We start from the raw sequence: 71,420 nt of genomic DNA on the forward strand, positions 1-71,420 counted from the left end.
AGCCTTCTACATCTAGCTACATATTGAACTTGCATCCTCTCAGGCCAGAGGCACAACAATGTATGAATTAATGGTTGGATCGGAGTTGCTTATAATCATTGGCCAGCACGGAGAATTAAGTAACACCACAAGTCCAAATCCCTATCTCCATCAATGGCTAATTTAGGAAAGGGTCCATTTTAGCTAGCTAGCTAGCTAGCTAGCCTCCGGAGTACAACAACAAAACCAGATTCAACTATTCAAATTTTTCTGAAAATGATGTATGCTCTCAACGGGATTTGATAGGAGTGACGCCAAAATCCAAGCTGGCTTCCCATTACATGTTTTTGTTGGTGTGCCAGGACCATTCACAGTTGAGCTCGCTCAGTTTAGCTCAACACTGATTGACAAATTTTTTCTACTTTTCTAGGGAGGCCAAATGCTCGCTGGCTTCCCTTGCCTTCAATGCTACGGGTGGCAACGATTTTATACTCGTTTAGACCAGACAGCATCAGATAGATGGCCTACAGTTAGAGAGACAGAGGGGCACTGTTTCGCTCGCTCGGATGCTTTCTCCTGTGAGATACATTCAGCCTCTTGAGAATTGAAGGAAAATTATGAAACACAGAGAGAAAATATAAATTATTCTATAATTTTTTTTATTGGTACATTTTTTTCGGAAGCCTGGTTTCTCTTGGCATCCATGAATACATGCCACTGTCGATGAAATATTTGCTCTCCATACATTTTTCTGTTTAACTTCTTATGGCTGAAGGGGCAGTATTGAGTAGCTTGGATGAAAGATGCACAGAGGTGCCCAGAGTAAACGGCCTGCTCCTATGTCATAGTTGCTAATATATGCATATTATTATTGGTGTTGGATAGAAAACACTCTGAAGTTTCTAAAACTGTTTGAATTATGTCTGTGAGTATAACAGAACTCATATGGCATGCAAAAACCTGAGAAGTTCCACTTCCTGTTTGGATATTTTCTTTGGGTGCCAGATTTTCAACCAAGCTCTCATTGAAAATACAGAGAGATATGGATGGGTTTTCACTTCCTACGGCTTCCACTAGATGTCAACAGTCAATAGAACTTTGTCTGATGACTCTAATGTGAAGGGGGGCCGAAGGAGACAGGAATGAGTAATCACTTCCATGAGGTGCCCACGCATTGAACTGGCGCGTTCACGTGAGAGTGAGCACCGTTCCATCGGTTAATTGAAGTCGATGTAATTCTCCGGTTGGAACGTTATTCAAGATGTATGTTAACAACATTCTAAAGATTGATTCAGTACATCGTTTGACATGTTTCTACTGACTGTAACGGAACTTTTGGACATTTCGTCACGTTATAGTGGACGCGCTTTGAGACTTTGGTTAGGGTGTTTGGTAAACAATTCTAAAGTAGCTAATTGGACATAAATAACGGACATTATCGAACAAATCAAGCATTTATTGTGGACCTGGGATTCCTAGGACTGCATTCTGATGAAGTTCATCAAAGGTAAGGAAACATTTATCATGTATTTTCTGGTTTCTGTTGAGTCCAACATGGCGGCTAATTTGGCTATTGTTCTGAGCTCCGTCTCAGATTATTGCATGGTTTATTTATCCGTAAAGTTTTTTTTGAAATCTGACACAGCGGTTGCATTAAGGAGAGGTATATCTATAATTCCATGTGTATAACTTGTATTATCATCTACATTTATGATGAGTATTTCTGTTGTAACGATGTGGCTATGCAAAATCACGTGATGTTTTTGCAACTAGTGAATCTAACGCGCCAATGTAAACTCAGATTTTTTGATATAAATATGAACTCTATCAAACAAAACATGCATGTATTGTGTAACATGAAGTCCTATGAGTGTCATCTGATGAAGATAATCAAAGGTTAGTGATTCATTTTATCTCTATTTCTGGTTTTTGTGAAAGCTATCTTTCGCTGGAAAAATGGCTGTGCTTATTGTGGTTTTGTGGTGACCTAACATAATCGTTTGTAGTGCTTTCGCTGAAAAGCCTATTTGAAATCGGACACTTTGGTGGGATTAACAACAAGAATACCTTTAAAATGATATAAGACACATGAATGTCTGAGGAATTTTAATTATGAGATTTCTGTTTTTTGAATTTGGCGCCCTGCACTGTCACTGGCTGTTGTCATATCATCCCGGTGACGGGATTGCAGCCATAAGAAATTATTAAGAAACTATAATCTGTAACAAACATAGTGGATTGCATTTGTAGACTTTACCCTTTGCCAAAGTTTCTAAAAATGGTGTTGTTTAGAAGGAGTGCAAGGCCGAATGGAGTTATTACACGTGCGCACTTCACAGAGCAGGCATTCCCTACGGGAAAAATGCAAATAAATGCCAGAACGCGCCGATAAGATCTCACTAGCTCATACTTGGCTCTGCCCACCTCCTTGCTTGTTCTGCCGCAATGATTAATTTGCTCCCATTGGAAACAACAGGCTCTGGTCTATCTTGGGTTAGTTATAAAAATCACCTGTTCAGGGTGCTTACAGTATATGTCTTACAAACATGATGGAAAATGATTGATAAATTGGCAGATGATAGAATTCACTGTTGGATGGATATTGCCGTTGAATAAACATTATTTCACTTAACACTTTGTTCAATAACAGTAATAAAAGTATTACGTCAGTTCATCTCCCGCCCACTGGTGTCTTTGTGATGGGAACATGGTGCAGTACAAAAGAGGTTGTGAGTGTCTATTTGCTTTTAATGTTCAAATGTCCTTTCCTTATAAGGGCAGATGGCGCAGCAGTGACGCCACCTTTCAGCAGTCTGAGGCACAAATAAGTATTTACACACTCTTCCACCGATAAGGGGTTCTCACATTGGACCCTAAACAGGAAATGTAGAAAAACAGTCTCCATTTCTAAACGCTTACTGGACTGGCATGACCATACCACTGTATTTTATTTGAATTGACCATTACAGTTTTTTACACTGATATACACTGTAAGTTAGGCCCTCCTGAGGGCAAATAATGAACTATAGTATATACAAGGCATTTTAATCTACTTTTCACTAGATGTGTTTCATTCAATTCATGTCTTCTATATCTGTACCAGTCATTGAATGGGATGAACCAGTCATTGTCTCAGTGTCAATGTATCAGTCAATTAATGTGTATCTGAGTTGAAAAGAAAATCACCCTTGATGTAATACAGATTTGTCCTATCACAAGTGAAAGAAGTAGTTGTGACTTTGGAATGGCATTGACCTTCTTGATAGCTTTACAGTTAATCAGGGAACATAGAAACGTGTGTATTCTGATAAGACAGGTACAAGGCCTACGCACAAGGCCATTGGCACTGATATGAAGGAGCCACCAAAGTGGGTAGGGGACGCTTTGCCACTCACCTTAATAGGGGTGACATTGGCTACTCTTAAAATAACACTGCCATTTTGGGGCGGGTAGAGGAGGTGAAGGTGGTGCAGTAGTATATAAAGCTGAGCCAACAGTCTGGTCCTGCTCTGGAGGTTGGGGATTTTACTGTGAGGAACGTCCCTAGAGTTGCTATAAGAACGCTTCCAAGATTTCGGGGGAAAAGAGGACTGAGCGTTGGACTTCAATAGATTTGGGCAGGCCCTCCACCATGAGTAAAGGGGTAGGTGACCCATTTATGTGATAATCAAAGCTCTGATCAAATTGCCATGAATTAAATTAGATTTTCCTTCAATGATCAAGGATATTGTATATTCACCCCTAGCAAGATGATACAGGATGTCATCTCTTTGTCTCCAGGACTCTTACGACATGTTTGAGATGAATGGAGAAGTGGATGTCAAGATGAAGAAAAAGAAGAAGATAAAGAAAAAGGATAGGCTAGAGGGCATGAAGAAGGAGATGGACATTGTGAGTGTGATTCACAAGACAAGAAGGAGAGAGAGTTGGAGAGAATATGCCAAATTAAATGAAATGGGACAGAATTGCAGCATAAATACATTGCAGCTTTTACAGTCTGTCAATCTTTATAGGATGACCACGAGATCACAATAGAAGAGCTAGAGATGAGGTATACCACCAGTGTTACCAAGGTAACTAAATTACAGTTTATGTCCGTCCGTCCGTCCGTCCGTCCGTCCGTCCGTCCGTCCGTCTGTCTGTCTGTCTGATGAAACAGACTTGCTAATATAAAGTAAATGCCCCCTCTCTCCCTCTCACTCACTCTCTCCACCCTCCTCCTCCTCCTTCCCTCCCCTCAGGGCCTGACCTCCAGCAAAGCCGCAGAGGTTCTGGAGCGGGACGGCCCCAACGAACTGCTCCCCCCCAAAGGGACCCCAGAGTACGTCAAGTTTGCCCGCCAGCTGGCCGGAGGGCTGCAGTGTCTGATGTGGGTGGCAGCCGTCATCTGCTTCATTGCTTTCGGCATCGAGTTCTCCAGGGGAACCCTTGGCTGCTTTGACGATGTGAGGAGGATGGGCGGGGAGAGAAAAAGAGGGAGGAGAGAGGAAGGGTAGGAGGAGAGATGTGGAGGCAGAGGTAGAGTAGGAGTAGGAGACTAAAGTTACACTGGGAGGGTGAAGGAGATGCTAAAGTTACACTGGGAGGGTGAAGTAGATGCTAAAGTTACATTGGGAGGGTGAAGTAGATGCTAAAGTTACCTTGGGAGGGTGAAGGAGATGCTAATGTTACACTGGGAGGGTGAAGGAGGGGCTAGTTACATTGGGAGGGTGAAGGAGAGGCTAAAGTTACATTGGCAGGGTGAAGGAGAGGCTAGTTACATTGAGAGGGTGAAGGAGAGGCTAAAGTTACAATGAGAGGGTGAATGAGAGGCTAGTTACATTGGGAGGGTGAAGGAGAGGCTAAAGTTACACTGGCAGGGTGAAGGAGAGGCTAGTTACATTGAGAGGGTGAAGGAGAGGCTAAAGTTACAATGAGAGGCTGAAGGAGAGGCTAAAGTTACAATGAGAGGGTGAAGGAGAGGCTAAAGTTACACTGGGAGGCTGAAAGAGAGGCTAAAGTTACGCTGGAAGGCTGAAGGAGAGGCTACAGTTACACTAGGAGACTGAAGGAGAAAATACTGTATGTGAAGAAAGGGGAATACATACGAATACAACATGTATTACAGCGTCAATATAATGTAACTGTTTGTTTCATCACTATTGCTCTGTGACCACACCTGTCTACAGCTGTACCTCGCCATCACTCTGATCACTGTTGTTGTGGTGACTGGCTGTTTCGGTTACTACCAAGAGTTTAAGAGCACCAACATCATCGCCAGCTTCAAAAATCTAGTGCCACAGGTAAAGATATGGAAATGCATTATAACTAGAGAAATACATTATAACTAAGGAAATACATTATAACTAAGGAAATACATTATAACTAGAGAAATACATTATAACTAAGTAAATACATTATAACTAGAGAAATACATTATAACTAGAGAAATACATTATAACTAGAGAAATACATTATAACTAGAGAAATACATTATAACTAAGTAAATACATTATAACTAGAGAAATACATTATAACTAAGGAAATACATTATAACTAAGGAAATGCATTATAACTAGAGAAATACATTATAACTAAGGAAATACATTATAACTAAGGAAATACATTATAACTAAGGAAATACATTATAACTAAGGAAATACATTATAACTAAGGAAATACATTATAACTAGAGAAATACATTATAACTAAGGAAATACATTATAACTAAGGAAATACATTATAACTAAGGAAATACATTATAACTAGAGAAATACATTATAACTAAGGAAATACATTATAACTAAGGAAATGCATTATAACTAGAGAAATACATTATAACTAAGGAAATACATTATAACTAAGGAAATACATTATAACTAAGGAAATACATTATAACTAAGGAAATACATTATAACTGGAGAAATACATTATAACTAGGGAAATACATTATAACTAAGGAAATACATTATAACTAAGGAAATACGTTATAACTAGAGAAATACATCATAACTAAGGAAATACATTATAACTAAGGAAATACATTATAACTAAGGAAATACATTATAACTAGAGAAATACATTATAACTAAGGAAATACATTATAACTGGAGAAATACATTATAACTAGGGAAATGCATTATACATTGTTAACAGACAAGGAAATAACAGCCATAAATACCCATACAACAGTTATTTTGTTATTGTAAGAAATTGTTTACTTTCATGACAAAACTATTCCTTTCATCAAGACTGATCATAATCCACTCACTACTGCACTGAGGCAAGGCAGTCAGTCCATCAATCAATCATTGAAATACAGGGATTTGGTATAACCATCTATCTCTTTCTAGCAAGCCCTGGTGATCCGTGACGGGCAGAAGAACCAGATCAATGCCATGGACCTGGTGGTGGGAGACCTGGTGGAGATCAAGGGTGGTGACCGCGTGCCTGCTGACATCCGAATCATCTTTGCCCAGGGCTGTAAGGTAGGTACACTAGGCCACCAGTTCCCATTATAGACCACTAACACACTTTCAACCCAGAAGTAATGGCTAAGGGTGTTGATGCAGGTTGAGCAGGAATGTGAACATATGGCTAGAATTCCGGTTAGGATTAGTGTTAGGGTTATAGTTAGAGTTAGGGCTGAAGCTAGGATTAGGGTTGATCCGGGATGTGGACATGAAGCTAGGGTTAGGGTTAGGTTTACGGTTGACCCGGGGTGTGGACATGAAGCTAGCGTTAGGGTTAGGGTTAGGTTTAGGTTATGCAGAAGACCCGGGCTTGAACCCTGGTTGGTTTCATATGTTATAACCCTGTCAGTTCCTTGATCTCATCATCCCCTCCAGGTGGATAACTCATCCCTGACAGGAGAGTCAGAGCCCCAGAGCAAAACCCCGGAGTGTACCCACGAGAACCCCCTAGAGACCAAGAACATCGCCTTCTTCTCCACCACCTGCCTGGAAGGTAGACACATCACAGGAGGCTGCTGAGGGGAGGACGGCTCATAATGATGGCTGGACTGGAGTAAATGGAATTGCATCAAACACATGGAAACAATGTGTTTGATGAGTTCGATACCATTCCATTTATTCCGGACGATGAGCCTGTCCTCCCCAATTAAGGTGCCACCAACCTCCTGTGCTACCTAAACACGCACACACGCACACGCACACACACACGCACACGAACACACACCTACACATACACACTGCCACCACTGCCTGATAGGTACTACAGAAGGACACCAGAGGAGGTTGGTGGGAGGAGCTATAGGAAGATGGGCTCATTTTAATGGCTGAAATGGAATAAATAGAACGGAGTCAAGCATGTTGCTCCCATGTGTTTGATGTGTTTGGTAGTATTGGTACCATTCCATTGATTCCACCACCAGCTTCCTTTGACAGACACACCCCTTATTCAATCACACACAGAAACGATTCACACAGAAACACTTACACTCATAACAACAAAAATTTGCAAAAACATCAACATTATACTCATAATGTAATCTAAAATCCCCTTTCCTCTGCTTGGCCCCTACCAGGAGTGGCCACAGGAACGGTCATCAACACGGGTGACCGCACCATCATTGGCCGCATTGCCAGCTTGGCGTCAGGCGTAGGCAATGAGAAGACGCCAATTGCCATAGAGATTGAGCACTTTGTTGACATCATTGCTGGGCTGGCCATCTTCTTTGGCTTCACCTTCTTCGTGGTGGCCATGTTTATCGGCTATGCCTTCCTGGAGGCTATGATCTTCTTCATGGCCATCGTGGTGGCCTATGTACCTGAGGGGCTGCTGGCTACTGTCACTGTGAGTCAACACTGAGGCTCTGGTCTGTCTACGCCTATATCAAGTTGGTTATTAACAGTTTTCATCAACCATCTCCCTCTCTCTCCCTCCAGGTGTGTCTGTCACTGACGGCCAAGCGTCTGGCCAGGAAGAACTGTGTGGTGAAGAACCTGGAGGCTGTGGAGACCCTGGGCTCCACCTCGGTCATCTGCTCTGACAAGACGGGCACTCTGACCCAGAACAGGATGACTGTGGCCCACCTGTGGTTCGACAATGTGATCCATGCCGCAGACACCACAGAGGACCAATCAGGTCAGAGCTTTGACCAATCATCCGAGACATGGCGATCGTTGGCGAGAGTGGCAGGACTCTGTAACCGGGCCATCTTCAAACCCAACCAGGAGTCTCTGCCTATTCCTAGGGTGAGCAGATAGACACCAACCTCAACACACATTCATTCACAGACACAGCATCAATGAAAAACTATATGATTTATGAGTTACCTTTTTTCCAATGCACCTATGTGCAACAGAGAATAGTGGTGGGCGACGCCTCAGAGACGGCTCTGCTGAAGTTCACTGAGCTGGCCATAGGGAACATGATGGAATACAGGGAACGCTTCAAAAAGGTTGTTGAAGTACCATTCAACTCCACCAACAAGTTCCAGGTAAGAGGCCTGATTTTCTGATCTGATTTCAAGTCAGTCTGTTGAAAGTGTTTATATAATCTACAGTATGTTGTATAGGTGTATCATGTGACTATGAGAAATAATTTAATGGCATGACCAGAATGAGCTATTTGTGTTTGAATCGTACACTGTCTCCCCCCGGTGGCGAGTAGCTGTCAGTGCATGAGTTGGAGGACCCCATGGACCTGCGCTACCTGCTGGTGATGAAGGGGGCGCCAGAGAGGATCTTGGAGCGCTGCTCCACCATCCTGATCAAGGGCCAGGAGATGCCTCTGGAGGAACAGTGGAAAGAGGCCTTCCAGACCTCATACATGGACTTGGGGAGCCTGGGGGAGAGAGTGCTGGGTAAGGGACAGTGTTGGGGTGTAGTGAACTACATGTAATTCAACTAGTAATTGAACTACATTTTGCAGTAACTTGGTGGTAGTTGAACTATATTCAAATCTTGGAAGTGTTTTCAGTAGTTTTCCTTTTTTAGTGTTACTTTTTGGGCCATGTAGCTTTGTAGCTAACTACTGGAACTACACAGTACTTTTTTGGGCTAAAATAAAATATGGGAGAAGTAGGCAAAAATGTCCTTTCTTTTTCAGCATCAGACCTGCCAAATATTTTGTGTTTAATAGGTTAAATGACACATTCTGTTAACATCTGACTGCAGAGTGAACTGTTCTTGCAATTTGTAGTCTATGACATTTCAGATTTCACGTAGTTATCACAACGTGAATAACTTTTCCAAGTAACTTTAGTTGAGTAAACTGTTTTTTATGGTGGCTTTAGTATAGATTAACTTGTATTATTTTGTAGCTTGGTAAACAATATTTTCAGAGTAGCTTCCCCAACACTGGTAAGGGACCGTACAAGGCTATAGGAAACCATGCACGAAGGTTGAAGGAACAAGCCAAGAGAGAAACGCAACAGGATCAATTGACTACAAGAGAGGATGAGGGGAGAAAAATCACATCTAGAAAATGTGAAAATACAAGATAGTACCACAGAAGCTTTATAAGCTATCAGGGGGAAATTGGTACCTTAATGGTATCTCTTCTTTGGGCCCATAAATAACCACTAACCCCTCCAATCTGTCCAAACATTTATCTCCAGGTTTCTGTTACATCTATCTAAATGAGAATGAGTTCCCTCGTGGTTACAAGTTTGACTCTGATGAGATGAACTTCACCACGTCTGGTTTGTGTTTTGCTGGACTCATCTCCATGATCGACCCGCCCCGCGCCACTGTGCCTGACGCTGTCATGAAGTGCCGCACGGCTGGAATAAGGGTACGAGGGTAAAATGGGGGAGAGTTCGGGCAAAGGAGAAAGACAGAAAGAGAAAAATGGAGAGAGAGAGTTAGAACGTACAGTGCCTTGCAAAAGTATTCACCACCCTTGGCGTTTTTCCTATTATGTTGCATTACAACCTGTAATTTAAATATATTTTTATTTGGATTTCATGTAATGGACATACACAAAATAGTCCAAATTGGTGAAGTGAAATTTAAAAAATTACTTGTTTCAAAAAACAAAACGGAAAAGTGGTGCGTGCATATTTATTCACACCCTTTGCTATGAAGCCCCTGAATAAGATCTGGTGCAACCAATCACCTTCAGAAGTCACATCATTATTAAATAAAGTCCACCTGTATGCAATCTAAGTGTCACATGATCTGTCACATGATCTCAGTATAGATACACCTGTTCTGAAAGGCCCCAGAGTCTGCAACAAAACTAAGCAAGGGGCACCACCAAGCAAGCGACACCATGAAGACCAAGGAGCTCTCCAAACAGGTCAGGGACAAAGTTGTGGAGAAGTACAGATCAGGGTTGGGTTATAAAAAAATATCCAAAACTTTGAACATCCCACGGAGCATCATTAAATCCATTACTAAAAAATGGAAAGAATATGGCACCTCAACAAACCTGCCAAGAGAGTACCGCCCACCAAAACTCATGGACCAGGCAGGAGGCCATTAATCAGAGAGGCAACAAGGAGACCAATGATAACCCTGAAGGAGCTCCAAAGCTCCACACTTTAAGCCGTACACTCCACAGAGCTGGGCTTTACAGAAGAGTGGCCAGAAAAAAGCCATTGCTTAAAGAAAAAAATAAGCAAACACGTTTGGTGTTCGCCAAAAGGCATGTGGGAGACTCCCCAAACATATGGAAGAAGGTACTCTGGTCAGATCAGACAAAAATGTAGCGTTTTGGCCATCAAGGAAAACGCTATGTCTGGCACAAACCCAACACCTCTCATCACCCCGAGAACATCATCCCCACAGTGAAGCATGGTGGTGTCATGCATCATGCATCATGCTGTGGGGATGAAACTGGTCAGAATTGAAGGAATGATGGATGGCGCTAAATACAGGGAAATTCTTGAGGGAAACCTGTTTCAGTCTTCCAGAGATTTGAGACTGGGACGGAGGTTCACCTTCCAGCAGGACAATGACCCTAAGCATACTGCTAAAGCAACACCTGAGTGGTTTAAGAGGAAACATTTAAATGTCTTGAAATGGCCTAGTCAAAGCTCAGACCTCAATCCAATTGAGAATCTGTGGTATGACCTAAAGATTGATGTACACCAACAGGAACCTATCCAACTTGAAGGAGCTGGAGCAGTTTTGCCTTGAAGAATGGGCAAAAATCCCAGTGGCTTGATGTGCCAAGCTAATAGAGACATATCCCAAGAGACTTGCAGCTGTAATTGCTGCAAAAGGTGGCTCTACAAAGTATTGACTTTGGGCGGGTGAATAGTTATGCATGCTCAAGTTTTCAGTTTTTTTGTCTTATTTCTTGTTTGTTTCACAAGAAAAAATATTTTGCATCTTCAAAGTGGTAGGTATGTTGTGTAAATCAAATGATACAAACCCCCCAAAAATACATTTTAATTCCAGGTTGTAAGGCAACAAAATAGAAAAAACTCCAAGGGGGTGAATACTTTCGCAAGGCACTGTAGCTTATACAAGGTAACAGGCCATCATAGTCTCCCTCATTGTGTCACGTCAACCTATATCAACTCATTCCACTGTGAACTCCCTCAGGTAGTCATGGTGACAGGTGACCACCCGATCACGGCCAGAGCCATCGCTGCCAACGTTGGCATCATCACAGAGGGCAGTGAGACAGTAGAGGACATCGCTACCAGGAAACGCATCCCAGTGGAGCAGGTCAACAGGAGGTGGGTCTTGTTCCCCAACACCAACACGGTCTGGCAGGGTTAGGACTCTGACTCTCACTGTGGTTGATCAATCTCCTGTGACAGATTTGACTATTTATGCAGAGTTTGTATATCAAGTAAGAAGGAGTGAGAACTCCTAATACTTCCTGGAGGTAATAACACTAAACACTGTCAGTGGATTAGACATGTATATTCTATTCTATCATATTCTAATATATTCTATGTGGTCTTCAGGGATGCCCGTGCCTGTGTGATCAGTGGTGGTCAGCTGAAGGACATGAGCAGTGAAGAGCTGGATGAAGCGTTGAGGAGTCACCCTGAAATGGTGTTCGCCCGCACCTCCCCCCAGCAGAAACTCATCATCGTGGAGAGCTGTCAGCGCCTGGTGAGCCCCCCCACACTCACACTCACACACACACACACACACACACACACACACACACACACACACACACACACACACACACACACACACACACACACACACACACACACACACACACACACACACACACACACACACACACACACACACACATATATACCAAGTCTTTAGTCACACTGCATTCCAGAGAGGTTTTTGGTTTGGCTAACCCTTCTTTTTTGTCATGTTATCTCTCTCAAACCCTCTCTTTCTCTCTCACTCTCTCACTTTCTCTCTCACTAAGGGCTCCATTGTGGCTGTGACAGGCGATGGGGTGAACGACTCCCCTGCATTGAAAAAGGCAGACATCGGTATTGCCATGGGCATAGCTGGCTCTGATGCAGCTAAGAATGCAGCTGACATGATTCTGCTGGATGACAACTTTGCCTCCATCGTCACAGGGGTGGAGCAGGGTGAGTGAGAGTGTCTTAGCAAATCACAAAACACAACAATAGCCATTTTAACAGGCAGATTACAATTGAAATGTATCCTGTGAACCAATATTTGGTTTCACAAAGTTAAGCCTTCATGATACTAAGTAATACTGATATTGAGGGATTGATTTCGACCATATCTGACACCCAGGCCGTCTGATCTTTGACAACCTGAAGAAATCCATTGCGTACACACTGACCAAGAACATTCCGGAGCTCACACCCTACCTCATCTATATCACTGTCAGTGTTCCTCTGCCATTGGGCTGCATCACCATCCTCATGATCGAGCTGGCCACTGACATTGTGAGTCTCCTCCTCTTCCTCTTCCTCACCCCTCATCCCCCTGCACTATAAGACCATTCTAGAATGATGCCGATTATCCTTCTTCTATCCCACAGTTTCCCTCTGTGTCTCTGGCCTATGAGAAGGCAGAGAGTGATATTATGCATCTGAAACCCAGGAACCCGCGTAAGGATAGGTTGGTGAACGAATCTCTGGCTGCCTACTCCTACTTCCAGATTGGTGAGGGTTCATGTCTGTTCCTGTAGTAATAAAATGTCTGGAAAAGGCCTTGCTTTTTAACTAGGTCCTTTGAGTCCAATTGATCCTTGAAGCTGAATGATTTATTGACCAATATTCAAGGTGATAACCTACAAATAGTCTATTAGTACATTTTTCATGTCCAATTTTCTCCTCCCTCCCTCTATTTTGGTTTATCTCTCCCCCTCTCCCCTTATCCAGGAGCGATCCAGTCTTTCGCTGGTTTCACAGACTACTTTACAGCGATGGCCCAGGAAGGCTGGTATCCCCTGCTGTGTGTGGGGCTCAGGTCCCACTGGGAGAACGTCCATCTGCAGGACCTGCAGGACAGCTATGGCCAGGAGTGGGTGAGTGTGTGTGGCTTAAGGTAGGATAGATATGGCCAGGAGTGGGAGAGTGTATGTGGCTTACTGTAGGATAGATATGGCCAGGAGTGGGTGAGTGTGCGTGGCTTACTGTAGGATAGATATGGCCAGGAGTGGTTGAGTGTGTGTGGCTTACTGTAGGATAGATATGGCCAGGAGGGGTTGAGTGTGTGTGGCTTACTGTAGGATAGATATGGCCAGGAGGGGTTGAGTGTGTGTGGCTTACTGTAGGATAGATATGGCCAGGAGGGGTTGAGTGTGTGTGGCTTACTGTAGGATAGATATGGCCAGGAGTGCGTGAGTGTGTGTGGCTTACTGTAGGATAGATATGGCCAGGAGTGGGTGAGTGTGTGTGGCTTACTGTAGGATAGATATGGCCAGGAGGGGTTGAGTGTGTGTGGCTTACTGTAGGATAGATATGGCCAGGAGTGCGTGAGTGTGTGTGGCTTACTGTAGGATAGATATGGCCAGGAGGGGATTTGTGTGTGTGTCTTATGGCCAGTACTGGACGAGTGCGTGTAGCTTTACAGCGCCCTCACTTACCTGTAACTCTTGGAAATGTCTATTGAAAATCTCCTGTCTTCTCTGTTCTGCAGACATACGCCCAGCGTCTGTATCAGCAGTACACCTGCTACACTGTCTTCTTCATCAGTATCGAGATCTGCCAGATCGCTGACGTGTTGATCAGGAAAACTCGCCGTCTGTCCATCTTCCAGCAGGGCTTCTTTAGGTCAGTGGATGTTAACTGCATGGAACAAATGTCTCTTACTCCCTACATACAATCATATACTCCCTGTTATGCATCGTTCATGAAAGGATAGTGGCAGAGAAGGCTTCCAACAAAATAACTTAGGATGTATCAATCTTGATGGGACTAATAAAACATTGTTTGACCATCCTCCATGTTTTCTGTTTGTGTGCAGGAACAAGGTGCTGGTGAGTGCCATTGTCTTCCAGCTGTTACTGGGTAACCTGCTGTGCTACTGCCCAGGGATGCCCAACATTTTCAACTTCATGCCCATTAGGTACTGTTACACTCTGTTTGACTTGAATGGTTATCGATTCATCTTCTCTGTCATTGTTTTAATGGCTTTCATGTTGGTTTGTTCATGCATGTAACTCCCCCTTACAGGGGCCAATGGTGGTTTGTTCCAATCCCATACGGAATTCTAATCTTTGTCTATGACGAGATAAGAAAGCTGGGGGTCAGAAGACATCCAGGAAGTAAGTAGCCTTGCTGGCTTCTGTCTTATCCATCCATTCATCCATCCATGCATCTATTCATCCATTCACCTACCCATCCATCCATCTATTTATCATGCATCTATCCATCCATTCCTTGCAGTAGTCTGCCCTAATTCTGATTATTTCCATTCCCCTCTCACAGGTTGGTGGGACCAGGAGCTGTATTATTGAGATTAGAGGGCAGATATCTAGACCAAAGCCAAAGGTAGAAAGATGCAGGTTAGCGTTTTCCGTCATGAATCTTGTTCTGGAGGCAGCTCTGCTCTGCAGTGGTCACTAGTTGGCCCAGCCACAAAGTCATAAAATATTATTTTAATCCTAACCCTAACCTTAACCACACTGCTAACCCTAGCTAATGGCTAACCCTAAACTTAAATTCATTTTTGTTTTCATGAATTTTTACAATAAGTCCAATTTGACTTTGCAGCAGGCCTATGAGGAAATCTCTCAGTTCTGCCTCTAGGACAAGACTCGTGACAATAAACGTCAACCTGTTGACGTTTATTGTTATACAAACTGAGTCTGGCTAGCAAACTGTCCTCCATCTTGGCCCCAAACATTCCATTACAAACATTGGTGCCATGGTGTCTATTACAATTTAAATATCAAACAAGGTTTGCCAAACTCTATACAAGTGTAGCTCTGAATATCCTAAACCATTTCTGATACGGAACCAAATATTATACATTGAAATAATAACCATAAATTCTTATGTGATATGTTTTTAAAGACACACCTCCATGTTCTAATACAAAAAAATAAGAATGCTTGATGTGAGTTTGTCATATCAATTATAATTTAGAATCCTTTCCTTTTGTAAATCCAGTATGTATATGTCTGTGTGTGATTGCCTTTTGCTTCTGAATTCCATTGCCTTTTTATGTATAACATCAAACATATTTGCCGTCAAGGGTTCTTTCTTGGTGATAATGTTGGAGGTACAGTAGCCTATATGCATTGTATTTCTGTATTTGTATGAATAAAGTGTGTCAAATATAATGTATTGTATGACTTCATAGTCTAGAGAGATACCTGAAATGTTTCTTCACCATTCTAATTTCAATTCAAATTAATGAATCACTTTTATTAAAAGCCAGACACTCAGGGGTTTTGTACATTGTGTAGCTCAGTCTACCTCTGGTTGATCTAATCTTATCTTGTCCTACATCTGTCCACACAGATGGTAATATGGCTTTGACACCTCCACAGTGAAAAAAAGCTTACCAATATTGAGGGATATGATGTCATTGATGTACTTCCTTTCCTTTTAGGTCATTTCAACGCACGATGGCGCCATTGAGAAAAGTAGGCTACAACGTGTTCAACGTTTGACACGACTATGGTTTGACAGCTTCACATTATTATTCGTATACATATATTTTTACGCAACTCACCATATGTGATGTAACATTTAATATACACACTGTTCAGTCAGATTAGAGAGGAATCTAGTCGATTTAAAAACTCAACGTTTAGGTAGCATACTACCATAGCGGTTAAGAGCTTTAGGCCAGTAACCAAAAAGTCGCAGGTTCGAATCCCCGAGCCGGCAAGGTGGAAAGATCTGCCGTTCTGCCCTTGAGCAAGGCAGTTAACCCCCAACAATATCTGTTCCCCGTGCGCCGATGACGAGTGAGGCAGAACACACTCGGGTAGGGTAGTGTTTAATGCGGAAGATACATTTCAGTTGAACGCATTCAATTGTGCAACTGAATAGGTATCCCAGTTACCATAAAATAATTATATATTTTAAATGTTTTTTCCCCAGAGATATTATTTTACACTGGGAAATTAGATTAGTTAAATTCGCTATTACATTGAGATCGTGTGTAACTACAATGGAGGGATGATGATTCATCAATCAAAATGTGGTCTCAGACGGTTTTCATCCATGGGGTTTCCACAGAGGCACGCATCATATCTCACGTAGCCCAGCAGCCGGATGCTCTGCAGAACACTAGCCCAGATAGTCACGTGCTGCAGCATGTGGAATTTTAGAGCAGTACTCAGATTTTTCCATCAAATTATGCAAACTAACGACTTTGCCATTAATGATCCGTTATTATGGTTATGGTTCCGTGTGTGAAAATAATATAAAATACTAATTTAAATTTCTGTCCATAAAAAAACAAACATTCGTAGCATATTTTGATTATATTTCTAAATACTCTTGCATATTGATGCATCATCAGGCTCCCGAGTGGCGCAGTGGTCTAAGGCACTACAGACACCATGGTTCGATTCCAGGCTATATCACAACTGGCCGTGATTGGGAGTCCCGTAGGGCGACGCACAATTGGCGCCATGTTTGTCCGGTGTAGGCTGTCATTGTAAATAAGAATTTGTTCATAATTGACTTGCCTAGTTAAATAAAAGTTACATCTTTAAAAAATCTGCAGAAAAATCTGCAGAAACTGGGGATGTCGCCAAACCATGGGAGGATCCCAATATCCTCCCATGGTTTGGCAACATCCCCAGTTTCTCTATGGTTTCCATAGCAGCCGTGCCCCAGCAAAAGATAATGTGACGTCATGTTTCCAGGGCGATTAGACCAATGCTCGTGTCACGTGTCTGCTATAAATTCGGAAATCCGTACTCACAGTTTGCACAGACACTGCAGCATCTCCCCTCAAGGTAGGCATGAACGACAAAAGGGGTTATTATACAACAATAATTGTAATACTTATTGCTTAATATGTGGCTTTGTGTTTTTTGAATGCCGTTGTAATGGTGTAGCAGTAGATACTTTTGAGCCTCTCCTTTCTCTTTAACATTACAAAGCCAGGAAATAAATGATGGAGGCGGGGAAAAGATGCGCCCATGGCCTTGTGTAATAATTCGCGTTTCTGTACAACAATTTCTGAAAATATAACGTGTAGTTTGCTAACTAATGCATAGCACGTACAAATCTTGTTTATTAAGACACGAGTTGAGCATTTAGTGAGAACAACAAGATAATGCATTATTCATTCATTAGAAGGCAAAATGTGCCGAGGTTACGTGACACTGTAGTTTGAACGATGATGCATTTTGCGGAAGACTGTTGACAACGAATACTGTGGCTTCATGCAACGTCTAGATTATGTCTTCATGAACCTAAATAGTTGTATCAAATGGTCGGTGTAAATCAAGAGTTCTGGCATAGATGACTACAGGAAATCCCAGAAATGTTGCTCTAGCTAGCTACGTGCCTCACCACATACTCATGATGAATTCTTTTGATTGCGTCATGGCATTCTAGAACGTTACCGTCGAAATGATAAATCTAAACAAAAAAATGTAGCAAAATTGAGCCGGGGATGAGATTAATGATAATTGAAGATTAATTGTATTGTTCCAGTGATGTTCTTTCTCTGAAGGTGGAAGCAATGGTGCGGTGTGTCGCATCAATGTGCCTACCGATTAGGTTACTCTTTCCGAATTGTTGCAAATTGTATTAGTTGCTAAAATATACATACTTTAATCAAGATGTCAACCGTTTGCAAAGACAGGAACAACAGGTTTCGGCTCGGTGTCACTATGGAGGATGGAGAGGCAGCCATCTCCAGACTATGGGCCTTTTTCATCACTGCGATGGTGAAGGTCATATCATACTGTAAGGTCATTTTACAGACCCGGCCTATTTTCCAGGAGATGCCATAAAGAGTGACTGATTCCCTGCTGCTTTAGTTGCCTCACTCATAAAACACTTATTATCATTTTCTGGATATAAAATTATTCCTCATCTAAAAGGACAGAAAAATGGCATGTTAGAAATGTTGAAATAATTATATATTTCAAAATGAAGTGATTTTAAAGTAAAAATATGTAATGCACATCATCATCAGTAAACTGCTCATTTATCTAGTTTGGCCTGCTGATATTTATGCACACTGTGTCAATTATCATTCTGGAAGAATAACTGCTAATGACATTGATTGCATAGGCCTAATGTAAACAAGCTGATGATGTACTGGTTAGGTCGTGTGACTATAAATAAGGCCTAGTCCTATTTTCCTGCTTGAACGTGCCTGCAGCTGACTCAATGGCCGTGTTCGAGTTAATCAAAACTGTGATGTATCATGGGAAAATTGAGACTGACTGACTGATTTACAAATAATATTGAATAGTTATATATGATGCAAGTTAATCAGCCAGTCTCGACTTTCCTTTAAAGTCGCCTGCAATGTCGAACACGGCCAGTCTCTTCCTGGGTAAAAAGAGGTGGTTCCCTCAAACTCTACTCCCTCTCTCTGACCTGCTCAATGCGCTTTCCTTTTTTTGGTATGCACTTACCATCACCTTGAGGTTACCATGGAGATATTTCCCCCACCATTATTTACAGTACATGTGTGTGAAGAATCATATCAGTGTGTTCTTTATACCTGTATTGTTAGTGTCTGGTTTTGTCCAGACAAAGCTGACTACGTTAGTCTATTACTAGGCCTTGATGATGTGATATTTAGTGGCGTGAGTTGACTGGCTGTCTGCAGTGAGGGCAGTCATGTGACAGTAAAGAGGCAAGGTGCTGAGGCTGGCTGGTCCTGAGGCTTGTAGAGGAGGACTGGATATCATGCTGCTCTCTGATGACAGCTGTCCAACCATATTAGACTGATAACATTCTCAGATGAGAACCAGTAGGCTATACAGAGGTTAATTTTATGTATTTGAGATTAGCCCACATACTATAGTTTAGCTGCAGGCAATAAGATCTGATTATTTCCAAACAAATCAGAATGATCTTGAAAAACATGCTTTTGACCATAAGTGGATTTCTTTTAGGTAATCATGTTTGATGTTTCATAAATACACAAAAGGTTTGATACATTGATTTACTGAAAATAATATTCTAGATGTAGGTTTGTGTGAGACTTAATGTAGTTTATTTTCCAAAGGGGCGTGGCAGTCAGTGAGCAGGTTGAATGGTGAGTACTGAGCTGTGTCTTCAGTCTCTAGTATCAGGGCCTGCCCCTCATGGCTCAGGTCTCAACAGTGGAAAACTACTGAGCTACAATCAATACAAGACATGCCTGGGAATGTAGAAAATGCCAGTGAGAGGGTGTGTGTGAGGCAGCACGTTTTCATTCTCTCTCTCTGCTGAGGTTAAGACAGCTTGTAGAGGTCAACAGAGGTTACAGTGTGCTCTCTCTCTCTCTATGCAAGTGACAACACTGGTTGATAGTATATTTGTTGTTATTACATTGTAAATCTATATATTATTACCTACAATTACTCAGCCTGCCTCTTGCATCATATTTGCCTGGTTGTGTGTCATTCTTCCTGTGTGCAGCACACTAAATGGACGTGGTGGTATGACACAGCACTTCCTCAAAATGGCTCCCAGGCTCTGCTAACAGGAATGGTCTCCATCTGCCTCATCCCTCAACACAGCCGCACACAGGTTTTTGCTTTGTTTCTTGATTGCCAGCATTTTTGTGAATACCGTAGTAAAAGGCCAACTCGTTCATAAACGCTTCCATATTGAGACGCTCCCACACTGCACCCACTTTATTTTTGTCCCATTGTCTGGGACATTTTCTGCCTGAGTGGGTATCTGTATGCCCCTGGGGTGAATGACCCACTTACTACAGGCACCCTGTTTCTCCCCAGTAATTGGGTTGGTGCTGTAGCTGTGTACCATTGCCTGTCTGGGTGAGTGGAGGGGTGGACGGCTACACCCCAACAGAGGAGTAGCCCCACAGCACTTGATTGATTGGCTAGACAGACTTGGAACAGACAACTACCATGGTGGATGTTTGAAACAAAGTACTCATTATTGAGATTTGTTCCCCCAGGCATTTTGAATACTTTGCTATGAAATATTATTGGTATGATGGTCAATACACCTAGGGATATGACGGTCAGGTCATGGAATTTTGGATGGCGGTTATTGGTCAACCAAATGACCGCTGTCACCAGAATAGATATAAGACTCACATTTTATCCTCGTCTCCTGACTGGTATGTTCTGCTGATGGGAGGGGGGAATCACCTAGGCAACCAAAGATTAGTTTGCTACAGCATCTTGCTTGTTTCAGAAAGGAGCAACAAAGTTGAATTAAGTTGTAGAGTCCATGTTACAGCAGAAACAGAGTCAACCGCATGAATGCCCAGCTCTCCTGTTTTCAGTCAGCTGTTTTTTCCACACACCAAAACATTTAAATGTATATACAGTACCAGTCAAAGGTTTGGACACACCTACTCATTCAAGGGTTTTCTTTATTTTTACTATTTTCTACATTGTTGAATAACAGTGAAGACATCAACACTATACAATAACACATATGGAATCATGTAGTAACCAACAACGTGTTGAACAAATCCAAATATATTTTAAATTTGAGATTCTTCAAGGTAGCCACCCTTTGCCTTGACAGCTTTGCACACTCTTGGCATTCTCTCAACCATCTTCATGAGGTAGTCACCTGGAATGCATTTCAATTAACATGTGTGCCTTGTTTGTATTTGTATTTATTATGGATCCCCCATTAGCTGCTGCCAAAGCAGCAGCTATTCTTCCTGTGGTCCAGCAAAATTAAGGCATTTTATACAGTTTTAAAAAATATTACAATATATTCACAGATTTTACAATACACTGTGTGCCCTCAGGCCCCTACTCCATCACTACCACACATCTACAGTACTAAATCCATGTGTATGTTATCGTGTGTGTGTATGCATGTGTTTGTGTTGCTTCACAGTCCCCGCTGTTCCAAAAGGTGTTTTATCTGGGTTTTTTTTATCTAATTGTACTGCTTGTGTCAGTTACTTGATGTGGAATAGAGTACCATGTAGTCATGGTTCTATGTAGTACTGTGTTCCTCTCATAGTCTGTTCTGGACTTGGGGACTGTGAAGAGACCTCTTGTGGCATGTCTCATGTGGTATGCATGGGTGTCCGAGCTGTGTGTCAGTAGTTTAAACAGACAGCTTAGTGCATTCAACATATCAATACCTCTCATAAATAAAAGTAGTGATGAAGTCAATCTCTCCTCCACTTTCAGCCAGGAGAGATTGACATGCATATTATTAATATTAGCTCTCTGTGTACATCCAAGGGCCAGCTCTAATGCCCTGTTCTGAGCCAATTGAAATTTTCCTAACTCCTAAAAAGTTAATTTGTGGAATTTCTTTCTTTCTTAATGAGTTTGAGCCAATTAGTTGTGTAGCGACAAGGTAGAGGTGGTATACAGAAGATGGCCCTATTTGGTAAAAGACCAAGTCCATATTATGACAAAACTGCTCAAATAAGCAGAGAAATGACAGTCCATTACTTTAAGACATGAAACTGTCTCATGTGGACCGCCAATGGAATGGAAGACCCAGAGTTACCTCTGCTGCAGAAGGTAAGTTCATTAGAGTTAACTGCACCTTAGATTGCAGACCAAATAAATGCTTCACGGAGTTCAAGTAAGAGACACATCTCAACATCAACTGTTCAGAGGAGACTGCGTGAATCAGGCCTTCATGGTCGAATTGCTGCAAAGAAACCACTACTAAAAGACATCAATAGGAAGAGACTTGCTTTGGCCAAGAAACACGAGCAATGGACATTAGACCGGTGGAAATCTGTTTTTTGGTCTGATGAGTCCAAAATTGACATTTTTGGTTCCAAACACCCATGTCTTTGTGAGACAGAGAGTAGGTGAACGGATGATCTCTGCATGTGTGGTTCCCGCCGTGACGCATGGGGGAGGTGTGGGGGTGCTTTGCTGGTGACACAGTCAGTGATTTATTTAGAATTCAAGAGACAATTAACCAGCATGGCTACCACAGCATTCTGCAGTGATACGCCATCCCATCTGGTTTGCCTTAGCGGGAGTATCATTTGTTTTTCAACAGGACAATGATCCAACACACCTCCAGGCTGTGTAAGGACTATTTGACCAAGGAGGGTGATGGAGTGCTGCATCAGATGATCTGGCCTCCACAATCACCCGACCTCAACCCAATTGAGATGGTTTGGGATGAGTTGGACTGCAGAGTGACGGAAAAGCAGCCAACAAGTGCTCAGCATATGTGGGAACTCCTTCAAGACTGTTGAAAAAGCATTCCAGGTGACTACCTCATGAAGGTGGTTGAGAGAATGCCAAGAGTATGCAAAGCTGTCATTTTTGTTTGTTTAATACTTTTTTGGTTACTACATCATTCCATATGTTTTTTTCATAGTTTTGATGTCTTCACTATTCTACAATGTAGAAAATATGAAAAACCCTTGAATGAGTAGGTGTGTCTAACTTTTGACTGGTACTGTATATATTTTTTATGCTTATGAAGGTTATTTTATTTTCATGACCGTCTTCATCAATAACCATCGGTTCAACGTTATACAGTAATTGTGCCAGCCCTAAAAAATACCATGGCTCATGCTCAATCTTTTGCTTGAATGACACAATCAGAAAAACATGGGCCTACTCTTTTCAGTGTTTGGAACTTGATCATGGGGTGTTGGTATGGAGATGTTAATTTTCACCTGACGTTGTGTGTCCGTTTTCAGTAGAACAGGCAGATAATTGATTGAGGTTGAGTCAGAAGCAGAGGTGGATCCTATAGGCCTGTATAAACACAGTGGCCATTTGTCTGTGCTAAGAGTCACCACCATGTTGCCACCAGCCTGCGCCTGTTGAATTCCTCCACAGTTCAGCTCTTAATTGAAGGTCGTTTGACATCTTGAGGCATCCAGGACACAAGTCCAGTATTGATTGGTCCCCTCGACAAAGGATTATATTTGTCAGCCCACTTGCGTACTCTTGAGACCAAAAGAGGGGTGGTAGTACTTCAGACAATAGTACACACAGACACAATAACAGAACCCACTGACATTTTCTTTTGTAGACCACAGCAGCCTTGACAAGACAGGCGTGAGGCTTGTCTACTCTGTTTTTCTCAAGAAACAAAATGAAGGTGATAGAACTAGTGCAGTGGACTTGATATGTGGATTGGACCATACTGCAGCTGAAGGGGGAGAGAGGGAAGGTGTGAACAGAATATAAAGGAGGGAGGAATGTGAGAACCCGATACTAACATGGAGCCTTCTCTGACTGCCTCTCAGCCTGCTTGCCTGTATCACTAATGGCTGGGTCAATTTATGATGCCTGTGTGGCAAGGAGAATTGAATATGGCCTGACAGTCAAACTTGATGACATCTTTTTAATGTACTAATCCAAACTTTCAATGTTACTGAAAATTTCAAGCTCCAGACTAGTACTTTTAATTCCCCACTGGTGCAGTGAATGGAGTTGAGGCACAGATGCCATGCATTTGTAGTCAGTGTGACTGCATTATGTGAGGAGGATTCACTGTGAGCTTGGCCCAGTCGGCTCATTATTGGCCAGTCAATCCAGGCAGCATACGCAGTGCATTCTGGGGCTCTTTAAAAAGACCACAGGCTGGAGGAACAGGCAGATTAGGATAAGCCATCTGGGTAAATTGCGGTGCAGTGGGAGCCACACACACAGGCATACAGGCACACAAACTCACACAGGCACAGATTATCAAGTTGTCTAACGTTACACCAACCAGATGCAAGGGCAATCTTGTGTGTCATTTCAAAGACTGCGCTAAATCCTACCTTGCTGCTGCACAGCAGTCTTACATAGAGGCCTGCAAGCTGTGGAGAGGGGAGTCCTAAGGAGTTTTTTGACTTATTGCTCATAGGAGGATACTACAGATTCTAAGCATATTCAGTAAGGTACTTGACCTTATGACACTAGTCCAATTAAATATGTAGCCTATGTAGTGTTGCATAGCTTACTACACTTAGTTAACCAGGTAAATAAATCATCTATTGAGGATATTTTTTAATTTTACCTTTATTTAACTAGGCAAGTCAGTTAAGAACAAATTCTTATTTTCAATGATGGCCTAGGAACAGTGGGTTAACTGCCTTGTTCATATGTTGCTTTTGCATAACCCTCACGTTATAGCCTACACCCAGACAGTTTGAAACGGGTGCTAGACATTAGACAACCGGACAATCCGTTGGAAAAGCCTATTTATAGCTATTTTGAGTTGATTGTCTAAAGTGTTGCTTCGATTGGTTTGAGGTGTTTTAGCCCCAAGGGCTTTGTCCGTACTAGTCTAGCCTAATGCTCGGAGAGTTCAGTACTAGTTCTGTCCCGTGTATGGATTGTTTCTGTGCTTCCATTTCGGTGACCCTCCACTCAGAGTGGAAAAGCTAATGGAGGATAACTGGGACTCCCTTCATATAGGGTCATGGCTAGAAGGGATCCAGATTTTGTCAAATGAACATCAGATTTGACTATTCGTAACTGATTAGGAAAGCTTGCGCAGCAGGTTAGGAGAATTAGGTTACGGTAAGGGAAAGGATTAGAGTTGTAAAATAAATCTACTTTTGATGTTAATTTGACAAAAGCTGGATCCCTTCTAGCCATGACTCTAATATAGCCTATCTGTCCAGGGTTCTTCTTTGAACACTGTGTTAACAAACCTCCAGACGAGCTTCAATGCCATACAACTCTCCTTCCGTGGCCTCCAACTGCTCTTAAATGCAAGTAAAACTAAATGCATGCTCTTCAACCGATTGCTGCCTGCACCCGCCCGCCCGTCTAGCATCACTACTCTGGAAGGTTCTGAGTTAGAATATGTGGACAACTACAAATACCTAGGTGTCTGTTTAGACTGTAAACTCTCCTTCCAGACTCACATCAAACATCTCCAATCCAAAGTTAAATCTAGAATCAGCTTCCTATTTCACAACAAAACCTCCTTCACTCATGCTGCCAAACATACCCTCGTAAAACTGACTATCCTACCAATCCTTGACTTCGGCGACGTCATTTACAAAATAGCCTCCAACACTCTACTCAGCAAATTGGATGTAGTCTTTCACAGTGCCATCCGTTTTCTCACCAAAGCCCCAAATACTGCCCACCACTACGACCTATATGCTCTCGTTGGCTGCCCCTCGCTTCATATTCATCGCCAAACCCACTGGCTCCAGGTTATCTACAAGTCTCTGCTGGGTAAAGCCCCACCTTATCTCAGCTCACTGGTCACCATAGCAGCACCCACCCGTAGCACGCGCTCCAGCAGGTATATTTCACTGGTCATCCCCAAAGCCAACTCCTCCTTTGGCCGCCTTTCCTTCCAGTTCTCTGCTGCCAATGACTGGAACGAATTGCAAAAATCACTGAAGCTGGAGACTTATATCTCCCTCACTAACTTTAAGCATCAGCTGTCAGAGCAGCTCACCGATCATTGCACCTGTACACAGCTCATCTGTAAATAGCCCACCAACTACCTCATCCCCATATTGTTATTTTTTGGGGGCTCCTTTGCACCCCAGTATCTCTACTTACACATTCATCTTCTGCTCATCTATCACTCCAGTGTTAATGCTAAATTGTAATTATTTCACCATTATGGCCTATTTATTGCCTTACCTCCCTAATCTTACTACACTTGCACACACACTGTATATAGATTTTTCTATTGTGTCATTGACTGTACGTTTGTTTATCCCATGTGTAACTCTGTGTTATTGTTTGTGTCGAACTGCTTTGCTTTATCTTGGCCAGGTCGCAGTTGTAAATGAGAACTTGTTCTCAACTGGCCTACTTGGTTAAATAAAGGTGAAATAAATCAAATAAAAATAAAAGGTTACAGCGAGGCTAGGTTATGGCCTAATGATTTATCCTAACTTGAGAGAAGAAACAAACCACATTTACCTTTCCTTTGAACTGGACATGGTCATGGATTTTTTTTATATACCTAAATGTTATTTTAGTCCTGTTAGATTGGACCTAATTGGACCTCCATGTGCAGCCAAAATCCCTATCTGTCATCATGGCAGACTAGGACAAATCAATAGTCTCCTTTGTTGAAAAGAAAACAGTTTATTTTTCAGTTGAAATTGATTAATAATGAGTCTGTCATTTGCTTTATTGGTTTAAATGTCACATATAGAGCAAAGCAGATTATGGTAAATATGATGCATTGAAAGATCTATAGCCCAGGGCTATGACTTGTTTAAACAGCATTGTTTCTACATTGATATTCACAAGAGTTTGCCACATCAATTTCCAACAAACGTTTTCATCGATGCAAAATGAAGAAGCAGGAATTTCCTGATTGTTGCATCACTTTGTGTTAGCCAAAGGTAGTAACTTACTGTTTTGCAGTCCATCCTCCATCACGTACCTGACATTGATGTTATTGGCCAACTGTATTTTGCAAGTTTTGCCTCAAAAGTGTTCAAACCTCTCCCGACCTCATATTACCTTCAGATTGCTAACCAACACTTGTTTTGCTAGGCTACATAATTTGGTTGAACATTTATCTTTGGCTTGCTCAAACAGTATGTAAAGACAGAGTTAAACTATAACGCCTTATTTGTCTCAGCTGTAATAACTTGCTTTGTTGTTACAGGAAGTGTCTCATATCTATCTTGTTCACACACAAATCTGCTTCCTGTGTCTCTGGCTAATGGTCCCTTCCTCCACAAAAATATCTCTGTTTGACTCCTCTCCCTCTCCAGTCCTTATAGGGCTGATGAGGTTACATGCTTGACTATGTTCCAACCCTCCCTCTTTTTTGTTTAGTAGACATGTCTGTCTCTCTTACATAACCAATAGCCTATCTCAGTGTCTTTAGAAACCTCAACATGCTCCTGCACAGCCACTCACTCTGTCAGAAATACCACACATGCAGCAGCTTGCCCATAAAGTAATGTGCATATGATCACAATACAGATTGTCACTGAAAACTAGGCACTACCCAAGGCTCATATTTATACGTTTCCAGGCAAGTTGAGCTGAGAACAGAAAGGCATGTCTGTGTCCAATCCTCCAATATGGACCATTGGAGAAGTCAAAGTAGACAAATAGCCTAGTCTCCTATTAAACCAGAAGGTTAAAGTGGAAGGCTGTGTTTTGTCATTCCTTACACACCGTAGCCTCTGGAAAGTAATGAGACTGGCCTGGCACCACAGGCCTTCAGGCTGGTAATACAGTGAGAGCTAACATTGCGGAGGACAGGAGAGCTACTGATTTATATCCCCTGTGGATTCAGACAGGTTACAAGGGAGGAGCCCAGAACCCAGTGTTTGTTTCATACTGGGCTGGTTTCCCCTGGAGTCTACAGAAAGGAAGTCCTCTGAATAGGAAGTCTGGGCCTGTTGCTTCAGTTCCTCAAGTCTCTGGTCTCTGTCTGGCATGTTAAACAGGCCTGGAGACAATGGAGCCTTCCATAGCCAAGTTAGGGACACAAATCTAGCCTACACCTCCCAGCACAAGGCCACCTAGGCCTGCACTACATAGCAGAACAAGTGTTTGACTTAGCTAACTGCAGTTATATAACTGGACAAATAAACTTTTGCACTACTTTCTCTGCTGTTATAGAAAAAAAGATTGATTGCAGATTCTAGGCACTGTGCTCTGTGAGAATAGACGGCGTGGAAAACTTCAGTGTTAGTTAGGCCTACCCTCTTTGTGAAAGCTGTACATTTGCAAGACTGCTGTTTCTACAGGGAGAGACACTTTTGTTGCAATACGCTTCCTAATGTTTTCTAATGTCTTCTTGTTTCAGGTTCACCACTACAACCCAATCAACAGCAACTATGTCAGACCTCTGTGTTGGAATCAACGGGTGGGTATTACATTCACCTCTAATATACAAATTGTTGCATATTTATCAGAAAAGGTGTTAAACACTGCCATTCAAAAAATGGGAAATGACTCATGTGCACCAACAGAAGATATCCAGCCCCAGTTAAGACTAGTTATGTAATAATAACAGGCTATGAAGCAATATAAAGGTGCAAAGCAATTGCAAAACACACTGAAAGCTCTATGGTGTAAGTCACATTTGGGAGCAGCAAACAATGAACACTGAACAGACATTGGTCGTTTTCCTATGGGTATCTGTCGGCCCCCACAGAGCTTGTGGTTGTCATCAGGGGCCAGTTGCACCAGTTGGGTGTTAAAGAAGTTGGCCTTAAATGCTAGTTCGGGCGTAGCTACGTCCAACTTTGGGATCAGAATTTAGTCGTAGCTAAGTCCGGCGTAAGCAATGGCCGTTCATGAGATTTGATGCTTCATACTGATGGTTGCTAGGCTGTTACCATCATCGTGCGTCACGCTCGTCGTTAGGTGGAAGAGAGGAGGACCAAGGCGCAGCGTGGTAAATGTTCATGATGAAGAATTTTAATGATGATCCAACAAACAGAACACTGACAAAATACAAAACGACGTGAACAAATGAACGAAAACAATACCGTGTGGCGAACAAACACAGACACGGCAACAATCACCCACAAACAAACAGTGAAAACAGGCAACCTTAATATGGTTCCCAATCAGAGACAATGACAAACACCTGCCTCTGATTGAGAACCATATTAGGCCAAACAATAAACCTAACATACAAAAACATAACATAGAATGCCCACCCAGCTCACGTCCTGACCAACTAAACAAAGACTGAACAAAGGAAATAAGGTCAGGAACGTGACATCGTGACAGTTCTGAACTTTGCGAGGCATGTCCCATCACTTCGCAAAGCCCACCGCTATGCATGCATGTTTTCTAAACCACATCTGGATGGGTCAATCAATAATTACTGTGGGAATGAATATCACTAAATTACGAAAATATTGGAATAAATTAATTGAAATACTTTAAAGTAACGATGTGTGTGGTCAACTATAATTTCATCACCGTTATGATTGGGACAGCGCCATCTCACTGCTTTGAGACAAGCATGGGGACTCGTCTTGATAATTAATGAATGTCAGATTTTTGTTTTCACTGTATCTCCATTTGGATATTTGGTGACAATTAGGCTGGGAAAATGTTACCCAGTTGAGGTGAGTGTTCATGATGATAATCTTTAGTCTAGTTTGCTCATCTAATAGTGTTATCAGAACATTTTGCTAGCATGTTATGTAGCCTACACTGGCCTAGTATAACAGGGGGGTTATTTTTGCTCTTCACTGGCGTAGTAGCCAAGGCTATATCCCCATGAAAAGCCTTTGACTTGTCTGATCAATCAATGTGATTTTGTTTCACAGAATCTCTGTTGTATACAGTATTTGGTTATTTGATCTCTGGTTGGGCAAATAAGTGGAGGTTGCAGCTCAGCTATTCATTTGCTAATATCTGATCAGACACATTCAGCATGGTCTGTAACATAAGTCAAGTGTATTATTGACTCACTCATAGGAAACTCCAAAAGCCCGCAGAGGTTGTGAAATATGAACACGAGACTCGCATCCTTTTGAAAATATAGATTTTCAGAGCATGTCATGAAAGAAGATTCCCAATTTAACGCCTGCTCCCTACTAGGTGTAGAATCTCTGCCAGGCATAGCTCATAGAAGGGCGGTGTAACAGGTATCATTTTTAGGTCCAGCATAGAGCATGTTTTACCTTGGACGTAGAGTTACGACCAACTTGTGCAACCGGCGCCAGAAGGTGTGGTGTTGAGGGGAGTCAGTAGTGTTAGATGGGAAGAGGAGGACAGCACTGTGAACAGATAATGAGGATTACACTGTAAACCAGCACCCCAAGGAAAGCACGCCAACGCACGTACAACAGAGTCACACGACTAAGTACACACACATTTCTTCACTCACCACATGATGTGTAAATCCTAACTCAAAACATTTTCATTTAGCATCATCTGGAATTTTTCACAGCAGTCCCAATACACAGAGGCCGGACAAGGGAATTTTAGAACGTTTTTAGGGGAGCAATACCATGTCGCCCTTCGTCTGTGTACTGAATCCAGCTCTTCCCTCTCTCTGTCCAGATTTGGCCGTATTGGCCGCCTGGTCCTCAGGGCCTGCCTGCAGAAGGGAATCAAAGTTGTTGCCATCAACGATCCCTTCATCGACCTGCAGTACATGGTGAGCTGAGTCACTCTCAGTCCCTCAACCAACAGCCTTCATACAATATGGCACCCTGCCATATTAATCAGAGGCCAGATCAAGCTACCTGTGTGCTTATGTGGTAGTATTTATTGTAAAAACGCACCAATTACCCCATCATGTGTAATGAACTGATAACCTTGATGTTCTCTGACATTTTCTTTCTCCACAGGTTTACATGTTCAAGTATGACTCCACCCACGGCCGTTACAAAGGTGAGGTGAGCATGGAGGACGGGAAGCTGATTGTGGACGACCACTCCATCTCCGTATTCCAGTGGTGAGTGATGGCATCATCACGTGTGCTCGGGCGTGCTTGCCTGTGTGTGTGTGTGTGTGAGGGCCACTGGAACAGCGTTTCTGTACGTCTGAGTAAAGTTCCATTCTATGGGGCTAGGTTGATTTGGAATTGAGCGTGTGTGTGCCCCTTTCTCCCTGGCTCATAGAGTATTACCTCAGTGGTCTGTAACCCCTCTGGCCATTATCTCCTCAGTGTTGCTATCGGCCTTTGAGGGCTGGCTGCAAGGCCCAGCTGTCTGCAAGGCCCAGCTCACAGCGATAACACTGAGGCTTAAAGGAAATATTCACCCATTTTGAATGTTACTCCCAAAAGTTCCAACGGAATAGACATTTAAAATGTGTCTATGTACAGTGTTGTAACGATGTTCAAATAGTGAAAGTACAAAAGGGAAAATAACTAAACATAAATATGGTTGTATTTACAATGGTGTTTGTTCTTCACTGGTTGCCCTTTTCTTGTGGCAACAGGTCACAAATCTTGCTCCTGTGATGGCACACTGTGGTATATTACCCAATAGATATGGGAGTTTATCAAAATTGAATTTGTTTTCGAATTCTATGTGGGTCTGTGCAATCTGAGGGAAATATGTGTCTCTATGGTCATACATTTGGTAGGAGGTTAGGAAGTGCATCTCAGTTTCCACCTCATTATTTTGTGGGCAGTGTGCACATAGCTTGTCTTCTCTTGAGATCCATGTCTGCCTACGGCGGCCTCTCAATAGCAAGGCTATGCTCACTGAGTCTGTACATAGTCAAAGGCTTTCCTTAATATCTCTCTCTCCCCATTTAGTATGAAGCCCCATGAGATCCCATGGGGTAACGCCGGTGCCGACTACGTCGTTGAATCCACCGGAGTCTTCCTCAGCATTGACAAGGCCTCTGTAAGTAGCAGTACCCAGACAGACAGAAGACAGTGACACTCGTGTGTCCCCGTCAAGCACTGATAACTATAGCGCTCACCAAGGCCTTGCAACAGCCAAATAAGTAACCCTAATGTACTTTGTCAAAATAAAGCTATGAAACTCGAAAGACTTTATCAACAGTTCTCAAGTGTATTAGGACCAGTCAGATCCAGACACAAACATTCAATATGATGTATTAGATGTGCATGCAAGATTTGAGACTTTCTCAATGTGTTTTCTTTTCTGTTTTCACAGTCCCACATCCAGGGTGGTGCCAAGCGGGTGGTTGTGTCTGCCCCCTCCCCCGACGCCCCCATGTTCGTCATGGGAGTCAACGAGGACAAGTATGACCCCTCCAGCATGACCATCGTCAGGTGAGTCCCTTTATTCCTGACCAATACATGCATGATCAAAGGGCGAACTCTTCACAAGAATAGTCAACCTTTAATAACACTAGCATAATTGATTCATCTGAGTTGGTGACCTATTGTAATTCTCTCTGGTCATCCACAGCAATGCATCCTGCACCACTAACTGCCTGGCCCCCCTAGCTAAGGTCATCCACGACAACTTCGGCATCGAGGAGGCCCTCATGGTCAGTGTTTTTCTTCCATTAGACTGTCTTTCCATGCATCTTCATGACCAGTATGCAGGGAGCATCGGAATGTCTTTTTGTCCTGTGATCCATATTGACACATCCGCTGGCGCTATGGAACCCATGCTCATCTTTCCCTTTCTCTATCTCCTGTCCTCTCAGACCACAGTCCACGCCTACACCGCCACCCAGAAGACGGTGGACGGCCCCTCTGCCAAGGCATGGCGCGATGGCCGTGGTGCCCACCAGAACATCATCCCTGCCTCCACCGGAGCTGCCAAGGCTGTGGGCAAGGTCATCCCTGAGCTCAACGGGTCAGTAGTTTGAGTGTGTGTGTGTGTCACAGGAGGCTGGTTGGAATGAATGGAATGACATCAAACAATAACATTTCATTGACTCCATTCCAGCCATTATTATGAGCCATCCTCCCCTCAGCAGCCTCCTGTGGTGGGTGTGTTTGCATACATTTATGTGATTGTGCCTGCTACTTATCAAAGATGCTGAATGCAGATGTGTGCTTGACGAAAAATACTGCTTATATAAGTGCTGATGTGAGCCTTCTCTCTCTCTCTCTGTCAGCAAGCTGACTGGCATGGCCTTCCGTGTGCCCGTGGCTGACGTGTCAGTGGTGGACCTAACCTGCCGCCTGTCCCGGCCCGGCAGCTACGCTGAGATCAAGGCGGCTGTCAAGAAGGCCGCCGAAGGACCCATGAAGGGATACCTGGGATACACTGAGGACTCTGTAAGTTAATTACAAAATATGTATGTCAACATGAAAGATGAGCAGAGGTGGCAATAGAGCTCAATTTCACTGGAAATGATATGCAATTATAAGTTGTAGTTTAAAAGCAGGGCTCCTAGATTACATAGATCTCTGTATACTGCAGCTGTTCTGTTGGTGGGTTTCTCACTTTTCATATTTCCTGTCCCACCAGGTTGTGTCTTCGGACTTCATTGGAGACACCCACTCCTCCATCTTTGATGCTGGCGCCGGTATCTCCCTCAACGACAACTTTGTCAAACTCATTTCCTGGTAAGTTCCTCCCTTAGAATTAGAGTAAATATTCAATCATTCTTCATTCTAATTCTATAGTTCCTCCCCTGCTAACGCTGGACCCCTTTTTGGTTATTCTCAGCCCTCAACTAAACTATGACACCATCTCTGTCTGTTTCCCCAGGTATGACAACGAGTTCGGCTACAGCCACCGCGTCGCTGACCTGTTGCTGTACATGCATTCTAAGGAGTAACTTTCCGGCTCCAGAAGCTGGGATGGGACCACCCTCCTCTTTTACATGCACTCACACCCTCCAGTGTCACAACCCTAGCACCCCCAGCCCTCCACCACTCTCTACAACACAAATTAGTCTCTGTAGTAGGCTGTGTGTACGAGTATTTGTTTTTTCCTTTACGAAAAAGTCCCACTTTGAGACTGTTTTGACTTGACAGTATGAGTTTCTGTGTCTTCCCAGAACATTGCCGTAGATGTTTCCATACTGGCTGTTACCATGTAATATTGGTGTTAAACTAGAAATCTTTAAGAGTCAAGTGAGAAAGACAAGCTATTGTAACTAAAAAAATAATACTTCTGTAAAATCTTTACAAATATCTCTGTCTTGCCTTGTTGTTGTTCATGTTTCCTGTTTGCCAGTGTTATAAGAACATGTTTTCACACAATGGAAAATAAGTCGTCATCTGCATTCAAGATAATCAACAGGATGCAGAACATGAAGATGATGCATTATAAAGTGACAATTGTATGATAATGTGTTTGTACATGAATGACAGGATTAGACTTAATTTGATCTACATTTGCATTATTTGAAAATCACAGTTTTTGTGAAAATTATCTTGAAACAAATGCTATTCCCTAAACTTCAGTTTTAATAGCTGATGCTTTAGCCAGGCCACAGTTTTAATACTATGCTGGAACAAAAGTCTGCATACCATGTTGGTACCTAGGACCAGGAGTCAAACATGATTGATATTGAATTTGCCAATCTGGTTGTGCACATTGCACTGGATGACTTCTCAGACAGGTTTTCTGCCAGAATTTAATGGGTGTAAGGCTATGGGACTGACAGTTTCTCAGTCAAGTGTCAACTCTCCATCAAGGACATGCAAATGCATTCTGAAATCTATCTGGAAGTCCACTATTGAAATTTATTTTATCCTGCCCTAACGGGAATCGCAGGAGACATCTAGTGGCAAATATTGTAGCACAATAAGGTAAACCAAATGACAGGTGGTATATTTTCTGCATTCAACACTGTTCACATGAAAAACCACAACACCCATTATTTTGGAATGACATTATAGCATGGTTGTACATTTCTATATTAATTAGACTAGCCTAGACTACTGCACATTGTGGATGCCTGAACGACCACAATGAGCTTTAAAGGTCCAGTGTAGTCATATCTCAATATCAAATCATTTCTGGGTAACAATTAAGTACCTTACTGTGATTGTTTTCAATTAAAATGGTCAAAAAGAAACAGTGTTTCTTAGCAAGAGCAGACCAAAATTTCATCCCACCAAAAGAGGTTGACATTTCAGGCTGTCTTTTCAAACAGCTCTTACACTAAAAGGGCATTATCAAAATTTGACCGTTTTCAGAGTACTATTCCAAGCTCATAGTTTGGAAATATTTTTGAAACAGACAATCACGTTTTTGACTGCACTGGGCCTTTAACTCTGACGTTAGACTACTACATATAGTGTAGCCCTGCTGCCGCCAGATGGCGCTATTATTGCTAACGTCGTTTTTCAGTGAAGAATAGCGGATGTCCAGGCTAGCTATAGTGCTGCAAATATCCTTAAGCTTATAAATTGTCATTAGTTGTATTTGTCATGTCAACGACGATGCATGAACTATTTACTCGTTGCATGAACAACAGAAACCACCGAGTTTTAAAACATTTTCATACTAAACAATCTTTGCAGAAACTGCCGAAGTCCTGCCCTGCAAGTATTACGGTTAACCATGGTGACTCCGTTCTGTTGTTCCGTCCATTTGCTTTACAAGACCCTCTTTGAGTACCTGTCCTAAAACGCTAACAAACGAGCGGAACGATGGGGTCGGAGACATCAAGGGATAGCGGAATCATTTAAAGGTAGGACTTTGGTAGTTTCCGAGTCGTCACTAGTTACCACAGCCACGAAGTTATTAATCCCGCCTATTTCTACAATTTATCTTCTTAAAATCTGATTTGGAACTTTACTCAATCCACACTGCTAATCGTATGCCTAACCCTGAATTAATACCAAAACGCACATTTTTGATTTTATGAATTTTCTACAATACAGCCAATTTTGGACATTGTGGCTGTGGTAACTAGTGGAAAACTAGTTTCCGTCGTTCATCCAACGAGTTAGCAAACCAGCATTAGCATCTCAATAATCCCTCGGTCAACCTGAGTAAATACAGGTATTTCTGAATGATTCGTGCCGATCTTCATTTAGACGTGTTATTTTTATGCATTTAACTTATCTAACAGATTTCAATTTGTAATACGAGGGGAATAAATATGTTAGGCCTTGCATTTTGAGTGTGCAGGAAGAGAGGACGCTAGCAAGTAACGTTACTTTCAGATTATCTGCTCCAATGCTTCATAAATCTTAAATAACTAACGTTAGCTAGCTAATGTTGTGTCAATAATTGTTGCTAGCTAATAGCTATCATGTCTTCATTCCTTCAGACTCGTTGGAGAATTCGCCAGTGTTGGACTCCCTGGCAATATGACGCTATTTCATTTCGGAAATTGCTTGGCCTTGGCTTATTTCCCCTACTTTATCACCTACAAGTGCAGTGGACTGTAAATATCAGCACCTCTCATACTATATAAACTGCATTAGACTAATTTGTTAGTTGACCTCGTACATTTAGCTACTGAACATGTATTTTTTTATGATCTGTACACTAGCTAGTCACCCTTATTGGGCTCCCGAGTGGCGCCGCGGTCTAAGGCACGGCATCTCAGTGTAAGAGGTGTCACTACAGTCCCTGTTTCGAATCCAGGCTGTATCATATCCGGCCGTGATTGGGTGTCCCATAGGGCGGCGCACAATTGGGCCAGCGTCGTCCGGGGTAGGCCGTCATTGTAAATAAGAATTTGTTCTTAACTCACTTGCCTAGTTAAATATATATATATAGTAGAGGGTGAAATGTAATCTACATGGAAATGTCAGCAGATTGAGAGGTCAGCCAATCCTCCTGCCACTCTAGGCAACCATGTTCAAACCATTCTAGTGTACAGATGCGTCTCTCTATCCATATTATAGATCAGAATACAATGCATTCTGGAGATGTGTTCAAGCAGGAGCTACCTACCTATTTGTGCAGCTATGCAAGGTGAGCATTGACTGTCCAAACTGTCTGTTTTCTGAAAAGCAATAAAAGTATCATCATTCTGTCAAAGGAACTAATGATCGATCACATTGGGATGCAGACTAAAAACTGCTTGATTACTAATGTAGCCCACTAGTTAGTAGGATACATATTAACTAGTAATAACTAATAAGGTGGCAGGTAGCCTAGTGTTTAGTAACCAAAAGGTCGCTGGTTTGAATACTCGAGCCGACAAGGTGAAAATGTGCCCTTGAGTATGCCAATTAACCCTAATTTGCTACAGGGGCGCCGTACTACTATGGCTGACCCTGTAAAACAAGACGTTTCACTGCACCTATCCTGTGTATGTGACAATAAAAAATAAAAATGAACAATGTCTCTGTTCCAGATGCTATTTCTAGCCACATTCTTCCCCACATGGGAGGGAGGAGCTGGTGTGTATGACTTTGTTGGTGAATTTATGAAGGCCACGGTGGACCTAGCTGACCTTCTGGGCCTGCATCTGGTCATGTCCAGAAATGCAGGGAAGGGAGAGTACAAGATCATGGTGGCAGCGATGGGATGGGCCACAGCAGAGCTTGTTATGTCAAGGTACATTCTCTTTCTCTGTCCCCCTGCTGTTTCTCTTTCAATCTCTTTGGGTGCATTCCAGATTCACATTCATTTCTGTGTAGATTATAGTCATTCACTACCCAAGCTCACTAGTATAGTTCCCATTATGTTTATTTGCAATGGTGTCTCTTGTATTTAATCATCTTGCCCTGTCATCCAGGTGTATACCTCTATGGGTGGGTGCCAGAGGCATTGAGTTTGACTGGAAGTACATACAGATGAGCTTCGACTCCAACATCAGCCTGGTAAATCCCCTTGCACTGACACTTATACTGCTGAATCAAATAGACATTTATTTTGACTTCCAATAAATACTTAGATAATGAATACTCATCAACATTACATTTCCTGTGGAGGGCTTAGTAGAAGTATAGTTTCTAAGGAAATTCGGTGTTGCGTTCTAATTCAGGTGCACTATATTGCCATGGCAGCAGTGGTGTGGATGTTCACGCGGTACGACCTCCCGAAGAGCTTCCGTCTGCCTGTGACTGTACTGCTAGGGCTGTGTGTATACAAGGCCTTCCTCATGGAGTAAGTATCACATACTTCAACGTACCCAGGGAAGGGACCTGTGGAACTGCATACTGTAGAAATGGTCACCCTTACAGAGCTGGTTTTCAGCTCATCTGTTCTGGGGAGGGAACTGAAGTTTTTCTGAACACCGCTAGAGGTCATTATAAACACTGATAGCTACAGTTGTGTAACGGTCTGGGTGACCAACCCCTATTTTTCAAAAGAAACAATACATTATTGAAATGGTCCTGAAAACAATGACGCCTCCATGTTCATGTCATAATCCATCGTAATTATATGATGTTAGCAACAATCAGTTACATAGTAGTCAACAATTGACATATAGGTATTAACATAGCTACACATCCATCATAATAATTGTTCATAGACATCTACTAATTTTCTCCTCTGTCCTCTAACTTCTCTCAGGTTGTTTGTCCACGTGTTCCTGCTGGGGAGCTGGACAGCCCTCCTGGTGAAGGCGGTGCTCACTGGATCCATCTCCCTCTGTTCTCTCTTCCTCTTCGTCACACTGGTGCACAGCAACTGAGACTGGTTGCGACCCCAAACAAAGAGGGTCTTTAACACACACACACAGGGCCTTTCAACCAGACTTTGCCTGCAAAGATACATTTTGTATCGCTCAGAAAGAGGGCAGGAATGTGAGCATTCATGATTTGACTTTTTTTAATGTTATGATACTACTTTTTTATGTATGATTTATTATTGTGCTGAATTAGTACGGTAGATTGAGTATTTATAACAAGTGGATGAAAGTGGATGCCTCTTAAGCGTTGTAGTAGTTACTAAACTACTTTGACATCTAAGCTGATGGTACAATACTGTTGTTACTCTGTGTGCTCACCTGCATTACTGCAGATATGAAAAATATTAATTTAATCTCATTCGACATGATGAAATACAAATGTTGGTGCGCTTATCACATGACTGAAGCAGCATAATGGCGTACTTATGTTGTCGTAAGATTACATAAAACATGGTAGCAGTGGGTTATCCTACTCTATGGAAACTTAGTGAGGTGTGAGTGAATGGCCAATAAATGACTTAATATGCTACTTTTGATTGTGCACAGTGTGCTTATTACATAAGATAGACAATGTTTTAATTAGATTTTGTATAGTATATTTACAAAAGGCAGGAGATAGAGGTCAAATTTGTACTCAACATTGAGGTGTAGTTCGGGCTCCTCGTATGAGAGCTTTATGTGTGGTGTAGGGAGATAATCAAATCACATCTGACTTGCTGTCACACCTGACCTACTGTTACTACAAACCCTATTATGTACTGTGGGGCCCAATTCTGCTGATTTCCATGGTGACTTGGTGTCTGTACAGTAGTGGACTTGTCCTTGAACGATGAATACTCTTGTGTCCAGATTCCCACACATATTGCCTTTCCAATCGAAAGAATCGCCTCTCCACACCTACCACCGGAATGCCACTTCTAATTCACGCCGGAGATAATAGATTTGTTCCCCTTGTAGTTAGCCTTAAAATGACTAGTCTGGTCTGTAGAAACCTGTTGACCAGTCTAGTCTGTATAGAAACCTGTTGACCAGTCTAGTCTGTGTAGAAACCTGTTGACCAGTCTAGTCTGTAGAAACCTGTTGACCAGTCTAGTCTGTGTAGAAACCTGTTGACCAGTCTAGTCTGTAGAAACCTGTTGACCAATCTAGTCTGTGTAGAAACCTGTTGACCAGTCTAGTCTGTGTAGACACCTGTTGACCAGTCTAGTCTGTGTAGACACCTGTTGACCAGTCTAGTCTGTGTAGACACCTGTTGACCAGTCTAGTCTGTATAGAAACTTCATGACAGTCTAGTCTGTGTAGAAACCTGTTGTCTAGTCTTTATAGAAACCTCTTGACCAGTCTAGTCTTTATGGAAACATGTTGTCTAGTCTGTGTAGAACATTGCTGACCAGTCAAGTCTTTATAGAAACCTGTTGACCAGTGTAGTCTGTGTAGACACCTGTTGACCAATCTAGTCTGCATACAAACTTATTGACCAGTCTAGTCTGTGTAGACACCTGTTGACCAGTCTGGTCTGTATAGAAACCTGTTGACCAGTCAAGTCTTTGCAGAAACCTGTTGACCTGTCTCGTCTGTGTAGAAACCTGTTGACCAGTCTAGTCTGTGTAGACACCTGTTGACCAGTCTAGTCTGTGTAGAAACCTGTTGACCAGTCTAGTCTGTGTAGAAACCTGTGGACCAGTCTAGTCTGTATAGAAACTTGTTGACCAGTCTAGTCTGTGTAGACACCTGTTGTCTAGTCTGTATAGAAACCTCTTGACCTGTCTAGTCTGTGTAGAAACCTGTTGACCAGTCTAGTCTTTATGGAAACATGTTGTCTAGTCTGTGTAGAAACCTGATGACCAGTCTAGTCTTTATAGAAACCTGTTGACCAGTCTAGTCTGTATAGAAACCTGTTGACCAGTCTAGTCTGTATAGAAACCTGTTGACCAGTCTAGTCTGTATAGAAACCTGTTGACTAGTCTTGTTTGTATAGAAACCTGTTGTCTAGTCTGTGTAGAAACCTGTTGACCAGTCTAGTCTGTGTAAAAACCTGTTGACCAGTCTAGTCTGTATAGAAACCTGTTGACCAGTCTAGTCTGTATAGAAACCTGTTGACCAGTCTTGTTTGTATAGAAACCTGTTGACCAGTCTAGTCTGTGTAGACACCTGTTGACCAGTCTAGTCTGTGTAGAAACCTGTTGACCATTCTAGTCTGTATAGAAACTGTTTGACCAGTCTAGTCTGTATAGAAACTTGTTGACGAGTCTAGTCTGTGTAAACACCTGTTGTCTAGTCTGTGTAGACACCTGTTGACGAGTCTAGTCTGTGTAGACACCTGTTGACCAGTCTAGTCTTTATGGAAACATGTTGTCTAGTCTGTGTAGAAACCTGATGACCAGTCTAGTCTTTATAGAAACCTGTTGACCAGTCTAGTCTGTGTAAAAACCTGTTGACCAGTCTAGTCTGTATAGAAACCTGTTGACCAGTCTAGTCTGTATAGAAACCTGTTGACCAGTCTTGTTTGTATAGAAACCTGTTGACCAGTCTAGTCTGTGTAGAAACCTGTTGACCAGTCTAGTCTGTGTAGACACCTGTTGACCAGTCTAGTCTTTGTAGAAACCTGTTGACCAGTCTAATCTGTGTAGAAACCTGTTGACCAGTCTAGTCTGTGTAGACACCTGTTGTCTAGTCTGTATAGAAACCTGTTGACCAGTCTAGTCTGTGTAGACACCTGTTGTCTAGTCTGTATAGAAACCTGTTGACCAGTATAGTCTGTGTAGAAACCTATTGACCAACCTGTTTTCTCTCTCACTTCAAAAATGTCTCATGCTTTGTGATTGTTGGCGCTCCACTATGTTGACCGGGGACTTGGGCTGTATTCAGTGAAGTAAAACATTCCTATATAAATGTAAGAAACTGAGCCAACACGATTACATTCTACCTGACACATTAGTTTCTGTTTTACATAATACATTTCTATCTGAACATTCATTAACCCCTAACTAAAAGTCCTACAAGATTCCTGTAGGATTATTTTGTAAGGTACGCTACACCCTTCTAAACAGGCCCCTGCTAAACCAGCACTTTGTAACCTTGTATTACACTCATGTAATGTAGCATGCTTTTCAGCCAAGAGGCACTTGGTCAATCCTGTAAATGTATGGGAAGAGGAAGCCATTACATATCTTTTATCAAGGAAGTTCATGCAACAGATTTGAATGTCTTGGTATGTGGCATCTTAACTCTGCCATATTTAAGCTCTAAGGATCAGATCTTTTTCAGAACTGATCTGATTGGTCAAAAGGCCTATTAGTGGAAATTATCAGAAATGGGCTGCCTGTATAAATGTAGCCTAAATTACAGGATGGCAAACACAGGGCCATATCCTATCTCTCAGGCCCCCTCTCTGGCATTCTGCCACAGACTTACAGTTCTGCCCTGGACAAAGGCTCCATTGAGTGAGTCCTAGTCACAATGACTGACCTACAGTATCTGCTAGTCAGTTTCAGTTAGGCCTGGCTGCATCAAATGTGCATTACATCACAATACAAGAGTTGTTCAGTTCATGCATAATAACATTATTGTGCGAAATGTTACCATATCTCAGTGAAAGCAAGGAAGTGAAGGAACAGGAGTGAGGTGAACTCAGTTTTCTGGACAGACAAATGGTAGCTCCTCCTGCAACAAGGTAGAAGGCCATGGCGAAACACATCACACTTTTTTAAGCTGTTCAACTGATCATCCCATAGCAATAAAGGTATCTCAAATATTATGGAGAGTGCTTCTCCTTGTTATTCATTGGCAACATAGACTTATTTGTAATGGTTGCAACATTAGGTGGGATGTCTCATTGTTTGCATACCCTATGGCTGTGGGGAATAGATAGAGACAGTGAAAAGGTTTACAAACACTCCTTCCTTTCTTGTATTGGGTTTACTGCTCCTGCAGGGGCCATCCATCCCATCTCAAGCCCTTCTTTGGGTGATTCTGCCCTTGACAAAGGCCCCATTGCAAGAAAGAGCTACAAGAGGGGGAGGGATTATTGCCTCTCACATTTGCATTGATGCATTAAACATATGTCTCTAGGTCAGGGCTGAACTGGCAGAACTTTACTGCAGGCTATACCTGAGTGTGTTCCAGTTATGCTATGGCATCAGACAGGTACTTTCTTCACCATGGAATTTTGTTACCAACTGTGGTTCACAATGAGGAGAGTCTGAAATATGCCAATGATTTCAAAGTTCAGGACAGCGATGTATTTGCCATTACTTACCCCAAATCAGGTAATTTATGCAACAGATTTCCATATCTCATTGTGATCTGCCAGCTTTGAGGCACCTTCTTCAAATCCAGGGATCAACAACTTGCCATAATTTTCAAACATTACATAATTTACCAATTTTGGTGTTGTAACTGCATCTTGGGATGGGTCCAAATCTATCTATTCAACATTTGTATTATTAGTAGTAATATTAGTATGAGTAATTATTTTACTTATTATGAATTACTATTATTATTAGTGTATTATTGTCAATGAATTATGCTGCTATCGGCTGAGTGAATTGTTGGAATGTTTTGGCATCTGCGCACAAATTGCACAAAAAGGAATGCACTTCCCTCCCATTTTACTGACTCACGGACATTGTTTTTCACCGAAAATTAGCATACTTTAACTGTGTAAACTGTGTTTAAGTATGGCGAATGACGGAAATTATATCGTTTATCACGGTCTTTTGTGCCCGAAAGAAACTCACTCTTTTGAAAGTTTTAAATACGCGGAGGAAATTAAAGTTGAAGATGAAGATATTTTCACAGTGACCTACCCAAAGTCTGGTAAGAACATACTGTACTTTAACGTTAGTATGGCTTCATGTCATTTACAGTTTAGTAGTGGTGGAAAAAGTACCAAATTGTCAAACTTGAGTAATAGTAATAGTTCATAGAAAGTTACTAAAAGTGAAAGTCACCTAGTACAATACTAACGTTACCTGAGTAAAAGTCTAAATGTATTTGGTTTTTAATATACTTAAGTATCAAAAGTAAATCTAATTGCTAAAATATACTTAAGTATCGAAAGGAAAAGTATAAATAATTTCAAATTCCTTATATTAATCAAAGCAGACGGCACCATTTTCTTGTTTTTAAAATGTACGGATAGGATAGCCAGGGGCACACTCCAACACTCAGACGTTATCTACAAAAGATGCATTTGTGTTTAGTGAGTCAGCCAGACCAGAGGCAGTAGGAATGACACGTTCTCTTGATAAGTGCATGAATTTCAAAATGTTCCTGCCCTGCTGCATTCAAAATGTAGTATTTTTGGTTGTCGGAGAAAATGTAAAAAGTACAATACTTTCTTTAAGAATGAAGTGAAGTAAAAGTAAAAGTTGTCAAAAATATATATAGTAAGGTACAGATGCCACCAAAAAAATACTTAAGTAAAAAATACTTTAAAGTACTATTTAAGTAGTTTACACCAATGCAGTTTAGTCTCCCAGGCATTGCAGTTGGACATTTTTACATCCTAAAAACTTGTCAGACGAAAGAAAATATGTAATGTGTTTTTTATTACTATAATAGGACTTACTTACAATAACTGATTATGGTAATGTTTCCCAGGCACCACATGGATGCAAGAGATTGTACCTTTAGTCCTAAATGGAGGAGACCTTACTCCAGTGCAAACTATTCCCAACTGGGACCGGGTTCCCTGGCTGGAGGAGACACGAGCAGCCCTAGTTCTGGACCGTCTGCCCTCACCACGGGCAATGGTCTCTCATATGCCCTACCATCTCATGCCCCCCTCCTTCTTCCCCTCCAAAGCCAAGGTAGGGCCCTGATCCAGGAACTGAGAGCAACTACTAGACAGTAACAACTGAAGAGACTCTTGCAGTACGTTTAATGGACTGACTTCAGCATTGCAAATTAATAAAACAATTGGGAAAATGTGCCTACATGCAATGTAATTAACTTATAATTTAGCTATCACACTGGGCTCTTGAAAGTTTGTCTATGGAACTCATATTTAAGACTTTATTTGCTTTCATTTAGGTCATCTATGTTACCCGGAACCCAAAAGATGTTATGGTGTCATCATTTCACTTCCACAAGATGGCCAGTTTCCTGGATGACCCTGGGACTTTTGATGAGTTTCTAAATAAGTTTCTCTCTGGGCAAGGTGAAAAATGCTAGGATATATAAATACATTTGAGGGACCTTTTGATGCCCATACTAAAAGAAGAGGGTAACTGGGTTTGATTGCAATTAACATTTGTTTATCTACACAGTGTTGTTTGGGAAGTGGACAGACCATGTGAAAAGCTGGCGAAATTCAGATCTGGGAGATAGAATCCTATACATTACCTATGAAGAAATGGTCAAGGTAAAACACCAATCAATGCAAACCGCCTCAACCCTGCGTGACCAGACTAATGGATAGTGAACTAAGCTAACCCCAGGCCAAACTGCTAACATATGTTTGTTTCTCTCCTGAAGGACCTGCGTGGAGTGCTGGAACGCCTCTCACGGTTCCTTGGTCGGGACCTAAGTGAAGAAACTCTGGATCGTGTAGCCAACCACTGCTGTTTCAGCAACATGAAGTTAAATGCAATGTCAAACTACTCCCTGGTGCCACAGGAGATCATGGATAGCAGCAAGTCCACCTTCCTTAGAAAAGGTAGTGGAAACTGGCAAGATAGGGGTTAATCACTCCCTGCAGTGGGATAGGAACCCAGAATGCTGCTAGTAGTATAATGTTCTCTCATCATGCGCTACTGCAACCACTCTTTGCTTCCATGTATTTCACTGTTCAATTAAAGCACATTCTCCTTGTTCTTTCAGGGGTTGCTGGAGACTGGAAAAATCATTTCAGTCCTGAGCAGGATTCCAAATTCACAGCGGTCCTAAAAGAGGAAATGAACGGAACAAACATAAAATTCCCATGGGATGAGGAGTGAACAGGTGGAAATGTACCGACAACGTTTTCTTGACATTGCAGGCAGTTAGACAGTGGAGAATTTAAAACAAATTGACTTTCTAAACGCATCTCTGCATCCATAGCATAAGTGTAATGTCACTGGCCGTGCCCTGGAACCTCAGCAGTACACTAGCCGTGCCCTGGAACCTCCGCAGTACACTGGCCGTGCCCTGGAACCTCAGCAGTACACTGACAATACAATAAAAAGCACCTGGGCTGGGTTTCCCAAAAGCATCGTAGCACTAAAATCATAATTGCATTGGAACAATTCACGAAAACCCAGCCCAGGTCAAGTTGATCTAAAAAGTCACCATCAAATACAAGTACATTGTCTCGGTACTGGTACACTGTGTATATAACCAAGTCATTGTTACTCATTGTGCATTTATTCCTCTTGTTATTATTTTTCAATAATTTTTCTTTTTTTTGCTCTGCATTGTTGGGAAGGGACCGTAAGTAAGCATTTCACTATTAGTCTACACCTGTTGTTTATGAAGCATGTGACAAATAAAATTTGATTTGAAATTGTCCAAAAGTCCTGCTGCCACAGGAATGACTTGTGGTTAACTGGATATTTTGTAACTTTGTTAGTATTTTGATTGAACTCGGTGCTTGTTGGTTTAGTCAAAGACCGGCTTTCAAATCAAAGTTTATTGGTGGCATATACAGTTCTGCAGATGTTATCGCAGGTGCATGTGCTGATAACAATGCTTATGTTTAATAATACAAGAACTCAAGAACTTACGAAACATTCTGAACTATTCTTGTGTAGTACTTATTTCACATTTCTTTTCATTTTTATATAAACATCTGGTAGTTGAATACATTTAAATGAGCCATAATCTGGTAATAACAGACGTATCATAAATAGTAAAATACTGTAAGTTATATTACACATTGTATACATCTGACAGTCACATGGTACTGTGTCTTGTTTTTTCTTACTGCTGAGGATTTGGCTAAAGGGTTGTGCTCACATAAAACGTTTATTGACTTGCAGGCATAGTCTTCAGATGACAACAGTCCTAATGTAACCATAATAAGTTTCTTATACAAAAACTTGAGGGTCCTCACTGCGGGAGACAACACTTTGGCGATTAGCATTCACTTTCCGGCTGTGTCAGTTAGGAATCTCCTTATTGACTTCACGAACCATTTGGCATTGAACACATGGTTCGCAGAAAGCAGTCATACACCAGTCATCGCAAATGGTTCCCTGTAGAAATCAACATATTATTAGGGTGGCTAAGGTGATATCAACTTCTCACAGTCCTATGTCGTAGGCCTATAACGATCAGTCTCTAAGCCCTGACTAGCCCTGGCCCTGACAGTGTGAGGATGAGGCAGGTAACACAAAGGTCTGATTTACAGGACACAGATTACACCTAGTCCTGGACTAAAAAGCATGGCCAATGGAGAATTCCCATTGAAATAGCATTTTATTTCCAGGATTTAGATTAATCTTAGTCCAGGACACCACCCCAAAGGGCTTTGTGATATGACTGAGTTGATGCTGGACAATGAATGCTGAATGGTGTGCATGGGGTAGTGGAGAAACAGGTATTGGAAATGTTCAACAATATATGAAGATGCATATCTATACATCTGTACAATCAGCAACATGCCATATGCATACCTCTATGTTATACCTCTCCCGAATGCTGGTTCGCAACATAAAATGTGTCCATGGAACATGAGAGAGTAGGAAACACTCCGTATTTCTCTGCCATCTTAACGGCCTGAATGCATGGACAGAACACTCCACAGAGACCTGTTGGTATGAATGAACAGGCAAGTAAAGGATGAATGAAACCGGCCCAATTACACTCCTCTGTAAATGTACCATATTTGGACAGTGAAGCTAAAACTTTTAACTTGGCTCTGTACTCCAGCATTTTGGATTAGACAAATGTTTTAGATGAGGCGACAGTACATAATGTCACATTTTATTTTAAGGTGTTTCCATACATATCCGTTTGGAAATTAATGCACTTTATGTATTTTAGCATATTCACTCAGGCCCAGATTCTGACCCAAGTTAAGCAAGCGTAAATAGAATGTAATCATCTTTTTATGCGCTTTTCTCTATGCATATTCTGACCTTGAATTTAAGTATGAGAATAGCATGCTATTCACCCACTATATAATAAATGAAGGTGTGGCGTAGGTGTGTCTACAGATACGCCGTATTCTGACCTTGACTTAATTCCCTAATAATTCCACCACCTTTACACGTGAAGGAACCATAAATAAGGTCCAGCGAACCTACCTGTTCCATGTCTCGGCGGTCTAGGGACAATTCCTTAGACCTCATGGCTTGGTTTTTGCTCTGACATGGACTGTCAACTGTGGGACCTTATATAGACAGTTGTGTGCCTTTCCAAATCATGTCCAATCAATTTAATTTACCACAGGGGGACTCCAATGAAGTTGCAGAAAGATCTCAAGGATGATCAATGGAAGCAGGATGCACCTGAGCTCAATTTCGAGTCTCATAGCAAAGGGTCTGAATACTTATGTAAATTGGGTATATTAATACATTTGAATACATTTCTAAAAACCTGTTTTCACTTTGTCATTATGGGGTATTGTGTGTATATTGTTGAGCAAAAAATATTTAATGCATTTTAGAATAAGGCTGTAACGTCACAAAATGTGGAAAAGTCAAGGTGTCTGAATACTTTCTTAAGGCACTGTATATAAGGTCCCACACTTGACAGTGCATGTCACAGCAAAAACCAAGCCATGAGGTCGAAGGAATTGTCCGTAGAGCTCCGAGACAGGATTGTGCCGAGGCACAGATCTGGGCAAGGGTACCAAAACATGTCTGCAGCATTGAAGGTCCCAAGAACACAGTGGCCTCCATCATTCTTAAATGGAAGTAGTTTGGAACCACCAAGAATCTTTCTAGAGCTGGCCGCCAGGCCAAACTGAGCAATTGGGGGAAAAGGGCCTTGGTCAGGGAGGTGACCAAGAACCGGATGGTCACTCTGACAGAGCTCCAGAGTTCATCTGTGGAGATGGGAGAACCTTCCAGAAGGACAACCATCTCTGCAGCACTCCACCAATCAGGTAGAGTAGAGTGGCCAGACAGAAGCCACTCCTCAGTAAAAGGCACATGACAGCCCTCTTGGAGTATGCCAAAAGGCACCTAAAGGACTCTCAGACCATGAGAAACAAGATTCTCTGGTCTGATGAAACCAAGATTGAACTCTTTGGCCTGAATGCCAAGCATCACGTCTGGAGGAAACCTGGGACCACTCCTACGGTGAAGCATGGTGTTGGCAGCATCATGCTTTGGGGATGTTTTTCAGAGGCAGGGACTGGGAGACTAGTCAGGATTGAGGGAAAGATGAATGGAGCAAAGTACAGAGAGATCCTTGATGAAAACCTGCTCCAGAGCGCTCAGGACCTCAGACTGGGGCGAAGGTTCACCTTCCAACAGGACAGCAACCCTAAGCACACATCCGAGAAAATGCAGGAGTGGCTTCGGGACAAGTCTCTGAATGTCCTTGAGTGGCCCAGCCAGAGCCCAGACTTGAATCCAATCGAACATGGAGAAACTTGAAAATAGCTGTGCAGCGACGCTCCTCATCCAACCTGACAGAGCTTAAGCGGATCTGCAGAGAAGAATGGGAGAAACTCCCCAAATACAGGTGTGCCAAGCTTGTAGCGTCATACCCAAGAAGACTCGAGGCTGTAATCGCTGCCGAAAGTGCTTCAACAAAGTACTGAACACTTAGAGTTCAGTCAAAAGTTTGGACACACCTACTCATTGAAGGGTTTTTCTTTATTTTTACTATTTTCTAAATTGTAGAATAATACTGAAGACATCAAAACTATGAAATAACACATATGGAATCACGTAGTAACCAAAAAAGTGTTAAACAAATCAAAATATATTTTATATTTGAGATTCTTCAAAGTAGCCACCCGTTGCCTTGATGACAGCTTTGCACATTCTTGGCATTCTCTCAACCAGCTTCATGAGTTAGTCACCTGGAATGTATTTTAATTAACAGGTGTGCCTTCTTAAAAGTTCATTTGTGGAATTTCTTTCCTTCTTAATGCATTTGAGCCAATCAGTTGTGTTGTGACAAGGTAGGGGTGGTATACAGAAGATAGCCATATTATGGCAAGAACAGATCAAGTAAGCAAAGAAAAACGACAGTCCATCATTACATTAAAGAACTTTGAAAGTTTCTTCAAGTGCAGTCGCAAAAAACATCAAGCGCTATGATGAAACTGGAAAGGAAGATCCAGAGTTACCTCTGCTGCACAGGATAAGTTCATTAGAGACACCAGCCTCAGAAATTGCAGCCCAAAAATGCATCACAGTTCAGCATCAACTTTTCAGAGGAGACTGCGTGAATCAGGTCTTCATGGTCGAATTGCTGCAAAGAAACCACTACTAAAGGACACCAATAAGAAGAGACTTGCTTGGGCCAAGAAACACGAGAAATGGACATTAGACCGGTGGAAATCTGTCCTTTGGTCTGATGAGTCCAGATTTGAGATTTTTGGTTCCAAACACAGTGTCTTTGTGAGACGCAGTGCTTTTATTTCTAAATGGTAAAACAGATATGTACGAAAATACCCTCAAATAGAAGGTGACATTCTGTACTGTTGCCTCATATAAGTTAACATGTTTGATCGTAAACCAAAATGCTGTAATATAGAGTCACCTTAAAAGTTTTAGCTTCACTGTCAAAATAAATATGTAGTGTACATCTTGGCTTGTATTAATCAAATAGTATGTAAACAATCAAAATGTGTAGGTACCATTCTAGCCATTGCTTACAGCCATCAGAAATGGGGCAAAAGAAGTGGCTAATAAATCTGGCTGTATATCTGACTGGCTTACTTACTGCAAATTGAGAAATTCTGTGACTAAACTCAACAAAAAGAAGAAGAAACTTCATTATGAAGCAAAGAGCAATTATATAAAGAATGATGGAAAAAAACTTTGGAGTACTTTAAATGAAATTATGGGCAGAAAGACAAATTCAACTCCATCTTTCATCGAATCAGATGGCTTATTCATCACATAACCATTTGATGTTGCCAATTATTTTAATGATTATTTTATTGGCAAAGTGGGCAAACTTAGGCAGGAAATGCCCACGACAAACAGTGAGCAATTATATTCATGCATAAAAAAACAAATACTTTTGCAACAGCTAATACGGATCCTAATAAAATACTATATACCACTCTAGAGCTCCATGTCTTTTTCTGGATCCCGGCAAACTGGCCCCCAGCTAAAGTCCTTGGTTCTTGTAGTGGCGTCTTGAAATACGTTGCACATATTTCCTGCAACTACCCTGCTCAATTAATATAAATGAATACAGAATTAATATAGGCCTACATTTTACTTCTAGCTAGTTAGCTCGTCATACGAATAACTAGCTAGCTACTGTGGCTAGCTAGCTTTAAGCTGTCAATAGCTAGCTAGCTACCTAGCAACAGTAACCAGTTACTTGAGCAAATGTAAATATTATAAAATAAAATGAGCTGCAAAATAATGCATTTACACTCTTAATGTTCACTCTTTAGTAAACTTTTCTTTTGCATTTCAAAACGTACCTAGAGGTTAACAAACAAACCTAACTTTGCTAGAAAGTTAGCTTATGGCATTCTTTGGTGTTTAGGATGTTACTAGGCAACGCTAATTCATAAATTGCATTCCACAGCCACGATCATCCCTCCATCCATTGCCATTACTATGAAAATGTGTTGAAAATTCTGTGCGAGTATTTCCTCATACATATTAATCGTACTTTACTTTGTCATTGTCTTAGCAACAAACAATAATCAATAGTCAAATCGACAACTGCATGTGCAAGAATATATACAAAAACACATTTATTATGGTTGTGCACTATATACAAAAGTTGTGTAATCGTACATGCAGGTTTATTAGGCCTTTTTGTAAATTCCATGCATGACTTATTCAATTGGAATTCATCAGCTTGTCAAGCACTGATCTGTTTCACCTGCCTTTGTGATTGTCTCCACCCACCTCCAGGTGTCACCCGTTTTCCTCATTAGTCCCTGGGTATTTATTCTGGTGTTCCCAGTTTGTCTGGTCAAGTCAAGTCAAGCAGTGTGTTTTTCCGTGCTCCTGATTTTTCTGATCTCTCTTTTGCTAGTTCTCCCTGTTTTGACCCTTGACTCTGAACCCGCCTGCCCTGACCTCCTGGACTCTGACCTTGTTATGATCTTTTGCCTGTCCCTTGGATTATAATAAATATCAGAGACTTGAACCATCTGCCTCCTGTGTCTCGCCCTGTGCCCTTATACAGATACTGTAAAGCCATCAGTGTTTTTCTTTTATTAGGTATGCACAGACCCCCAAAACTCAAATGGATTGATTGCCTTTCAATCTCAACCCAGCTGATGTTTCATCTCTCTTGCCATCTGACAGAGCACAGGGTCCACAGAACATGTGCCCTGCCCAGTCATCAATTAAGCTGCCCTAGAAATAGAGGGATGACAAAAAATATATATATATATTGCTTACTGGTGACTACTGTACTGTATAAGTACACATACATCATACAGTCAAACCAAGCTATTAAACATTGACAATGATGGTGTCCAGCAATCTCACTGTGATGATAAAAAGTAGTTGTTCAATAATACACAGATGTGTTTTAGGTTTGTTGCAATGTACTAGACAGCTATCTCACCGGGATGTTGTATCTCTCTCTCATTGATGTGTGCATCATCATCATAGTTGTTGGCACCAGGGGGAGACAAGCATTTGCCATACCTCTCAACCATCTGACAGACTAGGCACATTGAACAGAAGGTACCACACAAACCTGGAAGATACAAGTTATTATGAAATTGTTGACATTAAAGATTTTAAATAAGGTTTATGTTTGTTATTACAGCCTACACTTACAGACTCTCCTGTCAATGCAACAGTACAGAATCCTTGGGTTCCACTCTGCCGGAATGTTTGGTTGACTCATTACTGCTCTATCACACACTCCATATCCAGATTTGCAGGCTGAAATAATAAGAAATGTATTGGTTACGTTGAAGACAATTGGGACCTGCAGCAATCATTAGAACATTTAGCAGGGCTCTATAGCGTGACCATTTAACTCACATATATGCCTAAATATTTAGGAGCACCAAATTTAGGAGCATCAATGAGCCTAGAAAAATCAAGGATTCTAGTATTATTACCTCAAATGTTTTTTATTTTGCTCCTAAATTTCTTTATGTGCGCCTACATATTTTAAACCAAGGCGCACACGTGCTCCTTGTAAAAAAAGGTATTCGTAGCCCTATTTAAATATTCTATTTATTTTACAAATATTGTCTGTTTGGGGTCATTTTGAACAGGGTAGGGTAGATTACTGAAGTGATACTGTAATCTGAAATACAGGGCATGATTATCCTAGAGCTGCGGTTAATAGGAACTTTACCTATCATACCAATTAGCAAGAAAGGTGGGTTGTAAGTGTGGAGCTCTCTTGTTATTTTGTTATTATTAGGCCTGGCTATGTTCTCCTCACCCGCCATCTACAGGGAATCTAGCTTACTGCGTTAGGACCGAACTTGTGCAGAGGTCTGAAATGTACTTCCTTCCGAGGAAGGGTTTGTTTGATTGACAATTGGCGGAAAAAGATAAAAAACTGGTAGCTAGCTAGTTACAAGCTCAATTCCAGTTGCTAACCAGAGCATCATCACAAGTTGAGCTCTAACGTTAGCCTAGTACGACTACAGCATTATTTCCTAAGGGACCTTTATTTCAACAACCACAAAACTTTACAAACAATAACTGTAATCACTCAACAGGCTTGTACTCAACGATGTGTTTTCCGTTTTAACTTATTTTTTCTCCATTTGAAATCACTCCATTTGACAACCTCATCCAGCGAAGTTGATAGGCAACGACAGTGTCAGTGAATTGTTATTAGAACGGTTGCCAAAATTAAATCTAAACACTAACGTGATTGATTGATTGGCGGGAGACTGGGTGGGAGCTTGAAAAGTGTTCTCTGATAGATTTTAGCACATGACATGGCTATTTATTTGTACATAAATGATTAACTCCAATCAATTAAACTGTTTTGTTAGTCAAAGGCAATTATTAAAGTGTTACTGTTACATGCACAAGTGCAGTGAAATGCCTTACTTGCACATTCTAACACACGTTGAATAATTTGCCAAAAATAGATCAAAATATTTGCAATACAATAATGTAGTGTATAGATAATCAAGATGGGCCTACAGAAATTAAATGAAAATATATTTACTCTAGTATGCAGGCTGCCTTAGGTTGAATTATATTTTCTTCAAATTTTGAAAATGCAGTACAGGTAATTAGTTGAATAGACAATTTTACTGTTTTATTTTTTTAAATTGTGTTTAGTATGCCACAATTTCATTCAATGACTGGGTGTACGAACACTGCAGAAGGCCAACAGTGTTTTTTCTTGGATTTCCGTTTAGGATGTTTCTGCAAAACACTTCCCTCATTTTACACACATCATTAAGCTGGGTGCCTGTCTGTGAAACTTTTAATTTTCAATGAAATATCTGAGATTATGTGAGGAAATATGGGGAAAAAAACACTGTTTTATGAATGAAAACATTTGTTCATTTTAGAAACATATTGTGTAATGCCCAGTGTAAATCCTATGTACTTTTAGTGATAATAAAGTAGGCTACCTCTGTAAGGTTTGTGTCAAATATACTTTTCCCATTTCTTATATCAAGTACCTACTGGGCACAGATGTCAATTCAACGTCTATTCCAAGTTGGTTCAACGTTATTTAATTGAAATGACGTGAAAACAACATTGATTCAACCAGTGTGTACCCAGTGAGTAAGGTTTCTACTTCACTTTTCTGAACAGATTACATAAAAGGCAAAGGTGAAGAAGTAATAGGCCTTATTATATGTTTATCAGTTAACTTACCTATTTATTTGGTTGTGTCAAAGACCCATTGCTGTTGAACAATACTTTTTGTACTTTACCTTGAGTCTCAGCAGCAACTTACAAAGGCCATCATCTCTACTGTTTATTATCAACCCCAGGATTAAATCTTTTCTCCTAATTGCATAAATAAAATGTATGATAGATGGCCATAGTGTTTTGTATTTATTTGTATGACATTTGATTGAGTACATTCCCTACTGCACTCTTGCCTCTCTGGATAATACATACGTGACTTCTATTTTGTGGTAACCTCAACATGGTTTAGTTAGTTATGGGATTTTTTGTGTTTATTTTGTTTTTCTTTTGTTCCTACTTGATGCCATATACAGAGCCTTGATTGATTTTAGGTGGGTTTCCATGGCCAATTTTTTCTGTGTCACTTTGTTTCTGTGTTTCTGTGTTGGAATGAAGCTAGGAATTCTGCTTGACATATTGTGAGGTTATGCTTTATGCTAAAATACTGTCTCTGTGGTGTGGCTTTTAGGTTTAAATGGGCCACATGCAGACGTCATGCATTTCCTTTTTCCCATTTAATCTATATGCTAAATCTATCTAGTTAGTGCCTACAGGAAGTGTGTATCCCTTACGTAATGGATGAGCGAATTCGTGTGCCCTGGTCATAGGCCTACGTGCTTTCCCCCCTCCTATATGGAGCATGCGTCATAACTACCACATTGCAGTGTTTGCGTAATGTTGAGAGTTCACATGTTTTTATTAATAAGCGATGAGGATAACAATTTTACAAAGCATTGTAAGTTTGGCCTTATAATACATGAGAAATAGCTTACATATGAATATGCCATCTGCACTGTGAGACTATGGATGTGATAATATAATGTTATTGATATCATGACAAAGGTATAGGTAACTGTTCAAATAAATCAAACACCAACATGAAGTGTCTTAATAGTGTGTTGGGCCACCATGAGCCATATATTTGACAAGTTTGGGCAGTAGTGTAGCCTAGTGGTTAGAGCGTTGGACTAGTAACCAAAAGGTTGCAAGTTCAAATCCCTGAGCTGACAAGGTACAAATCTGTTGTTCTACCCCTGAACAAGGCAATTAACCCACTGTTCCTAGGCTGTCATTGAAAATAAGAATTTGTTCTTAACTGACTTGCCTAGTTAAAGTAAATAATAATATATTTGACAAGTGTCTGGAACTCTGTTGGAGGGATGCAACACTTCCACAAGAAATTCCATAATTTGGTGTTGACAATGCTGTCTCAGGCACCGTTCCAGAATCTCCCATAAGTGTTCAAATGGGTTGAGATCTGGTGACTGAGACATTGTGAAACAACAACAAGTTGGGCAGTCTTTGTCGTTGCTGAAGCTCCTGCCAAATGCACCCCAACTATCAATCCTCTTTCAAATTCACTCAGACCTCTTCTTCTAGACATGAGAGCCAAAATAATGGGCAACTGGGCCTGCCCAGCATTTTTATACATGACCCTAAGCTGATGGGATGTTCATTCCACATCTATGTGGAAGCACCTGCTTTCAATATACTTTGAATCCCTAAATTACTCAACTGTTTCCTTTATTTTGGCAGTTACCTGTACATTTTCACAGTATTTTTGGGAAGATAAATCGTATAGCAAACTATTTTCAAAATGTTCTTCTCTCGGTATGGGTATGCTCGTGTGTGTGTGTGTGTATGTGTGTGTGTGTGTGTGTGTGTGTGTTTGGTATGCGTGTGCTCTCCTCCTTGGGCATATCACCCAAGGTTCTCGGCCGTACGTGACTTGAGCAGGGTCCAGCTCTGCCAGCTGCAGCCTCGCCATCCACTGATAACACAAATTAACTTCCTGTAATTTCTTCTAATTGCCGATGTCCAGGACTGAGACACCCAGGTTGGAGTGTGTGTGTGTATGTGTGTGGGTGAGTGAATGAGATAGAGAGAGAGAGAGAGAGAGAGAGAGAGAGAGAGAGAGAGAGAGAGAGAGAGAGAGAGAGAGAGAGAGAGAGAGAGAGAGAGAGAGAGAGAGAGAGAGAGAGAGAGAGAGAGAGAGAGAGAGAGAGAGTAGACTGTATACATCCATCCATCATACAGTGGCTTGCAAAAGTATTCACCCCCCTTGGCATTTTTCCTATTTAGTTGCCTTACAACCTGGAATTAAAATCGATTTTTGGGGGGGGTTTATCGTTTGATTTACACAACATGCCTACCAATTTGAAGATGCAAAATATTTTTGATTGTGAAACAAACAAGAAATAAAAAACTTGCATAACTATTCACCCGCCCAAAGTCAATACTTTGTAGAGCCACCTTTTGCAGCAATTACAGCTGCAAGTCTCTTGGGGTATGGCACATCTAGCCACTGGGATATTTGCCCATTCTACAAGGCAAAACGGCTCCAGCTCCTTCAAGTTGGATGGGTTCCACTGGTGTACAGCAATCTTTAAGGCATACCACAGATTCTCAATTGGATTGAGGTCTGGGTTTTGACTAGGCCATTCCAATACATTTAAATGTTTCCCCTTAAACCACTCGAGTGTTGCTTTAGCAGTATGCTTTCAAATCTCTGGAAGACTGAAACAGGTTTCCCTCAAGAATTTCCCTGTATTTAGCGCCATCCATCATTCCTTCAATTCTGACCATTTTCCCAGTCCCTGCCGATGAAAAACATCCCCACAGCATGATGCTGCCACCACCATGCTTCACTGTGGGGATGGTGTTCTCGTGGTGATGAGAGGTGTTGGGTTTGCACCAGACATAGCGTTTTCCTTGATGGCCAAAAAGCAAAATTTTTGTCTCATCTGACCAGAGTACCCTCTTCCATATGCCTTTTGGCAAACACCAAACATGTTTGCTTATTTTCTTCTTCAAGCAATGGATTTTTTTTTATGGCCACTCTTCCGTAAAGCCCAGTTCTGTGGAGCGTACGGCTTAAAGTGATACCATGGACAAATACTCCAATTTCCGCTGTGGAGCTTTGCAGCTCCTTCAGGGTATGCTTTGGTCTCTTTGTTGCCTCTCTTATTAATGCCCTCCTTGCCTGGTCCATGAGTTCTGGTGGGCGGCCCTCTCTTGGCAGGTTTGTTGTGGTGCCATATTCTTTCCTTTTTTTAATAATGGATTTAATGGTGCTCTGTGGGATGTTCAAAGTTTCAGATATTTTTTTTATAACTCAACCCTGATCTGTACTTCTCCACAACTTTGTCCCTGACCTGTTTGGAGAGCTCCTTGGTCTTCATGGTGCCGCTTGCTTGGTGGTGACCCTTGCTTAGTGGTGTTGCAGCCTCTGGGGACTTTCAGAACAGGTGTATCTATACTGAGATCATGTGACACTTAGACTGCACACAGGTGGACTTTATTTAATTAATTATGTGACTTCTGAAGGTAATTGGTTGCACCAGATCTTATTTAGGGGCTTCATAGCAAATGGGGTGAATACATAGAGTTGAAGTCAGAAGTTTACATACACTTAGGTTGGAGTCATTAAATCTCGTTTTTCAACCACTCCACAAATTTCTTGTTAACAAACTAGAGTTTTGGCAAGTAGGTTAGGACATCTACTTTGTGCATGATGCAATACATTTTTCCAACAATTGTTTACAGACAGATTATTTCACTTATAATTCACTGTATCACAATTCCAGTGGGTCAGAAGTTTACATACACGAAGTTGACTGTGCCTTTAAACAGCTTGGAAAATTCCAGAAAATGATGTCATGGCTTTAGAAGCTTCTGATAGGTTAATTGACATCATTTGAGTCAATTGGAGGTGTACCTGTGGATGTATTTCAAGGCCTACCTTCAAACTCAGTGCCTCTTTGCTTGACATCATGGGAAAATCAAAAGAAATTAGCCAAGACCTCACCGAAAAAATTGTAGACCTCCACAAGTCTGATTCATACTTGGGAGCAATTTCCAAATACCTGAAGGTACCACGTTCATCTGTACAAACAATAGTACGCAAGTATAAACACCATGGGACCATGCAGCCGTCATACCGCTCAGGAAGGAGACGCGTTCTGTCTCCTAGAGATTAGTGTACTTTGATGTGAAAAGTGCAAATCAATCCCAGAACAACAGCAAAGGACCTAGTGAAGATGCTGGAGGAAATAGGTACAAAAGTATCTATATCCACAGTCAAACGAGTCCTATATCGACATAACCTGAAAGGCCGCTCAGCAAGGAAGAAGCCACTGCTCCAAATCAGCCATAAAAAAAGCCAGACTACGGTTTGCAACTGCACATGGGGACAAAGACTGTACTTTTTGGAGAAATGTCCTCTGGTCTGATGAAACAAAAATAGAACTGTTTGGCCATAATGACCATCGTTATGTTTGGAGGGAAAAGGTGAATGCTTGCAAGCCGAAGAACACCATCCCAACCGTGAAGCACGAGGGTGGCAGCATCGTGTTGTGGGGGTGCTTTGCTGCAGGAGGGACTGGTGCACTACACAAAATAGAAGGCATCATGAGGGTGGAAAATTATGTGGATATATTGAAGCAACATCTCAAGACATCAGTCAGGAAGTTAAAGCTTGGTTGCAAATGGGTCTTCCAAATGGACAATGACCCCAAGCATACTTCCAAAGTTGTGGCAAAATGGCTTAAGGACAACAAAGTCAATGTATTGGAGTGGCCATCACAAAGCCCTGACCTCAATCCTATAGAACATTTGTGGGCAGAAGTGAAAAAGTGTGTACGAGCAAAGAGGCCTACAAACCCGACTCTGTTACACCAACTCTGTCAGGAGGAATGGGCCAAAATTCACCCAACTTATTGTGGGAAGCTTGTGGAAGGCTACCCGAAACGCTTGACCCAAGTTAAACAATTTAATGGCAATGCTACCAAATTCTAATTGAATGTATGTTAACTTCTGACCCACTGGGAGTGTGATGAAAGAAAGAAAATCTGAAATAAATCATTCTCTCTACTATTATTCTGACAATTCACATTCTTAAAATAAAGTGGTGATCCTAACTGACCTAAGACAGGGAATTTTTACTAGGATTAAATATCCGGAATTGTGAAAATCTGAGTTTAAATGTATTTGGCTAAGGTGTATGTAAACTTCTGACTTCAACTGTATGCACGCACCACTTTTCAGTTTTTAATTTACATTTTTTTTCATTTCAATTCACCAATTTTGAATATTTTGTGTATGTCCATTACATAAAATCCAAATAAATATCCATTTAAATGACAGATTGTATTGCAACAAAATAGGAAAAACACCATGGGGGATGAATACTTTTGCAGGGCACTGTATATGACATATCTTGAGGGCAGTGAAGGTTCATGGGTTACGTCAAAAGCCTCTTCCTGAGAGTTGCAAAACATCTATGAAATGCAATGTTCTCCACATGTACTGACTCCGCATGTATTGTCTCCAAAGTCTTGACAGAAACACAAATGACACTGCCAGTGAACGCAAGTTTGTATTAACCTCAGTTAACCGTAAAAGGGATGAGACATCCTGCCTTTTAGACCACTGCTATCTATATGCGTGTGACCGGATGCTACCAGATAAAACATAGCTGTTCCATTGTTGGACCAGAAGGGAAAGGGATGAGATGAGTGATGAGACATCCTGCCTTTTAGATCACTACTGGCTTTTAGATCACTGCTATCTATGTGCGTGTGACCGAATGCTACCAGATCAAACATAGTTGTTCAATGGGAGAGGGATGAGCTGAGTGAGAGAGAAATCAAAGTTAGACTTGTACCCTGTGTAATGCCCTGTGAAGAGCCAGCAGCCTTCCTGTAGTCATGGCGAGGTGGGTGTCCTAGGGTGGGTACAGCTCCCAGAGGGTACAAGGGGTCAATGTTTAATTGAATCAGTGTGTCTGCTCTTGGGAGACAGAGAGGGAGGGCTAATACAGTAACACACACATATGCTGTACACACGCGCAACATGCATACACAAACACAAACACACACACATCCAGCCCCTTCAATCTTTAACCCCATGGACTGAGAGGAAGGCATGGATTCTATGTAATTCAGGCGGCAAAATTAAGAAAGCATATTTATAGCAACAGGTTTTGCATAAACCACTGTTTACCGTTGTAACTCCAAACGGATTTCACCAAAAAGAAAGATAATTTGCATTCATTTTTTAATATCAGTAATTCGCAAAAGCAACAAAGGGCACATGGCAGTGCATCTTTCCATAATTAATTGGATAAAGCTTTTTCAGGCGTATTTGAGCCTAAAACTAGTCTGCATAAAACATCATTGTGTAAATGCACGTCTTTACAAAGGTCAGTGGAAAGTGAAAACCATTTTCAAATCGAAAATCTCCACTATCTCCACTCCACTATACCACTATCTCCACTCCACTATACCACTATCTCCACTCCACTATACCACTATCTCCAGGATATCCTCTTTAGACATCCATGTATTGCTGTTCTCCTATCCTTCAGCTAAACTGTTGCCTGTTGGAGGTCAGAGCCAGAGTAAGAAATTAGATAAATAAATAGTGAAACACAGGTGGGGGTGGTAGTGAGGTCTTTTCTGTCCAGTTATCTGTGTTGGGATGTGATGTAACGCTGCTACTTCCGGACCCTGGCCTGATCTGTTTATTTATTTTGGCTATTCTGAGATAGCTCTGTAAAGGTTTAGAGCCACAGAAAAAACCCAGGCAAAGTAACCCGTGCACAGCACAGCACAGTACAGCACAGAAGACTGCTGGATTTCAGCACTTAATGGGCTTTTAAATCAAATCAAATTTTATTGGTCACATACACATGGTTAGCAGATGTTATTGCAAGTTTAGCAAAATACTTGTGTTTTTAGTTCCGACAGTGCAGCATTATCTAACAAGTAATATCTAACAATTCCCCAACAAATACCTAATACATACAAATCTAAGTAAAGGAATGGAATATATATATAAATATAAATAATAATATATGAGTGAGCAATGACAGAGCGGCATAGGCTAAGATGCAATTGATAATATAGAATACAGTATATATATGTGAGATGAGTGATGCAAGATATGTAAACATTATTAAAGTGGCATTATTAAAATGACTAGTGTTCCGTTTATTCAAGTGGCCAATGATTTCAAGTCTGTATGTAAGCAGCAGATTCTCTGTGCTAGTGATGGCTGTTTAACAGTCTGATGGCCTTGAGATAGAAGCTGTTTTTCAGTCTCTCTGTCCCAGCTTTGATGCACCTGTACTGACCTCGCCTTCTGGATGGTAGCAGGGGGGAACAGGCAGTGGCTTGGGTGGTTATTGTCCTTGATTATCTTTTTGGCCTTCCTGTGACAATGGGTGCTGTATGTGTCCTGGAGGGCAGGTAGTTTGCCCCCGGTGATGCGTTGTGCAGACCGCACCACCCTCTGGAGAGCCCTGAGGGTGTGGACGGTGCAGTTGCCATACCAGGTGGTGATACAGCCCGACAGGATGCTCTCAATTGTGCATCTGTAAAAGTTTGTGAGGGTTTTAGGTGTCAAGCTAAATTTCTTCAGCCTCCTGAGGTAGAAGAGGCGTTGTTGCGCCTTCTTCACCACACTGTCTGTGTGGGTGGACCATTTCAGTTTGTCCATGATTACCCCCGAGGAACTTAAAAATGTCCACCTGCTCCACTGCTGTCCCGTCGATGTGGATAGGGGGTGCTCCCTCTTCCTGAAGTCCACGATCATCTCCTTTGTTTTGTTGACGTTGAGTGAGAGGTTATTTTCTTGACACCACACTCCGAGAGCCCTCACCTCCTCCCTGTAGGCTGTCTCGTCGTTGTTGGTAATCAAGCCTACAACTGTTGTGTCGTCTGCAAACGTGATGATTGAGCTGGAGGCGTGCATGGCCACGTAGTCATGGGTGAACAGGGAGTACAGGAGGGGCCTGAGCACGCACCCTTGTGGGGCGAGCTCAAGAGGAGATGTTGTTGCCTACCTTCACCACCTGGGGGCAGCCCGTCAGGAAGTCCAGCACCCAATTGAACAGGGCAGGGTCGAGACCCAGGGCCTCAAGCTTAATGATGAGCTTGGAGGGTACTATGGTATTGAATACTGAGCTTTAGTCAAGGAACAGCATTCTTACATAGGTATTCCTCTTGTCCAGATGGGATAGGGCAGTGTGCAGTGTGATGGCAATTGCATCGTCTGTGGACCTATTGGGGCAGTGAGCAAATTGAAGTGGGACTTAGTGACAGGTAACAGGGTGACAGCTTTAGGGTGACAGGTAAAGAAAATATATATATGTTTGTACCTTTCCGACTAAATGAACTGCATCTTTTTATTTATTTCACCTTTATTTAATCAGGTAGGCTAGTTGAGAACAAGTTCTCATTTGCAACTGCGACCTGGCCAAGATAAAGCAAAGCAGTTCGACACATACAACAACACAGAGTTACACATGGAATTAACAAACATACAATCAGTAATACAGTAGAAGAATCTATATACAGCATGTGCAAATGAGGTAGGATAAGAGAGGTAAGGCAAAAAATAGGCCATGGTGGCAAAGTAATTACAATATAGCAATTAAACACTGGAATGGTAGGATGTGCAGAAGATGAATGTGTAAGTAGAGATACTGGGGTGCAAAGGAGCAAAAATAAATATATACAATATGGGGATGAGGTAGTTGGGTGGGCTATTTACAGATGAGCTATGTACAGGTGCAGTGATCTGTGAGCTGCTCTGACAGCTGGTGTTTAAAGCTAGTGAGGGAGGTAAGAGTCTCCAACTTCAGAGATTTTTGCAGTTCGTTCCAGTCAATGGCAGCAGAGAACTGGAAGGAGAGGCGGCCAAAGGATGAATTAGCTTTGGGGGTGACCAGTGAGATATACCTGCTGGAGCGCGTGCTACGGGTGGGTGCTGCTATGGTGACCATTGAGCTGAGATAAGGCGGGGCTTTACCTAGCAGAGATTTGTAGATGACCTGGAGCCAGTGGGTTTTGCGACGAGTATGTGGCGAGGGCCAGCCAACGAGATCATACAGGTCGCAGTGGTGGGTAGTATATGGGGCTTTGGTGACAAAATGGATGGCACTGTGATAGACTGCATCCAATTTGTTGAGTAGAGTGTTGGAGGCTATTTTGTAAATGACATCGCCGAAGTCCAGGATCGGTAGGATGGTCAGTTTTATGAGGGTATGTTTGGCAGCATGAGTGAAGGATGCTTTGTTGCGAAATAGGAAGGCGATTCTAGATTTCATTTTGGATTGGAGATGTTTAATGTGAGTCTGGAAGTAGAGTTTACAGTCTAACCAGACACCTAGGTATTTGTAGTTGTCCACATATTCTAAGTCAGAACCGTCCAGATTAGTGATGCTGAACGGGCGGGCAGGTGAGGACAGCGATTGGTTGAAGAACATGCATTTAGTTTTACTTTCATTTAAGAGCAGTTGGAGGCCACGGAAGGAGAGTTGTATGGCATTGAAGCTCATCTGGAGGTTAGTTAACACAGTGTCCAAGGAAGGGCCAGAAGTATACAGAATGGTGTCGTTTGCGTAGAGGTGGATCAGAGACTCACCAGCAGCAAGAGCGACATCATTGATGTATACAGAGAAGAGGGTCGGCCCGAGAATTGAACCCTGTGGCACCCCCATAGAGACTGGCAGAGGTCCGGACAACAGGCCCTCCGATTTGACACACTGAACTCAATCTGAGAAGTAGTTGGTGAACCAAGCGAGGCAATCATTTGAGAAACCAAGGCTGTTAAGTCTGCAAATAAGAATGTTGTGATTGACAGTCGAAAGCCTTAGCCAGGTCGATGAATATGGCTGCACAGTAATGTCTCTTATTGATGGAGGTTATGATATTGTTTAGGACCTTGAGCGTGGCTGAGGTGCACCCATGACCAGCTCTGAAACCAGATTACATAGCGGGGAAGGTACGGTGAGATTCGAAATGGTCAGTAATCTGTTTGTTAACTTGGCTTTCAAAGACCTTAGAAAGGCAGGGTAGAATATACACTGCTCAAAAAAATAAAGGGAACACTTAAACAACACAATGTAACTCCAAGTCAATCACACTTCTGTGAAATCAAACTGTCCACTTAGGAAGCAACACTGATTGACAATAAATTTCACATGCTGTTGTGCAAATGGTATAGACAAAAGGTGGAAATTATAGGCAATTAGCAAGACACCCCCAATAAAGGAGTGATTCTGCAGGTGGTGACCACAGACCACTTCTCAGTTCCTATGCTTCCTGGCTGATGTTTTGGTCACTTTTGAATGCTGGCGGTGCTTTCACTCTAGTGGTAGCATGAGACGGAGTCTACAACCCACACAAGTGGCTCAGGTAGTGCAGCTCATCCAGGATGGCACATCAATGCGAGCTGTGGCAAGAAGGTTTGCTGTGTCTGTCAGCGTAGTGTCCAGAGCATGGAGGCGCTACCAGGAGACAGGCCAGTACATCAGGAGACGTGGAGGAGGCCGTAGGAGGGCAACAACCCAGCCGCAGGACTGCTACCTCCGCCTTTGTGCAAGGAGGAGCACTGCCAGAGCCCTGCAAAATGACCTCCAGCAGGCCACAAATGTGCATGTGTCAGCATTTGGTCTCACAAGGGGTCTGAGGATCTCATCTCGGTACCTAATGGCAGTCAGGCTACCTCTGGCGAGCACATGGAGGGCTGTGCGGCCCCACAAAGAAATGCCACCCCACACCATGACTGACCCACCGCCAAACCGGTCATGCTGGAGGATGTTGCAGGCAGCAGAACGTTCTCCACGGCGTCTCCAGACTCTGTCACGTCTGTCACGTGCTCATGTGCTCAGTGTGAACCTGCTTTCATCTGTGAAGAGCACAGGGCGCCAGTGGCGAATTTGCCAATCTTGGTGTTCTCTGGCAAATGCCAAACGTCCTGCACGGTGTTGGGCTGTAAGCACAACCCCCACCTGTGGACATCGGGCCCTCATACCACCCTCATGGAGTCTGTTTCTGACCGTTTGAGCAGACACATGCACATTTGTGGCCTGCTGGAGGTCATTTTGCAGGGCTCTGGCAGTACTCCTCCTTGCACAAAGGCGGAGGTAGCGGTCCTGCTGCTGGGTTGTTGCCCTCCTACGGCCTCCTCCACGTCTCCTGATGTACTGGCCTGTCTCCTGGTAGCGCCTCCATGCTCTGGACACTACGCTGACAGACACAGCAAACCTTCTTGCCACAGCTCGCATTGATGTGCCATCCTGGATGAGCTGCACTACCTGAGCCACTTGTGTGGGTTGTAGACTCCGTCTCATGCTACCACTAGAGTGAAAGCACCGGCAGCATTCAAAAGTGACCAAAACATCAGCCAGGAAGCATAGGAACTGAGAAGTGGTCTGTGGTCACCACCTGCAGAATTACTCCTTTATTGGGGGTGTCTTGCTAATTGCCTATAATTTCCACCTTTTGTCTATTCCATTTGCACAACAGCATGGGAAATTTATTGTCAATCAGTGTTGCTTCCTAAGTGGACAGTTTGATTTCACAGAAGTGTGATTGACTTGGAGTTACATTGTGTTGTTTAAGTGTTCCCTTTATTTTTTTGAGCAGTGTATATAGGTCTGTAGCAGTTTGGGTCTAGAGTGTCTCCCCCTTTGAAGAGGGGGATGACCGCAGCAGCTTTCCAATCTATGGGAATCTCAGACGATACAAAAGAGAGGTTGAACAGGCTAGTAATAGGGGTTGCAATAATATCGGCAGATCATTTCAGAAAGAAAGGGTCCAGATTGTCTAGCCCGGCTGATTTGTAGGGGTCCAGATTTTGCAGCTCTTTCAGAACATCAGCTAACTGGATTTGGGTGAAGGAGAAATGGGGGAGGTTTGGGCGAGTTGCTGTGGGGAGCGCAGAGCTGTTGACCGGGGTAGGGGTAGCCAGGTGGAAAGCATGGCCAGCCGTAGAAAAATGCTGATTGAAATTCTCAATTATTGTGGATTTATCGGTAGTGACAGTGTTTCCTAGCCTCAGTGCAGTGGGCAGCTGGGAAGAGGTGCTCTTATTCTCCATAGACTTTACAGTGTCCCAGAACTTTTTTGAGTTTGTACTACAGGATGCAAATTTCTGTTTGAAAAAGCTAGCCTTAGCTTTCCTAACTGCCTGTGTATATTGGTTCCTAACTTCCCTAAAAAGTTGCATATCACGGGGGCTATTCGAGGCTAATTCAGAACGCCACAGGATGTTTGTATGCTGGTCAAGGGCAGACAGGTCTGGAGTGAACCAAGGGCTATATCTATTCCTAGTTCTACATTTTTTGAATGGAGCATGCTTATTTAAGATGGTGAGGAAGGCACTTTTAAAGAATAACCAGGCATCCTCTACTGACGGGATGAGGTCAATGTCATTCCAGGATACCCCGGCCAGGTCAATTAGAAAGGCCTGTTCGCAGAAGTGTTTTCGGGAGCGTTTGACAGTGATGAGGGGTGGTCGTTTGACCGCAGACCCATTATGGATGCAGGCAATGAGGCAGTGATCGCTGAGATCTTGGTTAAAAACAGCAGAGGTGTATTTGGAGGGCGTGTTAGTTAGGATGATATCTATGAGGGTGCCCGTGTTTACGGATTTGGGGTTGTACCTGGTAGGTTCATTGATCATTTGTGTGAGATTGAGGGCATCAAGTTTACATTGTAGGATGGCCGGGGTGTTAAGCATGTCCCAGTTTAGGTCACCTATTAGCACGAGGTCAGAAGATAGATGGGGGGCAATCAATTCACATATGGTGTCCAGGGCACAGCTGGGAGCAGAGGGCGGTCTATAGCAAGCGGCAACGGTGAGAGACTTGTTTCTGGAAAGGTGAATTTTTAGAAGTAGAAGCTCGAATTGCTTTCGTACAGACCTGGATAGTAAGATAGAACTCTGCAGGCTATCTCTGCAGTAGATTGCAACACCGCCCCCTTTAGCAGTTCTATCTTGGCGGGAAATGTTATAGTTAGGGATGGAAATTTCAGGGTTTTTGGTGGTTTTCCTAAGCCAGGATTCAGACACGGCTAAGACATCTGGGTTGGCAGAATGTGCTAAAGCAGTGAATAAAGCAAACTTAGGGAGTAGGCTTCTAATGTTAACATGCATGAAACCAAGGCTTTCACGATTACAAGTCAACAAATGAGAGCACCTGGGGAGTAGGAGTGGAGCTAGGCACTGCAGGTCCTAGATTAACCTCTACATCACCAGAGGAACAGCGGAGAAGTAGGATAAGGGTATGGCTAAAGGCTATAAGAACTGGCCGTCTAGCACGTTCAGAACAGAGAGTAAAGGGAGCAGGTTTCTGGGCACGATAGCATAGATTCAAGGCATAATGTACAGACAAAGGTATGGTAGGAAGAGAGTACATTGGAGGTAAACCTAGGCATTGAGTAATGAAGAGAGAGATATAGTCTCTAGAGATGTTTAAACCAGGTGATGTCATCGCATATGTGGGAGGTGGAACAACATGGTTGGTTAAGGCATATTGAGCAGGGATATAGGCTCTACAGTGAAATAAGACAGTAATCACTAACCAGGACAGTAATGGACAAGGCATATTGACATTAGGGAGAGGCATGGGTAGCCAAGTGATCGTATGAGTCCAGTGAGTGGTTGGGCTGGCTGGGGACACGGCGATTCAGACAGTTAGCAGGCTGGGGCTAGCAAGCTAGCATAAGGGCCTTAGACGGACGTCGCGATGGGGGAAAAGTCTGTTTTTGTAAGTCTGTCGATAGAACAGTCGTGGAATTAGTAGGGTTCCAAGTAGCAGAGGGGTCCAAGTCCAATTGGCAAAATGGGTATAGTGGTCCAAGAAACTGTCCGGTTGATCAGCTAAGTCCAATATGCTATAGATAGCTAGCTGGCCGCGGTTAGCAGAATGGGCCGTCAGGGGACGTCGCGCCTGATGGGCCTGTTGGGATCCTCAGGCAGATTATGTTGGTATTCCAGCCGTGAAGGATCGGCGGGGTTCCGTGCCCCGTACCGGCAGTAGAAGGGGTCCGGATATTGTACCCGAGGAGTGGGCTTCAGGAGTAGCCCAGGAGCCCTAGCCGGGAGATGGGTCTAGCATGGGCTAGCCCCAGGCTAGTTGGTGCTTGCTCCGGGACGGAAACGTTAGCCAGGAGTAGTCAACCCGGGTTGCGGTTAGCTAGCTGCCATGATCCAGATGAAAGGGTTCAGAGATTGCGGTAGGAATCCGGGGATATGGAGAGAAAAATAGGTCCGGTATGCTCTGGTTTGAAACGCGTTGTACGAACTGGCGAGAGCTTTCCGAGCTAAAGGTTAGCTGACTGATAGCTGATAGCTGGTAGCTAGTTAGCTAGCTAGCTTCAGTTGAGGTATTCCAGTTCGGAGGTAAATAGAAATACTTTAGAAAAAGAACAGATCCACACCACATTGGGTGAGGCGGGTTGCAGGAGAGTATTTTGAAGTTGAGGTTTAGGAAAAATATTAAAAAGAATGCGAAGAAAAATATATAAAAGATATATACATGGGACGAGACAAGACAAAGATGTCTAATCTAGATTTAAATGGAAAATCATATTATCATTTACCAATTTTCCAAGAGTGATCCAAATGTTTTCTTTAGGATGCTCAGTATTGGCTTTACTGTGTCAATACCGCTGGATTCTAGCTTGAAATATACTTATTCATTTTATCATACTAGAACTTATTGTTTACTTTATATCCATAAGGAATGTATATGTTAGGGGTTGTTAGGTTCTAATTTTCAGAGTAAATAACTTATGGAGACTAGAGAAGCTTAACCAAGTTTAATTCTTCCCAAAGGGTCCATACAGCTGTAATTCAGACAAAAACGTGTTTCCACCACCACAAGTATATATACTCCATTTTAGGCACTCCTCCTTCTCTCCAATCTTTACATCTTATGGTTCGACAGGAAGAGGTTAATAGGGTAATAAACCATAATTTATTCCTTCAGGGTATCTGACCTGACCTCAACCCCTCCTTCGCCTAATCCACAGATGTCCATCCGCTTCCCTTAAAGCAATCCTGTGACTTCCTCCCATCCACCCAACACATTCCAAAGCCCATTCCAAAGCCCATTCCAAAGCCATTCCAAAGCCTTCTATAGATAACCATTAACCTCTGATGTAAACACCAGTCTCTTTCACTCCTTTATATGGGTGGCAGTGTAACCTAGTGGTTAGAGCATTGGACTAGTAACCGAAAGTTTGCAAGATTGAATCCCCGAGCTGACAAGGTACAAAAACTGTCGTTCTGCCCCTGAACAAGGCAGTTAACCCACTGTTCCTAGGCCGTCATTGAAAATAAGAATTTGTTCTTAAAACTTCTTGTCAATAGGGGGGCGCTGTTTTCACTTTGGAAAAAATCGTGCCCAAATTAAACGGCCTCGTACTCTGTTCTAGATCATACAATATGCATATTATTATTACTATTGGATAGAAAACACTCTGATGTTTCTAAAACTGTTTGAATTATATCTGTGAGTAAAACAGAACTCATTTGGCAGCAAACTTCCATACAGGAAGTGAAAAATCTGAAAACGAGGCTCTGTTTCAGGGCCTGCCTATTCAACTGGCTTTTATTTATCAATATGTATGCACTTCATACGCCTTCCACTAGATGTCAACAGGCAGTGGAAGGTTGAATGGGGTGTCTAGCTTGATCTGAGGCCGAATAAGAGCTTTTGGAGTGACAGGTCAGCCATTTTGTCAGTTTTCCACGGCGCGCGAAGGAGCTCCACATTGTCTTCTGAAAAGCGTTCGGTATACACGGCGAATATCTCCGGCTCTGATTTTATTTGATACATATGAGAAAAACATCATAAAGTAAGATTTTTCAACCGAGTTTGATCAGTTTATTCAACGTTTATTGGGACTTTTGGAATTTTCCGTTCTTTGCGCCAAGAGAAGATGGGCATGTTCGCGCCACATGGCTAGCCAAGGTTGCTAATTCGACAGAAGAAATGGACATTCTAAAACCAAACAATGATTTATTCTGGACCAAGGACTCCTTGCACAACATTCTGATGGAAGCTCAGCAAAATTAAGACACAATTTATGATGTTATTTCGTATTTCTGTGGAATATGTTGACTCAAACAGGGCGGAGAATATGTGAGCGCTGTCTCACAATAATGCATTTTGTATGTTGTAGTAAAGTTATTTTTAAAAATCCAACACAGCGGTTGCATTAAGAACCAGTGTATCTTTCATTTGCTGTACAACATGTATTTTTTAGTAAAGTTTATGATGAGTTCTTTGATTAGATTAGGTGACTGTCCAAAATATCTCCGGAGATTTTGGTGAATTGTTGCTACATATTCACAATGTATAACCACGATTTGCAGCTCTAAATATGTACATTTTCGAACAAAACATAAATGTATTGTATAACATGATGTTATAAGACTGTCATCTGATGAAGTTGTCCAAAGGTTAGTGATTAATTTTATCTATTGCTGTTTTTGTGAAATCTATGCTGGCGGTGGATAAATAGCTTTGTGTGTTTGGCTATTGTGATGAGCTAATAGAAATATATATTGTGTTTTCGCTGTAAAACACTTAAAAAAATCGGAAATATTGGCTGGATCCACAAGATGTTTATCTTTCATTTGCTGTACACCATGTATTTTTCATAAATGTTTTATGATCAGTATTTATGTATTTCACGTTGCTCTCTGTAAATATTCTGGCTGCTTTGGTGCTATTTGTGATGGTGGCTGCAATGTAAAACTATGATTTATACCTCAAATATGCACATTTTCGAACAAAACATAAATGTATTGTATAACATGTTATAAGACTGTCATCTGATGAAGTTGTTCAAGGTTAGTGATTAATTTTATCTCTATTTTGTCGGTTTTGTGAAAGCTACCTATGTGGTGGAAACATGGTGAAAACGTGCCGTTGTGTGTTTGGCTATTGTGGTTAGCTAATAGAAATACATATTGTGTTTTCGCTGTAAAACATTTTAAAAATCGGAAATGATGGCTGGATTCACAAGATGTTTATCTTTCATTTGCTGTGTTGGACTTGTGATTTCATGAAATTATTCTATATGATATCCCTGTCCCGTTAGGCTAGGCTATGCTAGTCAGCTTTTTTGATGAGGAGGATCCCGGATCCAGGATGGGTATGAAGTAAATGTTAACTGACTTGCCTAGTTAAATAAAGGTCAAATCAAATTAAAAATATACTATGCTTCTGCGTATAACAATGTTCCAAGTTTCACCCAGAATCTAACAGGGTCAAGGAAGGGTCAAGATGAACTTGATCCCTTGGAAAGTTACTGAATGATATGGAAAGTTACTGAGTGAGAAAAGGGGAAGTGCAGAAAGTTTGTATTC

The 71,420-nt window shown here is 42.0% G+C and overlaps 4 protein-coding genes across 9 annotated transcripts; all 4 read left to right on the top strand.

Moving 5' to 3' along the window:
* The first annotated feature begins 3,467 nt into the window (after positions 1-3,467).
* Positions 3,468-15,624, top strand: LOC139564349 (potassium-transporting ATPase alpha chain 1). The gene is made up of 22 exons (XM_071383815.1): positions 3,468-3,622; positions 3,760-3,870; positions 3,993-4,052; positions 4,221-4,424; positions 5,148-5,261; positions 6,312-6,446; positions 6,807-6,924; positions 7,505-7,773; positions 7,866-8,174; positions 8,285-8,419; positions 8,593-8,785; positions 9,542-9,717; positions 11,478-11,614; positions 11,849-11,999; positions 12,283-12,451; positions 12,624-12,778; positions 12,874-12,997; positions 13,217-13,362; positions 13,977-14,110; positions 14,304-14,405; positions 14,513-14,604; positions 14,768-15,624. The coding sequence occupies exons 1-22, from the start codon at positions 3,611-3,613 to the stop codon at positions 14,794-14,796; spliced, it is 3,075 nt and encodes a 1,024-aa protein (XP_071239916.1). The 5' UTR covers positions 3,468-3,610; the 3' UTR covers positions 14,797-15,624.
* Positions 15,625-17,124: 1,500 nt separating this feature from the next.
* On the top strand, positions 17,125-33,892 carry gapdhs (glyceraldehyde-3-phosphate dehydrogenase, spermatogenic). 3 transcript variants are annotated; one of them, XM_071384208.1, is made up of 12 exons: positions 17,212-17,259; positions 19,895-20,005; positions 28,151-28,210; positions 30,373-30,469; positions 30,663-30,769; positions 31,580-31,670; positions 31,947-32,065; positions 32,205-32,286; positions 32,449-32,600; positions 32,866-33,028; positions 33,222-33,319; positions 33,465-33,892. In XM_071384208.1, exons 3-12 carry the CDS (start codon positions 28,182-28,184, stop codon positions 33,532-33,534), a joined length of 1,008 nt encoding a protein of 335 aa, XP_071240309.1. In that variant the 5' UTR covers positions 17,212-17,259; positions 19,895-20,005; positions 28,151-28,181; the 3' UTR covers positions 33,535-33,892. The 3 variants fall into 3 exon arrangements, with proteins under 3 accessions (XP_071240307.1, XP_071240309.1, XP_071240308.1); XM_071384206.1 differs by lacking the exon at positions 19,895-20,005 and having other exon boundaries at positions 17,125-17,259; XM_071384207.1 differs by lacking the exons at positions 17,212-17,259; positions 19,895-20,005 and adding an exon at positions 20,342-20,370.
* Positions 33,893-35,027: 1,135 nt separating this feature from the next.
* LOC139564578 (BOS complex subunit TMEM147-like) lies at positions 35,028-38,836 on the top strand. Of its 3 annotated transcripts, none has more exons than XM_071384210.1 (7): positions 35,028-35,400; positions 35,986-36,102; positions 36,569-36,638; positions 37,024-37,226; positions 37,408-37,492; positions 37,657-37,778; positions 38,190-38,836. In XM_071384210.1, the coding sequence occupies exons 2-7, from the start codon at positions 36,026-36,028 to the stop codon at positions 38,308-38,310; spliced, it is 678 nt and encodes a 225-aa protein (XP_071240311.1). In that variant the 5' UTR covers positions 35,028-35,400; positions 35,986-36,025; the 3' UTR covers positions 38,311-38,836. The 3 variants fall into 3 exon arrangements, with proteins under 3 accessions (XP_071240311.1, XP_071240310.1, XP_071240312.1); XM_071384209.1 differs by having other exon boundaries at positions 35,140-35,714; XM_071384211.1 differs by lacking the exon at positions 35,028-35,400 and adding an exon at positions 35,664-35,862.
* A 3,548-nt stretch (positions 38,837-42,384) lies between these two features.
* Positions 42,385-46,185, top strand: sult2st3 (sulfotransferase family 2, cytosolic sulfotransferase 3). Of its 2 annotated transcripts, none has more exons than XM_071384213.1 (6): positions 42,385-42,575; positions 43,912-44,120; positions 44,344-44,470; positions 44,580-44,674; positions 44,788-44,968; positions 45,133-46,185. In XM_071384213.1, the coding sequence occupies exons 1-6, from the start codon at positions 42,440-42,442 to the stop codon at positions 45,246-45,248; spliced, it is 864 nt and encodes a 287-aa protein (XP_071240314.1). In that variant the 5' UTR covers positions 42,385-42,439; the 3' UTR covers positions 45,249-46,185. The 2 variants fall into 2 exon arrangements, with proteins under 2 accessions (XP_071240314.1, XP_071240313.1); XM_071384212.1 differs by lacking the exon at positions 42,385-42,575 and adding an exon at positions 42,886-43,125.
* The last annotated feature ends 25,235 nt before the right edge of the window (positions 46,186-71,420 follow it).

This window comes from Salvelinus alpinus, chromosome 35 (assembly GCF_045679555.1).
Source record: "Salvelinus alpinus chromosome 35, SLU_Salpinus.1, whole genome shotgun sequence".
Lineage (NCBI taxonomy): Eukaryota > Metazoa > Chordata > Actinopteri > Salmoniformes > Salmonidae > Salvelinus > Salvelinus alpinus.

Coding starts and splice junctions, on each gene's coding strand:
- gapdhs (XM_071384206.1), top strand. CDS start 17,180: ATGCTCGTGTCACGTGTCTGCTATAAATTCGGAAATCCGTACTCACAG. Junction 17,260..28,150: donor CTGCAGCATCTCCCCTCAAG/GTAGGCATGAAC, acceptor TTCTTGTTTCAG/GTTCACCACTACAACCCAAT. Junction 31,671..31,946: donor TCAGCATTGACAAGGCCTCT/GTAAGTAGCAGT, acceptor CTGTTTTCACAG/TCCCACATCCAGGGTGGTGC.
- sult2st3 (XM_071384212.1), top strand. CDS start 42,987: ATGGCGAATGACGGAAATTATATCGTTTATCACGGTCTTTTGTGCCCG. Junction 44,121..44,343: donor TCTTCCCCTCCAAAGCCAAG/GTAGGGCCCTGA, acceptor GCTTTCATTTAG/GTCATCTATGTTACCCGGAA. Junction 44,471..44,579: donor TAAGTTTCTCTCTGGGCAAG/GTGAAAAATGCT, acceptor TTATCTACACAG/TGTTGTTTGGGAAGTGGACA.
- LOC139564578 (XM_071384210.1), top strand. CDS start 36,026: ATGACGCTATTTCATTTCGGAAATTGCTTGGCCTTGGCTTATTTCCCC. Junction 36,639..37,023: donor TATTTGTGCAGCTATGCAAG/GTGAGCATTGAC, acceptor TCTCTGTTCCAG/ATGCTATTTCTAGCCACATT. Junction 37,779..38,189: donor TACAAGGCCTTCCTCATGGA/GTAAGTATCACA, acceptor AACTTCTCTCAG/GTTGTTTGTCCACGTGTTCC.
- LOC139564349 (XM_071383815.1), top strand. Junction 8,175..8,284: donor AGTCTCTGCCTATTCCTAGG/GTGAGCAGATAG, acceptor TATGTGCAACAG/AGAATAGTGGTGGGCGACGC. Junction 12,000..12,282: donor TGGAGAGCTGTCAGCGCCTG/GTGAGCCCCCCC, acceptor TCTCTCACTAAG/GGCTCCATTGTGGCTGTGAC.